Here is a 51,148-nt window from a genome sequence, read left to right as displayed (position 1 = left end):
CCAGTCCCACTGACTGAATCCCTCTGGAGAAAACTCATGTGACTGGAAAACTTCCTCTTATTCAGTACAAATGACTCCATTTTATTTGCAGTTTTGGCACCGCCTTATCTCTGATTTTGATAAAGGGAGCTTTGCTGAAAAGCTCTTGGCAGTGGTTCAGTAAGGGATTTTTTTTTTTAATTTAAAAAGCTTTATTGGGGTATCATTAACATGCAATGACTTGCTTATTGATATACAATAAATTGTCCATTTAAACTGAACAGCTTGGTAAGTTTTGACATATGCATACACCCGTAAAACCATCAGCACCATCAAGATAGTGAACGCATCCATCCCCCACAAAACTGTCCTTTGTCCCTCCTTTGTATACCTTTCTGCCCCCCGAAAGCAACCACTGATCTGTCTTCTGTCTCCATAGATTAGAGGGAATTTTCTAATTTAATATAAATGGAACCATATAGTATGTACTCCTTTTTATGTGGATTCTTTTGCTCAGCATAATTTTGACATTTGTCTCCTGTGTATCAATAGTTCACTCAGTTTTATTGCTGAATAATATCCCACTGTATGGGTATACCAGTGTATCCATTCACCTATCGTTGGACATTTATCAGTTTTTGGGGGGTAAGTATCTAGGAGTGGAATGGATGGAATGCATGGAATACATGGTGGGTCTACTACTTGCAAAGATGGTTGTACCATTTTATATTCCCATCAGTAGTGTCTGAGACTTCCAGTTTTTCTACATCTTTGCCAACACTTGGTATCATCAGACTTTTAAATTTCAGCCATCTTAATGGGTATGTAGTGGTATCTCACTGTGGTTTTACTGATAATGTCTAATGATGTAGAACAGCTTTTCATGTGCTTATTTGCCACCCATATATCTTCTTTGTGAAGCGTCTGTTCAAAGTTTTTACCCATTTTTAAATGGGCTTGTTTGTTTCTTCATTGTTGAGTTCTGAGAGTTCTTTATATATTTTAGATAAAGTCCTTTTCACATACATGCTTGGCGAATATTTTCTGCCCATTTATTGCTTATCTTTTCGTTGTCTTAACAGAGCCTTTTCAATGGCCAAGTTTTTAATTTTCATAAAGTACAGTTCATCACTTTGTTACTTTACGGATGGTGCTTTTGACACCGTATGTAAGAAATCTTTCTTTGCCTAACCCAAGGTAACAAAGGTTTTCTCCTATAATTTGTAGAAATGCTATAGTTTTGGATTTTACATTTAAGTCTATAATCTCATTTGTTAGCTTTTGGTTTTTGTTTTTTTAGGGTCTCACTCCCATTGCTCAGGCTGGAGTGCAGTGACATGATCTCAGCTCACTGCAGCCTCAACTTCCTGAGCTCAGGTGATTCTCTCACCTCAGCCTCTCGAGTAGCTGGGACTACAGGTGCACGTCACCCCACCTGGCTAATTTTGTGTATTTCTTTTAGTAGAGATGGGGTCTCCCCTTATTGCCTAGGCTGGTCTCAAACTCCTGGGCCCAAGTGATCCACCTGCTTCGACCTCTCAAAGTGCTGGGATTATAGGTATGAACCACCGCACCCAACATTTGTTAGTTTTTGAACACACTTTAAATTATGGATTCAAGGAGCTAAGTTTCTTCTTCTTCTCCTTTTTTTTTTTTTTTTTTTGCACCTGTTCCAGCATCTTTTGTCAAAAATCAGTTGTCCATATATGTGTGAGTATATTTCTGGACTCTCTACTCTGTTCCATTAATCTATTTGTCTATCTTTATGCCAATGGCATGCTGTTTTGACTGCAGTAGAGGAATTTGAGCATGAGAAGTTTAAAAATGGCTCTGAGGTCCATCTTATCCTGGAGATTTGGAATTCCTTTTTCCTTCCAAGTCAAGGGGGAAAGCCTACAACCTCTTCTTAAAGGTGAGCATGACCTGTCTTTTGCTCAAAGGGTCTTAGCACTGCTGCCAACAAGTTGCAACAGAGAATTTTCTGGGCCTTTGTGGATGATGGGAAGCTCTGCAGAAAATTCATCCATCATTGGCTCCCCAAACCAGCCTCAGAGCCAAGCTGACAGCAAACCAAAGGCCTCATGTAGCCACTCCCACTGGCAAGGAGGAGTGCCCTCTCCTGTAGGAACAAGGACTACGGGGTGTCCCTCGTTCTGGACACTTGCTAGCAGTTTCTGTAAAGATTTCCAGACACGGGGGCTGAAATTAGACATTAAAATCACATTTGGGAATATTAAAGAATTTATTGTACCTCCTTCCCGTCCCTCATTTCCCTCTTCCAACATCACTCTCGATCTTCAGAAATTGTGAGACAGTTACATGCTAAGAAGGAAGTAGGAAAAGAGGCTGTCTCTAGCTCTGTCTCCCTAGGAGCATGGTATTGATGACCTGCATGAGCCTGGCACTGGGCAATGGGCAGGGCTGGACAGAAAGTTAGGGGAGCAGGGAACGTGGAACCTTCTGTATGATCTGTGTGATTTGCCTGTAAATCTAAAACTATTCTAAAATAAAAAGTTGTTTTTTGTTAAAGGTCCAAGTAACTGTTTAGAAGAAAAGTTAGGGAAAGGAAAGGTTTATTAAAACTAATGAAAAACAGCCTAGCCATTATAAAAAGTAACGGCTCTCTTTTTTTATTATCTTCCCAACTGAAAAATGACCATAAATCTTCAGTCTTCCACAGACTCCTATTTGTTGGGTGTGCATTTCTTCAAGCTGTGAAACAGCCATAGATGGCTCCATGCAGCAGGAGCAAACGTGTTTTTGTTTCTCCCCCAACCCTTCCTGGTTCAAACACCCTTCCCTTTGTTCCTCCTTCTCCTCAACCCTGGTCAAGTCATTTTCTTTCTGGTTTAATCAGAGATAAGAAAAGCAGATCTTGAAAGTCTTTTCACAGGAGAATCTAAAAATCTCAGTGCTGATGGAAGGTATGGAAGCATGGGAAGTTAAAGAAGAGGACTTCCGGCTCTCATCATCTATCACCGCTGCTCTGGCATAACACAAATGGAGGATATGAAAACATCCATTCTGTGACCTGGGGATCAGCCCCCTGCTGAGAAAGGTCTTCTACTGAGGAGTGTCCCACTAATGGGATAATCTCACAGACGGGTAAACACAAAGACACAGGGCTCTGTCACACACTAGCACCAACCAGGTTGCTGTGTTTCCTGGGTCACAGATTTGCCCAGGAGAAACTCCATCCACTAAACCCAAGTGTTAAAATGAAAGCAAATACATTGGCGCCTGAACACAACAATGCATGCTACAGAGTGGAATTCCATAAATGGCCTTTTACTACAATAAAATCACAAGGAACTCAAGATAAAACCATTGAACAGTATGTACAATAAGGGCAGTGTCAGTCCAAGACTTGGAGACACTTACCAAATGGAATGGAGAAGGCATTAAATATTCATTGACATGTCAAGTCAGTCTTTCCACATAGAAGGTTCAATGGAGAATGTAGTGGAAAGACCCAAAGTGACCCCCAAAGACACCCACCTTCTGGGATCATGCCTCTGGGTACTCTCCTCCCCTTGAGTGTGGGCAGGACCTGGGACTTACTTGTAACTAACAGGATATGGCAGAGATAATGGGATGTCCCTTTATGATTAAGTTACCATATATATAAGTCTCCCTCTTAGGAGCAGACATACTGTACTCTCCCTTACTGGCCTTGAAAAATCTGACATGAAGTAAGTGGCCATGGTGAAGAAGCCCATATGGCAAGGAACTGCAGGCAAACTGCCATTGCTGAGAGCAGCTTCAGCAAGAATGCAAAGCCTCAACCCTGCAAGAAGAAGGAAATGAATTCTGCCAACAAGCTGAGGGAGCTTGGGAGTGGATCCTTCCCTGGTTGAGTCTCTGATGACACTGCAGCTGAGTCAACACATTGACTTCAGCCTAGTGAGATGCTGAAGCTCAGAACCCAGATGAGCCATGCCCAGGCTTCTGACCTGCAGAAACACTGAGATAATAAGTGTGTGTTGTTCTGGCTGCTAAGTTCATAGTAATTTGTTACGCAGCAGTCGCTGACTAATACAGGAGATAAGAAATAGTTTGACTTGCTAGCCATTTTTACTTTCATAAAAATGTTGTTTCTAGTTATCCTTTCATGCTATGAGAAGCATCCTTTCCAACTCCCACTGTCACAGAGGGGATCCCACATCTCAAGCTCATGGTGGTCCCCCAGCTGAACTAAATGACTGACTGTAGAAGAGGGGTGGTTCCCCAAAGGAAATACAGGGTCTCATTACCAAAAGAAAAAGGAGATAGAAAGTGAACATCAAAAAAATAGTAATTGCCCACCTGAGAGCCCTCCCCATTTAATTTGACAGGGGAAGGAACAGGTCCAGAGATGGTGAACGGCTTCCACGATCACACAACAACTTCATGGCAGGGCCAGAAGCAACACTTTTTCCTCATGCAGTCCAGGAGTCTTATCACCAGAGCACACTGTGTGACTAATGTCTTTAGATGATTTCATTTCTCTGTTATTTTAACCTATTTAGGAATATTTATTCAGTGAGAAGGCATGAAAATCAAAGTTAAATAATTGGTGAAGATAAATAAAAGTTTTTTAAAAATCCAACAGTGGAATCAAGCTTGTTATTTGGAAGAGAAATGCCTACTTGGCTGCCCTTTTAAAACATTTCCAACTGGTTTTTGCATACTTGAGACTTTGAATTACTGCCACGACCAAGAACAACAGAACAGCAAATATGAACCTGTTAAAGAAAGAAAAGAAAAGAATTGAGTTTTTGGTTTCTATTTCCCCCCTCCTCCTCTTCTTTTTCTCCTTTCACATATAAACTCTCAAGGGTCTTTTCGTATAAGAGAAATGCAGCCTTTTGCATTGAGATTATATACTCAAATGCCCCCGTTTACCTGTAAATAAATGAGTGGCTAAAGGGGCCAGTTTTGTGCTGAGCACTATGCTGGGCACAGTAGAGGTGACTCTGGGCTTGAGTCTCCTTCCTTGACCTTGTGATTTCTGTCCAGTACATCTGTGGCCCAGGAGCACCAAAGCTTCCAAGAGTAGCAGCAGCTCCTGAGTTTGGATCACAGCTGCTCAGGACCCCACAGGGGTCCTGGGACCACAGAGCAGCTGCATAGAAAGGTCCTATAAGTAGCATGTCACTGCTCAGCCCCTCAGAAGCCAGTCAGGCATTTGCCTCTTGCGTTGCATTCTGCTTTTTATTAAATTGATGCCGATTTCACCAGGCATGGTCTTAGGGATGCCCACAATTCCATGAAGGCTAAGGGGGCAGAGGAGGAGGGAGGATGCAAGTGGAGCAGAAAGTATGTATAGTGCTACATCTTAGGAATTCTGCCACCAGCTTGCTGTGTGAGTCAGAACAAGTTAACCTCTCTGAGTCTCAGCCTCTCCTGTGTAGAATAAAGATCATAAGGGCTGCTCTGCAACCTCAGCAGGTTGGGCATGTGAAAGCTGCCCGTAACATGTTTAATAAGCATTATGGGTGCCAGTTTGAGGCATTTCTGTTTCCATAACCACTTCTCACCCATGGCTGAGGCCCTGAGGGCTTAGAGGTGATCATAACTGACACGGATGCAGTGCTTACTGTGTACTACGTGCTATGCTATGCACTTTACACATGGCAACTCAGTTCATCTTCACAACTGCCTATGAGAAAAACATTATAATGATCCCCCATGTATAGATAAGGAAACTGAGTTACAGAAGGTTCAGGTACTTGTTTGGAGTAAATAGCTAGTGTGCTGGTACATCCAGAATATAGGTTCTGGCATTGGGGCTCCAATGTTTGTGTTCTTCATCAACAAATTCTGTGCCTTGCAGATAAATGCAGTATCACCCAAGAAAGGGACCAAACAGCCCAGGAAACTATCCGTCTCCCTGTCTCCCACCTCCTCTCTCCCATTCCCCATCAGCTTCCCCTGGCCCTCTAAACCTACTTCTGGTCTGTAATACCTGTATCCTGCTCCAGGTTTCTGGATCCTGGGCCCTGTGCATTGCTCCCTCTATTGAATTTGCCTCTTTGACTTCTCTTAAGCACATGTGGCTTTCTCCAAACTACTCTTAGCTCTTGCACTGCAGCCTGGCGGCTGGGAGTTCGGTTGGTTCCAGGGCTTGTCTAGCTGTGGAATTAGGAAAATTGCAGTTTTTGGTCATTTGGTAAAGAAGGCTGCTTAGGTGACCCTTCAAAACCAATATTGAAAGAGGAGACAGCAAGCACCTGACCATGCTAAGGTAGTAATGATGCTAGTCAACCATCGAGTGGAACTTACCAGGAGATTCAAAACCCTGGTGGTGAATTCCCGTTCAGGTAAGCTCCAGGAGAACAAAGAGACAGCACCAGGAAAAGAGATCACCCTTAAGTTCTTATCTGCTGTGACACAGATTTTTTAAAGGTTCTGAAAAGATCATAGTGGAGGAGGAGCTGGGGAATTGGGCATCTCCTCTCTAGCATCTGCTAAACAAGGATCTTGGGCATAAGGCCAAGCTGTGGGCTGCTTCATAGAGCCACAATGCTCTTCCTCCAAGTCAAAGTTATGCTAACACTTTTCTTTTTATCAAAAAGGTCTTTTGAGTTCATGACAATCTCTTTTCTTCAGTTTTCAATCTCAGAAAGGTTTAGTGTATTTTTGGATTACTTGTCAATGTATTTGGCAAATGAGAGTCCCTCTATTCCTTAGAGTGGTGCTTGGAAGCTCATATCTGATGTTGCAGTAGCAGTAACTACCAGTATCCAACCTATCAATATTGCACAGGACTAGTCTTCGTTGGTTGGCCACTCAAACTTTTGTCATTTTGTCATATCTAACCAATGAAACAATGGGTTGTATCTGATAAAGTGGGGCCAAAAATATACATGTGATCTGCCCTAGTAAGTAAAAGAATTACTCACTCTCCATCAAGTGATGGGGAGTCTGGGGTTTTTGAACTCCAGACTTAGCTGCCCAGGCCATCTGGTCATAGGAGCTGCCACTCCATTGAGTAGTTCTGATTGGTTGCTGATACGGCAGGCCTGGGAGCATCCCTTTCTCCTGCATGTCCATGTCAAATATCTTTATCTGCAAAGATATTCACTTGATTTAAGGGCATGACCTTCAATAGTCACTTGATTTAAGAGAAAATCCCCTTCTTAGCTCAAGAATAACCTCCAAAGACACACACAAAGATATTTATGGGAGACACACCATCTGGGATTGGCTTTAAAATTCTTCAGCAGCAATAACTACGAATAACAACAACAAGACAGGAGTGGAGTTAAATAAAAAGGAACTATGGAATGTTGACAATTGTTGAGCATGAGTAATTTTATCTATGTATTTATGTATTTTGTTAACTAAATTGAAAGGCCAAGAGGAAAACTAAAGCACCCCAAAGTAGCATCACAGGAACAGATTTCCTAGGACTGAGGGCACAGAGGGAAGGATTTGCATTATTAAAACTAGTAAATCTAGAGGAGACACCATTTTTGCTGGGATCCAGGCTTCTGAGGAAGGGGCACCTTCCTGGCAGCAAGAAAGTGCTGGGATCTCTGAAGTGCAATCTGATGATGCTGGTGCTGCCTGTGCTGGAACAACTGCAAAGTGGCCTCAGCTGCTGCTACGGAAGGACTTCCAGCTGCGAGGGTGAAGAAGCATGGCTGGAGGAAGATCGTTAAGATGAGAATCACAGGATCACAAGCAGACATGGATCCCATAGGGAGCAAGCAGAAAGGAGTGTGTTCCCTTTCCTCCTCCTCCAGCCTTCTCTCTTGAGCCCCCTGTTAGCAAAACCTAAGAGAGAGCCAGTGGCATAGCAGACATGTTTGCAGAGCCTTAGCTCGAGCATCACACAGCTGAGCATAGACAGCTGCTTATTGAGGGATAACATAATAACTGGCACAGTGGACTTACTTTGCCCCCTGAGCTTGTGCTTATCTTTTCCAGCTTAGTTCATTTATTCACTAAACCTTGAGCTAGATGTCAGGTGCTAGTCTAGATTGGAGGATATGATACTAACAAGATGGGCATAATCCCTGTCCTGGGACTTCAGTCAACCTTGACTTTTTTTTCAGTCTTTCACTTTTCTAATAGATTCCAGCCTCTGGCTCCACCCCTGCTGCTGTGCAACCCACTGTGTTGTTCTTGTCTTTTTATTATATATAAAATATACATAACATAAAGTATACATAACATAAAATGTACCATCTTAACTATTTTTAATGTACCATTCAGTGGCGTTAAGGACATTCACGTTGTTGTAAAACTGTCTTCATCATCCATCTCCAGAACTCTTTTTCATCTTGAAAAAATGAAACTCAGTAATGATTAAACTCTCACTCCCCACTTCCTCCTCCCTCCAGCCTCTGGCAACCAGCATTCTACTTTCTGTCTCTATGCATTTGAGTACTCCAGGGACCTCATATAAGTGGAGGCATACAGCATTTGTCCTGTTATGACTGGCATATTTCACTTTGCATATTGTCCTCAAGGTTCATCCATGTCATAGCGTGTGTCAGAACTTCCTTTCTAAGGCTGAATAATATTCCATTGTATATTTCACATTTTGCTGATCCATTCACTCGTTGACACGTGTTTGGTTTGTTTGCACCTTTTGGCTACTGTGAATAATGCTGTTATGAACATTGATGTATAAGTATGTGTACAAGTCCGTGCTTTCAGCTCTTTTGGGTATATGCCTATGAGTAAAACTGGTTGTTCATATGGTAATTCTATGTTTAACTTTTTGAGAAACCACTCCATGTGTTCACAGCAACCATACCGTTTTACATTCCCACCAGCAACTGGTATCTATGAGGGTTCCGATTTCTCCACATCCATGCCAACATTTGTTATTTTTCTTCTTTAATAACAGCCACAGGTGTGAAGTGGCCCACTGTGGGCTCTGGCATAAATTTAGCCTGAACACATCAAGTTTCTGCACAGTGTCCTTATTGAGACAGTGCCTCAGTTGTCACCCTTGTAGCCTTTTTTCAGCCCAGGCTTTCTCTCCTTTTCCAAACCAGTTTGTTTTTATTGGCTTTTGGAAGTTTCACCAGTTCTCAGAGAGAAGGTTTGTATTCTTTTGATAGAATGAGCTTAATGAAATGTCATAAGATCAGAGATGCAGAAAGAAACCAAGAAAGAGCTTTTTACTTTGATGTGTAGGAGTGTGAACACTGATGGGGCAGGAGCCCTTTCCAGTCTCATCTGGAGGCACAGCAGCAGGGGTGGCCTGGGCCCCAGTAGCAACTGCAGCATTGGCTACCAGTGGGCCAGTTGGGTACCAACCTGAATGTCCAATAACTGGACAAACATACTATGACCATAGAGTGTAATTTCATGCTAGCATTAAATATGCTTCAAAAACATATTTAATGACACAGGAAAGGCATATGACTTAACTTAGGTGCAAAAACCTGAATACAAAGCAGTAATGATGTTCAATATTATAAACATGCCCTTTAAAAGACTAAGAAAAAGTACATCAAAGTGTTAGCACTTATCTATGATATAGGTCACTTTTAAGTCTCTATTTTCCTGTTCCCAGATGATTTATGATAAGCATTTCACATATTTTAATCAGAAAACAAGAAAAACATTTTTAAGCAAACACACCAGTGGCTGTAGTGGGTGCACTAAACTGGCTGCTAGCCAGGGAAAGCACGTGGAACCGCCTGGAACTCTGCCAGGGAAAATCCAGAACGGGGATGGTGGCCGAGAGGATTCAGCTATTTTTATAACTGCTGCCACCGTTACCTGAGCCCTCGCTTCCCTCTCCAGCCTGGTGTGGTGTAGACAAGCAAGGGTGACAAAGAGTTTACAGCAAACATACAACCGCAAGCTCATTGCCACCTCGTAATAGAAAGAACCCCAGAATTAGGGAAAGCACCATTAGCTACTGAGATGTTTACTGATGAAAGACTCTCCTCTTTTTCCTCCATAGCAGTTATATAAATGAGCCAGACGTGGCCTCGTGTGTTGGCCTACAATGTTGTTTAGGCCTTCACAGCAGGCTAGACCACTAGCTCAAAGCCCACTGGCACCAAACTCAAATTCTTCCACATTGATTGCTTTAAATATAGTCCAGAGAAATCTATTTTTGGCAATTTGGAGCCTACCTACTTTACATAGCCCACAAAACTGTGCCCAACATCTGCTAAGCCACAGGTAAGATGAACCTTGTTCCTATGAACTACGCTGTATTAGTCTTTATATTAACATAATGTCATATATGTACATACATGATAGAATGTATATACAGTCATGTGTCACTTAACTACAGGGCTATGTCATTAGGCGATTTTGTCATTATGCAAACATCAGAGTGAAGGGTATTTTAAAAGTTATTTAAGTGGTACACCTGTACAGGGCACTTACCACGAATGAAGCCTGCAGGACTAGAAGTTGCTCTGATGTCAGTGAGTGAGTGGTGAGTGAATGTGAAGGCCTAGGACTGTACCGCACACTATGATAGACTTTATGAGCACTGTACACTTAGGGAACACTACATTTATTTCTTCAATAATAAATTAACCTTACTTTACTGTAACTTATTCACTTAATAAACTTTTTAATTTTTTTGTAACTTTTTGGCTCTCCTGTAATAATATTCAGCTTAAAACACAAACATACTGTACAGCTATACAAAATACTTTCTTTATATCCCTATTCTATAAGCTTTTTTCTATTAAAATTTTTTTTTCACTTTTTATTAAAGACTAAGACACAGACACACACATTAGCCTAGGCCCATGTAGGTTCAGGATCATCCATATCACTGTCTTCCAACTCCACATCTTGTCCCACTGGGAGGTCCTCAGGGGCAATAACATACATGGAGCTGTCGTCTCCTATGGTCACAATGCCTTCTTCTGGATGCCTCCTGAAGGGCCTGCCTGAGGCTGTGTTATAGTTAATTTTTTAATAAATAGGTGCACACTCTAAAATAACAATAAAAAGTATAGTATGGTAAATACATAAACCAGTAACATAGTTGCTTATTATCATTATCAAGTATTGTGTACTCTACATAACTGTATATGCTATACTATTATATGATTGCAGCTCAGTAGGCTTGTACACACAAGCAGCACCACAAACACATGAATCAAGTGTTGCATTACAACATTACAGAAGCAATGATGTCACCAAGCAATAGCGATTTTTCAGCTCCATTATAATCTTAAGAAATCACCATCATATATGAGGTCCATCATTGACCAAAATGTCATTATGCAGTGGATAACTGCACATATTCTAATATATTATATACACAGGTATCTATACATATATACACACACTATATATATTCTGTATGTGTACTCACACAATATATGTTATATAACATATATTTATATATATTTATATATGTTATATATATAATATTTATATATGTTATATATATAATATTTATATATGTTATATATATATAATATTTATATATGTTATATATATAATATTTATATATGTTATATATATAATATTTATATATGTTATATATATAATATTTATATATGTTATATATATAATATTTATATATGTTATATATATAATATTTATATGTTATATATAATATATAATATTTATATGTTATATATAATATATAATATTTATATGTTATATATAATATATAATATTTATATGTTATATATAATATATAATATTTATAAGTTATATATAATATATAATATTTATATATGTTATATATAATATATAATATTTATATATGTTATATAATATATAATATTTATATATGTTATATAATATATATTTATATATGTTACATATAATATATTTTATATATGTTACATATAATATATATTTATATATGTTACATATAATATATATTTATATATGTTACATATAATATATATTTATATATGTTACATATAATATATATTTATATATGTTACATATAATATATATTTATATATGTTACATATAATATATATTTATATATGTTACATATAATATATATTTATATATGTTACATATAATATATATTTATATATGTTACATATAATATATATTTATATATGTTATATATAATATATATTTATATATGTTATATATAATATATATTTATATATGTTATATATAATATATATTTATATATGTTATATATAATATATATTTATATATGTTATATATAATATATATTTATATATGTTATATATAATAATATAACATACAACATATATAAATATATGTTATAATTTATATTATAAATTATATAACATATATAACACATATAAATATATTTTTTTTAAGAGACAGAGTCTCGCTCTGTCACCCAGGCTAGTGTGCAGTGGCATGATCTTGGCTCACTGCAACCTCCACCTCCTGGGTTCAAGCAATTCTCCTGCCTCAGCCTCCCGAGTAGCTGGGATTACAGATACACACCACCACACCTGGCTAATTTTTGTATTTTTAGTAGAGATGGCATTTCACCATGTTGGCCAGGCTGGTCTTGAACTCCTGACCTCAAATGATCCACCCACCTCGGCCTCCCAAAGTGCTGGGATTACAGGCATGAGCCACCATGCCCAGCAAATGTGTTCTCTCTCTATGTATATACACACACACAGAGGGAGAGAGATTTATAAGGAATTGCCTCATGCAATTACAGAGGATGAGAGGTCCCAGGACCTGTAGTTGGCAAGCTGGAGATCCAGGAGAGCCCATGGTGTAAGTTTCAGTCCAGGTCTAAAGGCAAGAGAAGACCCCTGTCCTGGCGCAAAGATGGTCAGGCCGAGCCAGTGAATTCTCCCTTACTCAGCCTTTTTTGTTCTGCTCAGACCTCCAGCAGATTGGATGAGATCCATCCACGCTGGGGAAGGCAGTTTGCTTGACTTGGTCTTACAATTCAAATATTGATCTCATCCAGAAATGCCTTCACAGATAAAACAGAATAACATTTAACCACATTTCTGAGCATATCAATACCTAGTCAAGCTGATGTGAAATTAACCATCACAGATCTCAAACTACTTTGGCCCTTTGGAAGTCTCTGACCCAGACATTCCCCACCTTGTTGCTGAGTGACGTCACCTAGACACATAAGGCCCTTCTTTGACTCTCTCTGGCCCTGGAGTTCCCTTGCCCTCTTCTCCTTCTGGGAGGGTCTCCTGCTGCGAGGGAGCCCCCTCTTCTCAGGCAGCCCCACTCAAGCATCACCCAGTAAAGCTTATTGTACAGGGCTGCCTCTTCCTGATTTGCCTTGAAACCTTCAAGCTGACCACAGCAGTCCTCATTGTATCATTAAAGAACTTTCTTTTGACCCTTTCTGTTCCTGTCCAAACTCTTGGGGAAAAAATGATCACTTTCAAATCACCATGTCCTCTGCATCAAATCTCTCCCCAAGGGGCTGGGCGCAGTGGCTCACATGCCCAGAACTGTGGGAGGCTGAGGTGAGTGGATCACTTGAGGTCAGGAGTTTGACACTAGCCTGGCCAACAGAGCAAAACTTCATCTCTACTAAAAATACTAAAATTAGCCAGGCACAGTGGCAGGCGCCTGTAGTCCCAGCTACTTGGGAGGCTGAGGCATGAGAATCACTTGAACCCAGGAGGCAGAGGTTGCAGTGAGCCAAGATCGCACCACTGCACTCCAGCCTGGGCAACAGAGCAAGACTCTGTCTCAAAAAAAAAAAAAAAAAAAAAAAAAAAAATCTGTCTCCAAGCTCATTGCATTTCTTTTCCCTAGCTCAGGAATTCTGGTAGAGGGTGCACTAGGAAAGGAGAAGCAGGCTGGGTGAATTAAGTATCCTTTCTTCCACTGAAGCTTCTCTCAATCAACTTGGCAAAGTCAGAGCTTAAAACGCAAACTACTTTGAGAACTTTAGTGGTTCCCAAGTACTGAAAAGATTATGACACCCACTATGAACTTCAAATGAGAACAATATCAAACCGTACAACTCAAAACTTATATGTATGCTGAAAGTAAAAATAATTTCTAGATCCTTCTGGATGCAAAATGCTAAATGAGTTTATTGAAAATGAATGTTTTGTTGAAATTTTTCTTATTCTGCTTTGTTTTTGAGCCCCTGACTTGCTGGCTTGCCTAGCACAAAGCAGTCCTGTATGGCTAACACTCCAGCGTGGTAAGAAATCAAAGATCTCTGAACCAGGATCGCATAATTTATGATTAGCATGGTGCATGGCATGCAGGAGGTGATCAATAAATGTTTGCACTAATTTGGAGAATAAAGTAGAGAATTATAATGACCACTTTAAAGCCACACACTGTGGAGAACTGCATTTTTCTTCCAGCTGACCTTAAGCCACTGAAATAATGTGTTATGGAAAGTACTGTACTATATTTATTGTTGTTTCTTTTTAAAAAAAGAATATAAAGCTCCAGTTTCAATAAAGCCTGTAAAAAATGTCAAAAGGGAAAACAGTTCCTTCTTAACCAAACATTCAAGATTTCTAAATTTAAATAGTGAGGTTTTTTTTTCCCCTCAGATCTCTTTTTGGTAGATGGAGGCTGCACTATTATATAACCCTTTCTGTTGCCAAAATACAATGTAAATTAACCAAAAGGTTAAAACTGTACCTTTAAAAATATCTTAAACATTTGTTTGAATCATGGAAAGAAAGGGTGGAAGGCAACTGACCTCTGATCTTTCATTTGCCTTATTATTTGGTAATTAACAAATATATTTAGAAATGTTCTTTCTGTCACAAAAATATTGGAAATAATGTTCCTCATAAAAAGATGTCAGACAGAACTTGTAAAATGCTATTTATAGCCTTTTCAGCAGAAAACTAAAGAATAATTGATTTGGCTTATTAAGTTCTGCCTATCTCTGGAAGCCAACAAAACTCCAAACTCCCAAGTTCTTAAATGTCAGAACCCTGTGATTAAATGTCTTGATATCTACAATCTGTCTGAGGCTATTATCTGTGGAAATGTATTTGCTTCTGCCAAATATACTATTCCCTAAAACACAGGGTGGTTGGGATTTTCTCTTGGTTAAAAGTTATCTAACATTAAAATGAGCACCTATTTGCAACTTCCGGAGAGATGTACCCCAGCAGGGGAGTGCAAATCAGAGAGAGACAACATCTTCCAAAGTGCAGATCAGCCTCAAGTTAGCTCAGTTCGTGATTAGATTAAGATGATCAAACTCACTCTATCTTCCTAACCAAAGCTTGCAGCACACACCTCTGGAAGAAGATAATAATATCACCCATAACTGCAGCATTCTTAACTAGGGTTCCTGATATGGTTTGGCTCTGTGTCCCCACCCAAATCTCATCTTGTAGCTCTGATAATTCCCACATGTTGTAGGAGGGACCTGGTGGGAAATGACTGAATCACGGGGTGGGGTCTTTCCTGTGCTGTTCTAATGATATTGAATGGGTCTCATGAGATCTGACAGTTTTAGAAATGCCAGTTTCTCTGCACAAGCTCTTTCTTTGCCTGCTGCCATCCATGTAAGATGTGACTTGCTCCTCCTTGTCTTCTGCCATGATTGTGAGGCTTCCCCAGCCACGTGGAACAGTAAGTCTAATTGAACCCCTCTCTTTTGTAAATTGCCCAGTCTTGGGTATGTCTTTATCAGCAGCATGAAAACAGACTAATACAGTTACATTTTCATATAATTGGTTTCTTTGTAATCTCATAGATTTTATTTTCTGCATTTAAAAATATTCTTCAAGAAGTAGTCCTTAGGCTTCTCTAGATTGACAAAGCATTCCTGAGACACATTTATTATATGCAGTGTCCAGAATTCAACCAAAAGTTTCCAGGCACATACACAAAAAATAGAACCAAAAATAAAATCAATTTCATTTCTACATACTAGCAACAGGAAATATAATTATAGCAACCCCCCACCATCTACAATAGCAACAAAAACTAGAGGGTGCCTAGAAATAAATCTAATAAAATATGTGCAAGACCATTACTCAGAAAATTATTAAAACTATTAAAAGTTGTTTTAAAAGAACTATAAATGGAAAAATATTTCATATTCACATGTAAAAAAATACTTATCATAAGGCCACAATTGTGCTCCAAAACTGATCTATACATTCTATATAATTCCAGAACAAAATCTCAACAGTATTTTCATGTAACCTGAAGAGATATTCCAAAATCTATATGGGATGTTTTTTAAAATAAGTTTGTTCCGAAGAAAACGCTGAGACAGAGATACATGTGAAAGTAATTTATTAGGAAGTACTCCCAGAAAAAACTGGTAGTGCAATGGAGAATGCAAATGAATCCAAAAGAATTTGGGGAGAGCCCTGGCAACAGTTGCTCTATTATCCTAAACAAAATGAACAGCAGAGGGAATTGCCCTCCAGATATCAAGATTTATATAAGGCTATGGCAATTACAGCATTATGGACTTGCTAGAGAAATTTTTTAACATTGACCAGGGGAAAAAAGTCAGAGTGCTGGCAGAGCCATGCTCATTCTGAAAGCACTAGAGAAGAATCCTTCCTTGTCTCTTCCCAGCTCCTGGAGGTTGCTGGCAATCTTTGGTGTTTGCTGGCTTGTAGATGCCTCACTCCAACTTATCCTTCTTGTGTTAGTTACTTTTCACAAGACTGGGCAATGTACAAAAGAAAGAGGTTTATTGGACTTACAGTTCCAATAAACCTGGGGAGGCCTCACAATCATGGTGAAGGTGAAAGGCACGTCTTATATGGCAGAAGACAAGAGAAGAGAGCTTGCGCAAGGAAACTCCCCTCTTTAAAACCATCAGATATCATAAGACTGATTCACTATCAAGAGAACAGTGCAGGAAAGATCCATCCCCATAATTAAATCACCTTTCACTGGGTTCCTCCCATGACATGTGGGAATCATGGGAGTTACAATTCAAGATGATATTTGGGTGGGGACAGAGCTAAACCATATCATTCCACCCCTGGCCCCTGCCAAATCTCATGTTCTCACATTTAAAAACCAATCATGCCTTCCTAACAGTCCCCCAAATTCTTTACTGATTTCAGCATTAACTCAAAAGTTCACAGTCCAATGTCTCATCTCAGACAAGGCAATCCCTTCCACCTATGAGACTGTAAAATCAAAAGCAAGCTAGTTACTTCCTAGACACAATGGGGGTACAGACATTGGATATATACCGCCATTCCAAATGGGAGAAATTGGCCAAAACAAAGGGGCTACAGGCCCCATGCAAGTCCAAAATCCAGCAGGGCATATTGAATCTTAAAGCTCCAAAATTATCTTCTTTGACTCCATGTCTCACATCGGGGCCATGCTGATGCAAAAGGTGGGCTCCCATTGTCTTGGGCAGCTCTGCCCTTGTGGCTCTGCTGGGTACAGCCTCCCTCCCAGCTGTTTTCACAGGCTGGTGTTGAGTGTCTGCAGCTTTTCCAGGCACATGGTGCAAGCTGTCAGTGGATCTACCATTCCAGGGTCTGGAGGACAGTGGCCTTCCTCTCACAGCTCCACTAGGTGGTACTCTGTGGGGGGCTCCAACCAACATTTCCCTTCTGCACCACCCTTGCAGAGATTCTCCATGAGAGCCCTGCCCCTGCAGCAAACTTCTGCCTGGGCATCCAGGTGTTTCTATACATCTTCTGAAATCTAGGCAGAGGTTCCCAAACCCCAATTCTTGACTCCTGTGCACTCACAGGCTCAACACCACATGGAAGCTGCCAAGGCTTGGGGCTTGCACCCTCTGAAGCCATGTCCCAAGCTCTATGTTGGCCCCTTTCAACCATGGCTATAGCAACTGAGATGCAGGGCACCAAATCCCTAGGCTGCAAACAGCAAGGGGACCCTGGCCCCAGCCCACGAAACCACTTTTTCCTCCTAAAACTCCAGGCCTGTGATGGGAGGGGCTGCTGTGAAGAACTCTGACATACCCTCGAAACATTTTCCCCACTGTCTTGAGGATTAACATTCATCTCCTTGATACTTATGCAAATTTCTGCAGCCGGCTTGAATTTCACCTCAGAAAATAGTATTTTCTTTTCTATCTCATTGTCAGGCTGCAAATTTCCCAAACTTTTATGCTCTATTTCCCTTTTAAAACTGAATGCCTTTAACAGCACCCAAGTTACCTCTTGAATGCTTTGCTGCTTAGAAATTTCTTCTACCAGACACCCTAAAACATCTCTCTCAAGTTCAAAGTTCCACAAATCTCTAGGGCAAGGCAAAGTGCCATTAGTGTCTTTGCTAAAACATAACAAGAGTCACCTTTGCTCCAGTTCCCAAGAAGCTCCTCATCTCTATCTGAGACCACCTCATTCTGGACCTTATTGTTCCTATCACCATCAGCATTTTTGTCAAAGCCATTCAACAAGTCTCTAGGAAGTTCCAAACTTTTCCACATCTTCCTATCTTCTTCTGAGCCCTCCAAACTGTTCCAAACTCTGCCTGTTACCCAGTTCCAAAGTCGCTTCCACATTTTTGGTTATCTTTTCAGCAATGCCCCACTCTACTGGTACCAATTTTGTCCATTTTCACGCTGCTGTTAAAGACATACCTGAGACTGAGCAATCTACAAAAGAAAGAGTTTTCTTCCCACAACATGTGGGAATTGTGGGAGTTACAATTCAAGATGATATTTGGGTGGGGACACATCCAAACCATATCACTTCTGTCTTCACATGGTTCTCTTATAAGGATATATGTCATTGTATTTAGGGTCAATCCTAATCCAGTATAACATCAATATAATTTAACTAATTACAGCTATAAAACCCTATTTCCAAATCAGGTCACATTCTGAGGTCCAGGTGGACAGGAATTTTGGGGGAGGCAGGGACTCTATTCAACTCAGTATACCATATGGCTAAGAGTCATAAAAGATGCTCAACCACTTTTGTAATCTGGTAAATGTAAATTAAGCCCACAACGTTATACCATTTTACACCCTGCAGATTGGCCAACATTGAGAAGTACAGAGAGAATGTGAAGGAAGTAGACTCATATATCGTGGATGGGAGTGTAAATTGGTTCACTTGATCTGACCGGCCCACCTTGAAAGCACTTCGGTATTGTTTTATAAATCTGACCTAGTAATCTTACTCCTAGGTATACACCCAAGAGAAATTCTTGCGGAAGTGTACAAGGAGACATATATAGAAAAGTTGTTTAAATAGCAATATGTCCACATTTCAAAAAATACCTGGAAACAGTCCACTGACAAGAGGATAAATAAAATCTAGTATATTTACTCAGTGGAATATATTTTAGCAGTCAAAATAAATGAACTACACTACACACAAAGACATTGAACCACTCTGCATAATGCTGAGTGGAAAAAACAATACAAAGAAAACTACATAGAATAGGATATGATTTTTATAGACTTCAAAAACACAAAAACTATGTATTATGTAGCACACAGGTATGACAAAATGTTAATTGCAAGAGAGTGATAAAGAGAAAAAGTTAGGGTAGCAGTTGATGCAGACATAAGTAGATTAAACATGGACATCATAGCTGCCTTGATGGAATTTTCAAAAGCAAAATCTGAATGTGGTACACAGGAAGGCAAAAAGGTAAATCATTTATTTGTTTATATATATATATATATATATATATATATATATATAACCTCTCCGGAGACTTGCTGCTGAGAACAAAGGGTAGGGGGACCTGGGCTGCATCATTCTGGAAAAGGAAGGGCTCCAAACTGCGGAGGGAGGTAGGGTGCATAACGACATTTTGTTTATTTTAAAACATTTAAGCTCCTTGGTGAAAGAAGCTGTATTAGGTTGTTGTAAAAGCAGTCGCGAGTTTTTGCATTTACTTTCAATGGCAAAAACCGCAATAACTTTTGCACCAACCTATAGATGCCTGCTAATTATTACATAATGCATCTTTTATTCATAACTGTGTGTACTGTTAATCCTTATCTTCATCAAATCGGTTTCATTCTTCTTGGTTCCTTATTTTGCCATGCCCTTGGCCTTGTGCATTATCATCTAATTTATCTCCTATTCTCCCCAAGACACTTTAGAACTGCCCTTCATGCTTCCACCCCCATCTTCTTATGTCTTCCCTCTGTACCCTCCCACTTCCAGGCTCTGCTCTGGAACATTTATGCTGTTTGTGGCCCTCAGGGCACAGGACCACGGGATCCTTTTTCAGTAGGAACAACCACCAGGTGAGATGGACCTGTGAGGTGGGAATTTCCAGATACTCCCTGGAATCCATACCCAAGTCCCTGCACAGTGTTCTCCACTCTCTCGGTTCTTTTCTTGTTTGCAAGCAGTGTTGGTGCAGCTGAATGCAGAACCTTCCATTAAAACCTGAAAAGAGAACATTGGAGCAGCCCCAGTTCCATTTCCTCCATGAAGTGTAAGCGTAACATGCCACACTGCAGCAGCTGGGCTGGAGGAGGAAGGCAGGCGAACAAGTGAAGAGCCAGAACGCCAAGACTCGTTTCCCAACAGTGCAACTCCACACTACTTATCTCTCTGAAAGATCTGAAGCTTGAAGGAACATCTTAATCTCTCCCCAGTGATTCCTCATAGCATCTACATGACATGTCAATTTCTCAACTTACTTTTCATGATAACAGTGAAAGTGAATCTTCAGTCAATATGGGAATGAATGTAATACTGGGTAAGATGAAGAGCAGAGCTCTGGGCTCAGACCGTCAGTTTGAATTCTGGTTCTAACACTGACTAGTTTCAGGACTGTGGGAATGCATGGAGAGGTGGAATCTCCTCTGACTCAATCTCCGTTCTAAATGCAGGCTGTGAATCAGCCAGGGGCTGAGACCTCTGCTGGGAACGCTTCCTGAGAAAGTGTTCTCTGTGAAGGTCTCCATCATCCAACAGACACTTCTGAGATCTAAGGTCCACTCTCTGCCTCATCTTCCACATCAGCCCTTTTACTGAACTCAGATCAGCTCTGATGAGCCCCTCTGGTCACTCGGGGTCATTTCTTACCACGTGAGAGAAAGAACATGGGCTCATCAGGCCTCACAGGCCACTTCCCAAGCGTTATAACTTCATTCCGTTCTTCACCATACTCTTGTCTGTGCAGGGAGGGGAAGTGCAGGGGCCCAGGGGCTGTCATATTTCTGCAGCCCTCAGCAATGTTCTGCTGTCACTGGCATCGTCTTCCCTCACTTCTGTTCAGCAACTTTATGAAAAATAAGGAAAATGATCAAAAGTTGGTGTCTTAGTCTGTTCATGCTGCTATAACAAAATCCCATAAACTGGGTGGCTCATAAACAACAGAAATTTGTTTCTCACACTTTTGGAGGCTGGAAAGTCTAAGATCAAGGCACTGGCAGATTCAGTGTCTGGTGAGGGCTGCTTCCTGGTTCATGGACAGCACCTTCTCACTGTGTCCTCACGTGGTGGAAGGGGTGAGGGAGGTAATGGGAGGCCTCCTTTTCAAGGGCACTAATCTCATTCATGAGGGCCTTATCTTCAGCACCCACTTACCTCCCAAGAACTCCACCTCCAAATACCGTCACATGAAGGGTTAGGATTTCAACATATGAATCTGGGAGTACACAAGCTTTCAGGCCATACCAGCTGGGCAGGAGGTCTGCAAGGAGAAGTCAAAGCAAGCAGGAACTGTCTAACATGATATTGCTCGAAGCGTTGTGGGAGAGGATGCTGAGCCACTGTCCTGGAGGAGAAAATGGCTGGACGTCGAGGACTGACACAGGCCACTAGGCTGATAGGCAAGCTTTATCCATCTAAAGATAATATAGATTATTCTTTTCCATATGTCTACACCTAAAATTCAACAGGGAAATACCCTTGTTCTTGGTCTGTAGAAATAAAAGAAAAGATTTGGGGATGCTAAACCCTCCAAAAATACTATCAGCATTGTCATGCACTCACTGGGTTAGCAAGCTCCTAGCTTAGTCACATGCAGAAGGAAGACTGCTTCTCAGCCCTCATCTATTTTCTCTCCTCTTGGAAGAAGAAAGACAGGAAGTGCTCAGTGGCTCAATTCAATTATCATAAGCATTCAACCATCTTTAACTAGAGCTAATGAGCCTGAAGGATTTTTAATGATGTTTTATTGTGTCATTATTTTGTTTTAAGTATTTTAAGGAATGTTTTGAGCTTCTGACATTTGCCTAAGGGCAACTAATTCTAAAGGGTTCATTTGATTAAAAGCATACATCAATAAATCAATGTAATACTGACCTTTGCAACTGAGTTCCTGAAATATTTATCCTGCAACTTGGGACAAGGCTTATGTTCCTCGTTAAGGATAGTGATGGTACAGAACCTGCAAGTGCTAATCAACCCAATATGAGGAACGTTCTGGTTTTTAATTTGTCAGCAACTGCATTTTATTCATGCTGTACCCAGAAGCCATATGTGAGATCCTTATCCTTCTAAAAGCCCAACACAAAATTCTCATGCATGAACATTTTATTCCTGATCTCTGAAAAGTTCCAATAATTCCCTCTGAATCCAGAGAATATAGTTTGATACAAGTGAACAAAATGGTCCCTGAGCATGTAGAATTGGAATTCTATTTACAGGCAATGTACTTACTACAGAAAATCTCTCGTTTTTTAAATCTCCTTGTGATTAATCCAAAACAGAATTTCTCCACTTTACACCAATCTCATCCATCAGGTTTGGGTCAGGATGTCTGCTGGTCCTTCTGCAAAGTTAAATCCACCAGGAAACAAGGAAGATTTGCCACCACCGAGGTCAGGATTGTCAAATGGACGTGCTGCAGCCACACTGGAGACCATTTCAGAATGGGGAATTCCCAAAACACTCCAGGCTGGAGGTGGCAAAGTCCGGCCACTACCAAATCTGGCTGCCACCTGTTTTTGTAAAACCCACAAGCTGAGAATAGTTTTTTTACATTTTTAAATGGTTGAAGGGGAAAAGAAAGAATTTCTATGACATGAAAATTACATGAAATTCAATTTTTAGTGTCCATAATGAATTTGTTGGCGTGCCGCCATCCTCGTTCATCTAAGCAGTGTCTGCTTTCACACACCCACAGAGTTGTCATTGCAGCACAGACTGTACGGCCCGCAAAGCCAAGAGTGGCTGCTATCCGGCCCTCAACAGCAGCTTCATTGGAATCAGGGGAGTCTGCACTCACTTGCAAATACAGGTTTGAGGTGGGTTGTTGAATTGGCCTCGTGTCTTTGCCTCTCACTGGCAACAGTGCCAGTGCTCCACTCACTGGAGTGAAGATGAAGAGGAGGTTTGTCTTCATCCTTCATCACCCAAGTATTGACTTGGCACCTGTCTCGGGGCCATGGGCTGCCCAGCATCCTGAGAAACACACCGAGTGCCTTGAAAGTACAATAACTCACTTCTTTATTGTGGTAAAATATACATAACATAAAATTTACCATCTGAAACATTTTTAAGAATACAGTACAGTGGGGTTAGCTACATGTCCATTGTTGTGCAATAGATCCCCAGAACATTTTCATCTCCTCAAACTGAAATTCAGTTCCTACTAAACACTAACTCCCCACTCCCTCCTCCCTCCAGCCCCCGGCCACCACCATTCTACCTTCTGTCTCTATGAATCTGACAACTCTAAGCCCCTCATATGAGTGGAATCATACAGTCTTTGTCCTTCCGGGCCTGGCTTATATCACTTTACATAACGTCCTCAAGAAATAACTAACATTTGCTTGATGCTTGAAAGTTTACACAGAATTTCCTTGTGCATTATTTCACTTACTTGGCACAGCTACTTCGTGGGGTAGGTTACTTTAATTCCATGATAGCAGATGCCATTGGTCAGCCCTGAAGCCACCCCTGTAGTCACTTGCAGGTAGATCCTGTACCTGCCCATGGCTCCCTGTGTCACTCTGCCTAGACATATTCCCTGCTTTAGGCCATGCTCGGCCTGAGCACAGGGCAGGCCAGGAAGAGCTGGGAGTTGACGTCGGGGAGTGATGCTCCCTATTGAGGGGCAGGAGGTGGGGGTCGGCGCCACGGCTCCTTCGCCCTTCCAGGAGGGCAGTTCTGAGGTGGGGCCTCACTGTCCTGGGCCCTTGTTCTCCTTCACTCACCCTTTGCTAACTTCCTCCTTTCCCTGTCTAAATTCCCCACTTTCTCCCATGCTCCTCTGGATGATGGCCACATGAATTACTTGCACTAAATCCTTGTCTCAGGATCTGCTTTGGGTGGAACTCCAACTAAGTCACCAGTCACAGAGATTAACTTGTTGACACTTGCCAAGCTACTAAGTAGGCAGGCTTCCAGTCCTGTTTTCTCATTCCAGAGGCCTCTGCCTCAGGCATTAACAGGCTGGTGTTGGCCAAAATGTACCATACAGGTAATGTCAGCATGAAGCCTGCAAATCACTCCTTCCCCACAGGAGTGCCTGCGGAACAATAACCTCAACCAGGGCACCTTGCAAAGATGCTGAAGACCTCAATCAGACTGCTCTGTAGAAACGTTATACTCAGTGAACTAGTCCTATTTCCAGCAGGATATACCTAATCTGTCAAGATTGTCTATTATAAATAAATTTGGGATTTATAGGTTTATGGGGCAGGGAGGCTGGAGAAAGGGTACGGGTAGTCACATAAGTATATTCTACTTGTGTAATGAACAACGTGCAAAATGGAGGCACCCCCAAACTTCACCAGTTTCCTTTGAGAACAATGTTTCTTTGTATACGTTGCTCAAAACTCATCAGTCAATGTGAAACCAAAGCGTGTGCCAATGTAGGAGAAGGGGACATTTTGGGAGAGCTCAACAAGATGGCAGAATAGAAGATTCTCTGGAACCATTCCCCCCACAGAAATAGATTCCAACTATTCAAAGACAAGAACACCACCCTGAATTCACCAGAACTTTGGGGAGAAGCTGAGAAACCCCCTAGGTCCACAGAATTGAAAGAAGCCAGAACTGGTAAGAGAAACAATCAATTCGGACTGTGCCACCACTCCCAGCTGGCATAGTGTCACTCAGAGAATGTCTCTAGATCCATGGTTTCCAAGGTGACAGGAGAGAATTACAGGTGAGCATTTTATCTCCCCACTGATCTGGTCATCTTCATGGGACACCCACTCTGGCCCCGTCCCACAGGAACCACTGGGAATGCCAGGATAGCTGAATGACCTGGGGTGAACTGGGGACAAAAAGCCAAGCACTGATTGCAGCAACTGGTGTACTGGTGCACTCTGAGCTCTGATCAGTGGGGACACCATGGTGAAGGGACTGGCTGGCACAATCCACAGGGAGGTCCAAATCCCTGGCTGCATTTTCCACGAGCCTAGGTATACTCGAGAGCCCTCCCCTGGCCTGGAAACAACAAAAAGCTCAAGATTAAGTTCTGATACCCACTTACATCTTCCCTGAACTGGGAAATGTTGACAGAGCAGCAATATAGTTCCAGGGCAATGTTTAAGTTCCAGTGCTCACCGCAAGTCTCACTCAGAACAGGAAGAAACAACAGACCAGAGTTTAAGTTCCAATACTAAGTAGCAAAGCTCTGACACCACCAAGAACCCTTAAAAAACTGTCAGAGGTGACTATCTTCTCAATTGCACGGGGATCGACGTGAAGTGCAAGGACTGTGAAAACTCAGGGGAAAACGACAACATCAAAAGAGATAACAAAGCTGTAGCAATGGACCCAGAAGAATTGAAGATCTCCGAAATGTCTGACAGAGAATTCAGAGAATCACAAAAAGTACAGATAGAAAACTAAATGACATTTGGAAAACAATCTAGAAGCAACATGAGAAATTTGACCAAAAAAACCCCAGAAATAATTAAAACTGTTGGTCTCCTCCAGAAAAGAGTGTTTCATTTGTGCCTGGCACTTGCCTCTTATCATTTGAATCATTAGTTTCATGTTGGGTAAGATCTGTAAGTCACTCTGAATTTGCTTTAACAATTCAACCCTTTGTATTAACATGTATATGTACACATTTAAATAATTAGTGTAAGAGGATCTCCTTATCCATGAATGACTGGTTTTAGTAAAAGATTGTTAAAAAGGAATCTTGTTAAAATGAGGACCAAAATTTCATAGAAAATCATGAAAAAAGTGAAATTAAAATCATGAAAATTGTTTTAATTTTGCTTTACTAAAACTCATTATAATTTCAACAACATGCCAATAATTTTAAGCAAATGAGACCCCAATAGCTGATTTTTGGCCTTTAGGAAAAGCTAAGTCTCAGGAGACTTCCTTCCAGAACACAATCACCATGTTGTAAGAAACCCAAACCACATCAAAGGGCCTTGTGTAGGAACTCTGGTCCACCTTTCCAGCTGAGCCCCAGGAAATGACCAGCCTTGTGAGTGTACCACCTCGATTGCCCTGCCTAGTCAAGCCTTCAGGTGGCTTCTGCCTCAGCCAACAACTCACTACAACTACAAGAGACGCCAAATGAGAAACTGAACTCAATCAACCCATGGAGCCTTGAGAAATGACAATACATTGTTCTTTTAAGCCACAAAAGTACTTAATTTTTTGGCATAATTTTTCTTTTTTTTGAGACGGAGTCTCACTCTATCACCCAGGCTGGAGAGCAGTGGTGCGATCTCAGCTTACTGCAACCTCCGCCTCCCAGGTTCAAGCAATTCTCCTGCCTCAGCCTCCCAAGTAGCTGGGATTACAGGTGCCCACCACCACACCCAGCTAATTTTTGTATTTTCAGCAGAGATGGGGTTTCACCATGTTGGCCAGGCTGGTCTCAAACTCCTGACCTCAGGTGATCTGCTCACCTCAGCCTCCCAAAGTGCTGGGATTACAGGCATGAGCCACCGTACCCAGCCAATTTTTCTGTCTTTACTTAATGGTTACTTTTGCTGAACATCAAAAAGTGGGTAATTTTTGCAAAAATATCTAAAGACTTCAGCAGTTTTCCCAAGAGCCTCTCTTCAACATTTGATATTAAAACGCTTCTTTTTGGAAGCTCCCATCTCATCATCATCCTTGTTTATTTACCTCTGATTCAGCTGCTAACCGGTCTAACTCTGCTCCATGCTCTTTTATCAATAGTTGAAGTGTATTTTAGCAGTTCTGTGACACCTCTCTTACCTCCTTCACAGAATCCTGAATGTTTGTCAAGATCATCAATTAAAGTTCGAGGACAGTTTGCACATTGACTCTCAGGCATCACAAGACTGATCCACAAAACTGTAGATGAGGCAGTGAGAGAGACTCTGGTGCTAAGCAGGGGGAGGCCTGATGGTACCCATTTTATAAGTGATACATTTGCTAATGTTTTCATATCAAGGATTTTTTTTCCCATATAACCTTGCAAAGTTAAACAGTCAAATGTTAGGTTAAAGAGAAAAGAAGCTTCTTGTTTGTGGAATCAAGCAAGCAAATACTTGATTGCTCCCACCTCCTCCTTTCTTCACTTCTACCACCCACTCCTCACCATCTCATTCAGCAGCCTGAACAGCTGGGTGTCTTGTCTTGTGCTGCTCCTCTCCATGAGAAAAAGCACAGGAAAAAGTATGTATGGCTTGATGTGTTTTCCTTTCCAGAAGTGATTCCTAATTTAAGAAGAGGTTGAGTAAAAAGACAAATTTCAACCTAACAGAACTACTCTTCTAATGGTGAAATTCTAGGGATGCCCGTAAAGCATCTTCTAAGTGCTCCTTAAACAACTCCATGAAGGCAGCCAACGATCCCATCTCCATCTCCATCAGTCACTGGAGCTGTGAGGCACAAAGAGAGGGGATGGCTGCTGGTGGCTCTCCAGTTGCTCATCTCAGTGCATACAATGCTGTCTCCAGAGAAACAACCAGTATGTGTGGCAGGGAGCAGGCTAGTCAAGGCCAGTGGTGCTGTTCACCAACCCTCCTCCATCCTGATTCCTGAAAATTCTGTCCTCCGTTATCCTGGACTGAAATTGATGGTGCAGGACAGAGAGGGAGAATTGCTGGCGAAATGCCATCGGGCAGGCAACAGGGGAAGGGGTTGGAGCATCTTAGCCAGGGTATCACCTTAGCCAGGGAGGGGCATAGTGAGTTCCCCCTGAGCACACAGGGGAGAGGCTGATATGAAGAAGATGGAGCTAGGTCAGCAGAGGGGACAGCGGGGATGTCTGGAAGAGTTCTTCCGGTTGCTTCTATTCCCCTTGTGTAAAGGGGAGCCAGCCATCATTTGCTGAGAGTGAGGAAGGGAAAGATGTGGAAAGTCTGGGAAAGAAAAGGTATGGCACGGTTATCCAGGAACTCAGCTTCCAGAGGCTCTCCTGAGTCTCTAATGCTTGAGCTGGACGTAGATGGATAAATGGAGTTTGCTAGATTAAAAAAAGGTAGAGCAGTCTGTGCAAAGGGAATAGCATAGCAAGGGGGACAGGGTGACCAGCGGTGTACTTCACTGAAAAAAGAATAGGGGCAGGCCCGGCGCAGTGGCTCACTCCTGTAATCCCAGCTACTTGGGAGGCTGAGGCAGGAGAATTGCTTGAACCTGGGAGGTGGAGGTTGCAGTGAGCCGAAATCACGCCACCGCACTCCAGCTGGGGCAACAGAGCAAGACTCTGTCTCAAAAAAAAAAAAAAAAAAAAAAAAGGAAAAGAAAAGAAAAGAAAAAAGAAACGGTGGGGAAATGAATGGGTTACAAGCACCTGCAGGACATTGGGTCAAAAAGTCCATTAGATGATTGGACACACAGGACTGGAGCCCAGCAAAGGGTTCTGGTCAGCAAATGTCTATTTGAGGTTCATTAATAAGCAGGTGATTATGGATCAGGATCCAGGGAGATTTCTCAGAAAGAGGAGAGCAGAGGCCCAGCCACTGAATTATGGAAAATGTGTCCATTTAAGGGAGGAGCAGTAGAAGAGGGAGGAAAGAAGTGAGAAGATTCCAATCAGGAAGATAGGATTCAAAAAGAGAGCTGGAGAAAAATGTAGCAAACTAGAATCCAAGAAAAGAGATAATTTCAGGAAGACTGTGGGTATTAAATGCCACAAAAGGCATAGGTAGAAAACAGCCCATCAGATTTGACACTGTGGAAGTTACTCACCTTCCTATCTGGACCAATCTCTCTATGATGGTCAGGCTGCAAGACAAATGGCAGGATGTTGAGGGGTGAATTGTGGCAAGAGTCAGGACAGTGAGTGTGGAAGAGCCTTTCCAGAAGGTGGTTTGGAAGGAAGGGAGGGAGGGGAGATAGAAACTGGAAAGGGCTGTGGGGCAAGGAATGGCTTCTGGTTAGGTGGAAGCAATTTGAGTCTATTTATATGTACAAAGGAAACAGCCCAGAGAGGGGTGCAGTGGATTCGACCAACACAGCAAATAAGCTGGGGCTACAGCAGTGAGCAAAGCTACGTCCCTGCCCTCAAGGAGCTTATAGTCTAGCGTGAAGAGACAGAGAACGAGCAAATAAGCAAATCGATATATGGCATGATGAGTGCTGAGGAGAAACCCCAGTGGGCAGGGGAGGGAACAGAAGAGGCTGCATGCAATATGGGGGTGGCAGGAAGAGCCCCTGCTGTGGTGACCTCTGCCACACAATTTTGTTCCTAACACTTGTCAAACAAACTTGTGTGCAGCCTGGTGTTGTAGTTATGCGGTGTCTCTTTCTCCTATGACATAGACAGCGGCTTCCGCTTCCCCGTCTTTGCCTTGTCCACATCATGGTGTTCTGCAGAGAAGGCTGTGCATGAATCTTTGTAGTAGGAATGCTACAAACCCTTCCCGTTCAGTTAGGACAGGCATTATCCAAACAATCTCCTCCCCATCCCCAAGGAATTCTCGGAAGTGGCACCTAGTAACCTACAATGACTTAGGCAAATTGTCTGAATGCCTAAAGGATACAAATGATTTAGTATTCTCTACATATTTGCAAATTTACTTAAATCTTCTTGTTATAGTTTTAACCTTACAGTTCACTTTGGGAATGGGTTTGGGGGAAGACAGAAAGAAATTAGTCTTTATAACCCTGCCAAACTCTGAATCCTACCTCCTACCTCTTGGTAAGGCATCATTTTAAAAGGTTAGAATAATTTTTATATTCATTATCACATTCGATTTCCCCACTTTATCTGCAGAAAAACAATAAATAGGGGCTTCCTATTAGTTCACCATATTTTCCTTAGGTAGAAATTCCTTGTATCTGATAGTCTTTAGGGTCCTCTTTGAGACTAAGATCCCCTTAGAGATGAGACGAGGTTGGCCCCCTTTCCCTACCCCAGAGGCCAGCACACAGCACACACAGGAGAGGACAGGAAACAGAGGGGAGTTGCTCTGATCTCCATATTCTGTTCTTTCCCAGGGAAAATGCTCTGTTTTCAACCAAAAACAAGATCATTCTAAATGTCATTGCTCCACACCCCATCTGGGCTCCTGAAAGCAAAGCTGCCTTGTTTCTGAATCAGATGTTGTCACCCACTGAAAAGCCTCCTGCATCCAAGCTTGGCTGGCAGTGGGGTCCTTGCTCGAGGGGACAGACTCCTCTCCCCCAGCGAAGCTGCCCCACATCATTTCTTTTGAGAAAGGAAGAGGATGGGGAAGGACAAGCAGCAACAGAGAACAATTACATCACTGCCTCTCTGACCTTTTAAAGAGCAAATGGTTAAAATAAATACTATCGGGCTCATTTCTATGGACTTGAACATTTTACAACCTGTAGAATCATGTGACATATTGCCCTTTTGTGGAACTCCTAGAAGGGACAGAAGGAAATAAACATAGCTATGCGACGGGCTTCACAGCTAAAACCCAGGACGTGCAGTGTCTGGAGGGCAACTCATGGCAGGCAAGAGGCAGAGCCCCCCCTGGAGTGCTGAGTAAAGATTCTGAGGAAGTCATGCAAGGATCTGTCATGAGCAAAAATATCAGAGTCCTCCAGGATGTGACCACATTTTCATTAGCCCTTGCCACTGAGCCTCCTTCCAGGTGTGATGAAAAAAAAAAAAAAAGCCTCAGGAGGAGAGGAGGCAGACAGGTGCAGAGACCCGCACTTGGCTGCAGGTGAGAACTCTGGCTACAAATAACCCACCTCTTCATGGGGGAGGAAGGTCCCAGTCACCCCCAGGAAGTCATAAATTCAACTCCATTCGTAAAAATGTTTATGCAATCAAAGGATTTCAAAACACAGACTTTCATTTCATCTAGTATTCCCACAGAGGGAAGGGGAGCCATGAGAAACTCCTCTACTGGTGGCCAAATGTATTTCTTCACAACCTGAAATGATGCACTAGCACATGGCTTGTTAGATCATAACATCCGCGATGTTTTTCAATAGAGGTGTAATGCCATGAAATGCTTTCATGCTGCAAGCAAAAAGAAGACCTTCGTAAATTTACATTCAACATGTAAAAACACATAATAACTTCTGTACATGATAGAGCTGTGTGTGTGTGTGTGTGTGTGTGTGTGTGTGTGTGCTTTACAAAACAAAAATTTATATCTTGTCTACCATTGAAGGGAGTGAGGAGAGACTGATATTTGTTGAACATCCACAATGTGCCAGGTGCTTTACAAGCCTCATCTTCTCATTTCATCTTCACAGCAGACCAAGGAGGTATAGACTATTGCCGCAACCATTTTATGAGTGAGAAAATGAGGCTCTGAGAGGTTTAACAACTTGCCTGAGGTCACACAGGAAGCGACCCTTGTTCTTCCTGCTACATCAAGCTGCCTCCTCAAGTTCCAACAAATAGTTTTGTTACCTTGTCCCGTACACATCTGTAAATCTTCCTGCAAAAGTCATTTTTATGGTTCATGGTAAGATGCTGCCAAAAGAGCTGAAAGAAATAGAGTCTTTGTCAAGTACAGAAATGACAGGTCATTTCCAGAAGATACAGTACAAGAGTTCAATTTCATCATTAATTAGTATCTCATGCATATGGGATGAGATGTTCTTCTGTATCACATTTAGGAGATACTTAAGTCATATTCCAAGCACAAACTAAAAATGACCTGTGTTCCACCATTTTTATCCACAACTTCCCTCACAGTTCTTAGACGACAGTCTCAACTGTGACCGTATTACAATTGTCTTTCTGGCGCCGAGGTTGCATTTCATCTTTGAAAGCCCTGGTCAGAACAACTTTTAAGGACTCCTTGAATCTCTTCTTCTTACTGCTTCCCACAAAGAAGTAAATGAAAGGGTTGGCGCTACTGTTGATTGTGGAGAAGAGCAGGGAAATGTGGTGTAGGTTCCCAAAGGTCGACCAATACTCATAGTACAGCAGGTAAAGGAGTCTCATGGGCATAGCGAAGATGAGGAATATAATGATGGTGACCATGATGACTATGTAAAGCTTGGAGGAATGGGAAGCCCACGTGTTCTTCCGGATCTTCACGACCAAGATGGTGCTGGACACCAGCATGAGGGGCGTGAAGACCAGGAAGCTCAGGATGGCTATAAAGATGATGACTGCTCGGCAGTCATTCCGAGAGTGACTCTCTTCTTCTCTGTCGATGCACATGACATACTCCATGGTGGTCACCAAGCAAGAAAGAGCCCACAGAAGGGCACAGACCAATGCCGACTGGTACTTGGGGCGATGGCATCGGTACCAGATGGGGTAAAGGACTGACAGGCACCTCTCCACACTAATGGCCGTCAGCAGATAGAGGCCCGTGTTGTAGCCAAACAGAAAAGTCACTGATAATGTGACAATTGTGTAGTAATGGCCAGAAGAAAGCTCATAATCTAAAGCATAGTCGATAGACAAGATGAAAATACAGAAGAGCAGTGAGATGTCTGCGATAGACAGGTGGGTGATGTAGACAGTGAAGGGATTTCTTCTCATCCGGAAGCACAGGAACCAGAGGAGAATCCCATTCTCAACAAACCCCACTGGGGAGATGCTCATAATGACCCAGTGCACGATGGGGATTTGCCGATGTGCATTCCCGACTGAGGCGTTCCTGCCAGTTGAGATGTTCGTGGGTTCCTCAACAACAAATGATGTCACGTTTGACCCATCCATGAGGAGGCCTCAGGTTGGAACTCTTCAGGTAATTTTCTGTAAATATGTCCAGAACAAAACAAACACAAAAAGCCATGAAAATTGTTGAATTGGAATAAAAGGGAGAAATTCAGCTATAAATCATAATCTTCATGTTATTAAAAAAAAGTTTAACAGACTCTACAGTTATCTTTGTCACAATGATAAGATTAGGCCTTTAGGACCTGATAAGAAAGGAACTTAGACCTGATAAGACTGAGAACTGATTGAATGACCCTTCTGGATCCCCAGTGATAACCATTCATTCTATATCATTGTGTGCTTGTGGCTTAGTGCCAAAAAGGAGATGGCCAGGCAAGAGTGGCCGAGTGCCCTGTGCGGGACCCATTTCCAGTTCTGGCCTGAGCTTTCCTAATGGCATTTTGAAAATCATTTCATCTTCTGTGCCTCCATTCATTTGCCTGAGGGACCAGGTGGACTGCATTAAGACTTGATGACAAAACGCATGTCTGGGCAATGCTGCCACTGTCATTTTTTAATACATGAAGTGCCATAAGCAGTAAGGAGAGGGAGTGCCTGGGACAATGGGTTTAATATTGTACCAATATTGCTTAAAGTGTGAACAATCAAAAGGCATTTATTTTACACGGCTTCAATATCTGCGACAAAGCTGGGCACCTGCTCAGACTACGTAAGCCAGGCAAGCCATTGATGTGTGGACTGGATGGAGAGCCCTAACAAGACGTATGTACGTCCCCACAGACCACAGGCCAGATGGTGCGGGAAACACCATCGCCAGATGCCAGACAAAGCACTCAAAAAAATTTTTTTTTCTAGTTTGTGTGCATGCATGTGTATGTGTATGTAGTAAAACATTGTTCTTTGCTTTCTGAACTTTGTCCATAAGAAGTTGATCAAAATAACTTTTTTTTTTTTGAGACAGAGACTTGCTCTGTCACCAGGCTGGAGTGCAGTGGTGAGATGTTAGCTCACTGCAACCTCCGCCTCCCAGGTTCAAGCGATTCTCCTGCCTCAGCTTCCTGAGTAGCTGGGACTACAGGCGCGTGCCACAATGCCTGGCTAATTTTTTGTATTTTAGTAGAGACGGGGTTTCACCATGTTGGTGAGGCTGGTCTTGAACTCCCGACCTCAGGTGATCCACCTGCCTCAGCCTCCCAAAGTGCTGGGATTACAGGTGTAAGCCACCGTGCCGGCCAATCAAAAGAATATTTTTAGTGAATAGATATCTGTCTTTTCCTCCTGAGCTCACCTGAAGCAGAATAATACATAAATGTGTTATTTCGTGGCACTTGAATGGTTCTGGTGATATTAGACATTTCTAGAATCAAGTCAGCAGAGCCCCAGCATGTGCAGGGCCCTGAGCTGTGATCTCAGTACAGCCGGGCCTGGACCCTGGACCAGCAGGTAGCCTTTGGGTTGGTGAAACAGGTGTTTCCTTCCAGCGATGTGATCCAGGCACCCAGGAGGACACTGCCTCCGTGGTCCCAATCACACCTATCCCATTGACACTTCCCTCAGCTGTTCTAATGGGATGCAGGAAATTACTTTCACTGGAGGAGAGCTTCCTTTTACTTCATAATTAGTAGACAGAGACCCGGAAAAGAACCCACACAGGATGAGAGCTCGCATGCCCTGTCATGCCTAACCAAAGCCCTGCTGTAGAGACCAGGCCTTGTTAGAAGTTTGCAAGTAAGACCACCATGTTCCCCAAATTCTCCCCCCACACATTTAGCCCATGCCAGGCACTGTGCTAGGCACTGGGACATGGCAGTAAATAAAACAAAGTGCCGGCCTGGTGGAGTCTGTATCCCAGTAGGGAGGCAGTCAAGCAAAATACAATAACAGCAACAACAATCAAACTGATGTCAGTGCGTGAACAGTTCTATGGAAAAAAGTAAAGCATCATTAAAGGAAAGGAGTGGCAGGGACCTGGGGGTTCCATCGTCCATAGTGTGATGGGAAACGTCTCACTCATGAGGTCACACTTGGGCAAAGACATGAAGGAAATAGGCGACCGAGGCCAGCAGGTTCTTGGGGGAAAAGTATTCCAGGCAAAAGAAACAGCAAGTTCGAAGTTCCAGAAGCAGGAGGCAGCCAGGAGTGAAGAACCGCAGAAAGGCCAGCAAGGCAGGAACGGCCCGGCAAGGAGAACAGTCAGGTGCTGAAGGCAGGGGTCTTTGGCGACCAGGTCCAAACGGGCTTTGTGGGCTGGTGCTTTTACCCCCAGTGAGATAATAAACCACAGGAGGTTCTGAGAGGAGGAATGTGGTTAACTTGGGGGACTGAGGCGTGAACAGCCTCGGTATGGCCCCTGTGTTCAGGTGACACTCTAGGGGCCATGGCAGGAAGGAGGAGGTCAGGTGGGAGGTGAAGGCACTGGCCTAGACACAGGGAGGATGTTAGCATAAATCAGGTTGTGGCAGAGGTAGTACTATCTGGTGGGAGGTCTTCGATTTGATTCACTGACGGAAGAGATACGTGTTGTGGTAGAAAGAGAGAATACGTGTTTAGCCATTTGCTGAATGGACAGGTGCAGGTGAAGCGGGTTAGCAGGGCCTGTGGAGTTCGAGAAGCCTGTGAGGCAGCCAGGCCATGTCCAGGGGAGTGTCAGGAGCCGGAGGAAAGTTGTAGCTTGGGTATATAAATGTGGGTGTTGTATGCAAACAGGTGGAATTTGAGGCCGTGAGGCAAGACGAGGGTATCTGTGAGGCAAGATGAGAGTATCTGTGAAATACGGGCCATTAAAAAGGAGAAGACATTCAAGGACTGGGCCTTGAGGCATTTCAAAGTTAGAGGCTGGGGAGATGAGGAGGAAGAAGGAGAGGAAACTGAGGATGACCTGACAGAGAGGCAGGAGGACAACTGGGGAAGAAGGGCTCCCAGGAGGCCAAGTAAGAACGAGTTCAAGGGGAAGAAAGTGGAATCAACTGGGCTAAATTCTACTGCAAGTTCAAGTGGGCTGAGACCCGGAACTTGATATTGACCATGGGAGTGGAGCCATTGCTGACCTTGGTAGGAGTATTTTCAGTAGACTGGACAAAATGAATGCCTGATGCAAGTGGTTTAGACAGAATGGGAGGAGAACAGGTGAAGACAGTGAGTGTAGACAACCCTCTTGGGGGCTGTGGGGTTGAGAAGTGATACATGGATAAGAATTATACATGGATAGAAAGCAAATAACTGAGGAGTCAGGAAGTAGGGGTCTAGAGCTGGGAGGAGTCACAGCCTTGCCACAGCATAATTTATACCTGGTGAAGGGGAAGGCAGGGTGTGTGGCTGCAGATCCGGTGAGGTGGGTAGATGTGGTTGTGGGAGTGCCCAAGGCGAGAAGCTGTCTTCTGAAAGTGCAGTATCTCTTTTACAGTAAAGTAAGGAGCAAGGTCATCAGCTAAGAGTGAGGAGATGTTCAGGGTTTAAGGAGAGAGGGCACGATGTGAAATACATGAGGGAAAGAGAGGGCTAGGGACATACACAAAGTGCAGGATCTCCAGCCAGGCTAACCTACAGCCCGCCCAGCTTAGTGCTCGGGAACCTGGGAGAGACTACTCAGCCTCACCTGTGCTTCTCTACGGCTTAGTTCAGCTGTCCAGGTGCCGACATGGAGAAAGAGGAGAGGTGGATTTAACCAGGGCTGGGGTTTACCAGGCGGGTACGACACAGAGTGGGGGTCAAAGGAAGCAAAGCACATAGAAGGGAAGGGCTACGATGATGGACTCTGGAGCCCAGTGGGGTTAGGAGAAAAATGAGGGCATGAGGGAGGTAACAGATGTGAGCAGGAAATAGGAGCTACATATCGGAGGTCCCAGCGGTGTCAGGGAATCATTGAAGTCCCCGTACTAAAGGCACTGAAGGGGAAGGAGGAGGTGGGGGCTGGAGAACGTGACGCTTAAAACTGAGCCTGGGGCAGTGTAGTTTTGGGGTTATCAGTATTAAGTGCAGAGTGTGACTGTGGAAAAGAAGGGCTGAGGGAGAGTGGAGGATAAGATCATTTGAGCTGAGAGCAGAACCTGGAGCCACAGGGCTGGAAGAATTATCCACAGATGCTGAAATCGCTGAGAAATAGTGTTGGAGACCAGGAATATTGTTGGAAAACGTGGCTGTAATCCAGGTGCTGAAATCGTCAAGGAATTTGGGACAGCAGCCCAGGGGTCCGAACCAACCACAGCAAGGAGGGTGGGAGGCGATACAGTGGCCGGCACGCACTTCAGAGACTGGTGTTTTGTTGCTCCTGCTGCTGCTGGTGTTGGAGAGAGAGGAGAGAGGGAAGAAAATTCAAAGTACACAAAAGGTAGGGGTGACAAGGGCCTGGACCAGCGCCGTCCAACAGAAACACAACGTGGGCCACCTGTGCAAGTGAAGTTCTAATAGCCATGTTAAAGAAAGTAAAAAGAAACCAGCAAAATCCATTTTAATAACATACTTTATTTAGCCTAATGTGTTTAAAATATTATTTCAACACGTCATCAATACCAAAAATATGGATGAGGTATTTCATGTTCTTTTGCATGCATTAAGTCCCCCAGATGCAGCGGGTACTTCACTCTTGCAGTGCATCTCGCTTCAGATGAGCCTGGTTCCCTATGCTCAGGAGCCTCATGTGACTCGGGGCTGCCATGTTGGCCAACACAGGTAGACAGCCATGGCAAAACCAAAGTCGCTTATGCAAGGAAGCCAAGTGCTTTCATCTTTTAATTACAAACCTAAACCAAAGACCAGAGATGTAAATTCAGGACCTAATCCGAGTTTTTGAGGTTACTGACAAGATCCTCTTTCTGCCTCTGGTCCATGCCCTGGGATCTCTCATGGACCACATCCTTCAGCTGCAACTTCTTGCTGTGTGGAGAGAGCTCTCAGTTACCCCAGGTCACCTCCCCTTCTCTGTCACCCTGCTTGCTCATCCTAGATTCAAGGCATGCTCTATTTTTACTACTGACCCATTCTCCCAAGCGGCCTGTCCTACCCTTTCCTTTCACAATACCAGTTTCTATTTCTGTATTCAACTTTTCTTCTTTTCCCCAAAAGTTTCCAAATAAATTCACAAAATTCATCTGAGAAAGGTGTTTCAAATTGCATCTTCTTTCATTAATTTTTTTTTTTTTTTTAGAGATAGGGTCTTGCTCTGTTGCCCAGGCTAGAGTGCAGCTGTGTGGTCGTAACTAATTGCAGGTTGAACTCCTGGGCTCAGGTGACACTCCTGCCTCAGTCTCCCAAATCACTGGGACTACAGGTGCATGCTACCACACCTGGCTTGTGTTTTATTTTTATTTTTGTAGAGATGGGATCTTGCTATGTTCATACCCAAGACATTTCTCCTTGTAACAGAGCAGAGTTAAAATTTTTTAATTAAAAAAAAAGTTTAGAGATAGTCTCACTCTGTTGACCAGGCTAGAGTACAATGGTGCAATCATAGCTCACTGCAGCTTCAAATGCCTAGGCCCAAGCAATCCTCCCCTCTCAGCCTCCTGAACAGCTAGGACAACAGGCATGCACCATCACACCTGGCTAATTTTGTTTTTAATTTTTTGTAGTGTTGCCAGGCTGGTCTCAAACTCCTGACCTCAAGCAATCCCCCTGCTTCGGCCTCCCAAAGTGCTGGGATTACAGGTGAGAGCCACTGTGCCTGGCCTCAGAGTTAAAATTCTATCTTATTGACTGTTGTGGACGGAATTGTGTTCCTTTCCAAAATTCATATGTTGAAGTCCTAATCCTCAATGTGACTCTATTCGGTGATAGGGCCTTGTAGGGAGGTAATTATGGCTAAATAAGGTCCTAAGAGTGGGGCCCTAATCCAATAGAAGTGGTGTCCTTGTAAGAAGGGGAAGAGACATAAGAGATCTCTCTCTGTGAGGGCACAGAGGAAAAGCCATGTACGGACAGAGGGAGAAGGCAGCCTTCTGCAAACCAGGAGGAAAGCCCTCACCAGACCAGCCCTGACGGTGCCTCGATCTTGGACTTCTGGCCTCCAGAACTGTCAGAAAATAAATTTCTGTTGTGTAAGTCACCCAGTCCATAGTATTTTGTTATGGCAGTCAGAGCAGCCTAATACACCCACTAAACAGCAAACTCCTTGAAACCAGGACCTTATCCTTTTTGCATCTGAATCTCCAACACTTGCACACAGTAGGCATTTAATAAATACTTATCAAACTGTTTCAAGAAATAAAGCCCATTATAACAGTTCTAAGAATACACTCTGCTTCCCCACGAGAGAAAACCACCACTTTCAGTGCAGGGCATCACACTGAATAAACATGGGTTTCTAATGGTTAGAGCACAACTCATGAAGCACATACAGTACTCAGGCAGACTTTGATCATGATGCGGATTTTAGTCATGATTGGAATGCACATAAAAAATTCCATTAAAACTAGTTCTCATTCAAAAACGAATCATAATCCTCCAAATTGTTTTTATAGCGGGGTTCTATTTAAACAAACACATTGCTAAAAATCACATTCCCAGTCTTACCCAACCAACTGAGTTTCGGTCTCTGAAGTGAAATAGCAGATGGCGAGAAATGCCTTGACAACAGCCGGCCCTACGTGCTCGTCACCCTAGCCCTTTCCTCCCCCAGCTCCTTGGTCATTTTGTGGATTCTTCAACTCTGTCGGTGGATGACTGACGGGGATATTTGAGGTTGGGAAGTGTGAGGAGAGTAGAAGGGTAATTGCTGCTAGCTGACAAAACAGTCTAGCTCAGAATAATTTAGTGTTGGCTCAGTGAGCCTTCCCCAACAGCAGAGAGAAGACCACACAGTTGAGATCTCAGAAAGCCATGCAGACGAGGTAGGCACTTGCACTGCAGGGTGAATCAGTAGGGTAACTTCTCTCTGGGTCAACTCAATTCTAGGACCAGAGGCTCTCTGCCCAGACATGCCAAACATTTTTCATTTTTATTATTATTATTTTTTGACATGGAGTCTCATTCTATCGCCCAGGCTGGACTGCAGTGTCGCGATCTCGTCTCACTGCAACCTCTCCCACCCGAGTTCAAGCGATTCTCCTGCCTCAGCCTCCCGAGTAGATGAGAATACAGGCACCTGCCACCAGACCCAGCTAATTTTTGTATTTTTAGTAGAGACGGGGTTTCACCATCTTGGCCAGACTGGTCATGAACTCCTGACCTCGTGATCCACCCGCCTAGGCCTCCCAAAGTGCTGGGATTACAGGCATGAGCTACCGCGCCCGGCCTCATTATCTTTTGTTTTGTTTTGTTTTGAAACAGTGTCTTGCTCTGTTGCCCAAACTGGAGTGCAGTGGTGCAGTCATAGCTCACTGCAGCCTTGACTTCCTGGGCTCAAGTGATCCTCCCACCTCAGCCTCCTGAGTAGCTGGGACTACAGGCACTCACGACCATGACAGCTAATTTTTGTTGTCGTTGTTGTTTATTTCTTACAGAGATGGGGTCTCACCATGTTGCCTAGGCTGGTCTCAAACTCCTGGGCTCAAGCCATCCTCCTGCCTCAGCCTCCCAAAGTTCTGGGATTACAGGCATCAGCCACCACACCCGGCCACCAATCATTTTTCTTACACAGCACTTGCATTTGCAGGGATGCATGTTTACCTGGCAGTGACAGCCTGGGGTGGAGGGATAGCTCATCCTGACAGCCCTCAGTGGCCCCTGGAGTGGTCAGTTACACTGCAATGGAAACCTCAGTTGGGAACAGATTGCAAAGACAGCCAAGGAGGTGACAGCACCACGACTGGTCAGCATTACTGGCAGCATCACAGAGCATCTTCCCTCCTCTCTTTCTTCTCACGAAAGAGATGTCTAGGGAGAAAGAAATAAGTTAGACTGTGAGAATATCGCAGTGTGGGGCTCTTGGGGCCAAAGCACCTTTCCTTCCATCCTAGCTTTGGAGCCTTGAAATCAGCTTGGGAGGCTGATAAGGATGACATCATTGCCCCCTTTTTAGAGGGAAAAACCTAAGGATTAAAAAACATGCCAGGCTCAGAGCCACCGTTTTGCACAGCCCAAGGGCCTACCAACTGCCTTTGCTCCAGTGTGTCTGGTGCTCCCTGGGTCCTGCAGGGCTGTAGTGCCCAGAAACTTATGTGGATCTTAATCACAGTGCTGGCCAGGCAGAAATCCAGGTCACTTGACTTCTGACCATGAGCTGAGACAGTAAGAAGAAAGAAGAAGAAGGGAGAAGGGAGGAGAAGGAGAAGAAGGGAGAAGGGGAAGGAGAAGCAGGGAGAAGGAGAAGGAACGAGGAGGAGGAGGAAGAGGGAGGAGGAGGAAGAGGGAGGAGGATGAAGGAGGAGGAAGAGGGAGGAGGAGGAAGAGGAAGGAGGAGGGAGGAGGAGGAAGAGGGAGGAGGAAGAAGAGGGAGGAGGAGGAAGGAGGAGGAAGAGGAAGGAGGAACAGGGAAAAGGAAGAGGAGGTAGGAGGAGGAAGAGGCAGGAGGAGGGAGGAGGAGGGAGGAGGAGGAAGAAGGAGGAGGAGGAGGAGGAGGAGGAGGAGGAGTCTGGAAATCACTGTTCTACCAAACCCCTCAACTTTACAGGACAGTGAGTGGTTGTTGGAGAGCCTGTGAGGCAGGCCAACCTTCACAACCAGTTTGAGAAGCCCTGTGGCCCAGCGTGCCTGATCTTAGCCCGGAGCTCTCTCCATTACACTCTGGGGCCTAATCCTATTTTTAAGACTTTACTGTTTACAGCCTCTCTATACTTAAGTTTTTGAATCTAGTCTGCCTCTAACCTTTCCTATTTAAGGAATTAAAGTCACCATATTGTAGGGAATATTTTTTATTAAGACGTGTTTAGGCTGGGTGGAGTGGCTCACACTTGTAATCCCAGCACTTTGGGAGACTGAGGCAGGCAAATTACCTGAGGTCAGGAGTTCAAGACCAGCCTGGCCAACATGGTAAAACGCTGTCTCTACTAAAAATACAAAAATTATCCGGGCGTGGTGGCATGTACTTGTAATCCCAGATACTCGGAAGCAGAGGCAGGAGAACCACTTGAACCCCGGAGACAGAGGATGCAGTGAGCCAAGATCGCGCCACTGCACTCTAGCCTGGCCAACAGAGTGAGACTCCATCTCAAAAAAGAAAAAAAAAAGACTTGTTTAATTTCTAGTTGTGACTTTGCCACTATGTGGTCTCTGCATGTGAAGTAGTCCACTGTGAAGCAGTCCGCAGGGACTGATCAAACCACACCTGCCTGTTCAAAGAGCTCTGCCATCAAAAAAATGATTACCCTGAAACCACCTTTGCAAAAATTATAACAGTGAGAAAATTATGACAGTGTGAGATCTCACCTAACTGATTCCATCTTGCTTCTAAACTCTAAGCTGCCCCTGTTCATTCCTGATCATAGCCTGAACTAACTTTGGGAGAAACTTAGTTTATAGTTTAACTTTGAAACAAAGACAATAACAGCCCTTTCCCAAAACAAACCCACTTCTTGCCTGGGTACCAGAATGCCTTTGTAAGACTAACAAGTTAGGCACAAGATTCAAAATTATGGTTTAGGAGTCATGCAGCCAGAGGCCACAAGATTCTCTACCTCCCCATTACTCCTAGGGATAACATCACTGTTGTAAAATCTGTTATTTGTGCTCAAGACATTTTTCAGACCCTGCATTCTGATGCACCAGCTGGTGCCACTCAGACAGATAATCTGCCTCAACCGGTTCTGTGATCCCACCCAGAAACAGAAGACCGCAAAAACAAACTGCTTGAACTTCCTGTGACTTCATCCTCCAACCTGACCAATCAGCACTCCACATTCCCTGGTGCCCTACACACCAAATTATCCTTAAAAAAAACCCCAGTCTCCGGCCGGGGGTGGTGGCTCAGGCCTGTAATCCCAGCACTTTGGGAGGCCGAGGCGGGCGGATCACAAGGTCAGGAGATCGAGACCATCCTGGCTAACATGGTGAAACCCCGTCTCTACTAGAAATACAGAAAAATTAGCCGGGCGTGGTGGCGGACGCCTGTAGTCCCAGCTGCTTGGGAGGCTGAGGCAGGAGAATGGCGTGAACCCGAGAGGCGGAGCTTGCAGTGAGCCAAGAACGAGCCACTGCACTCCAGCCGGGGTGACAGATCAAGACTCCGTCTCAAAAACAAACAAACAAACAAACAAACAAACAAAAAAACCCAGTCTCTGGATTTTCAGGGAGACTGATTTGAGTGGTAAAACTCTGGTCTCTAGTTTAGCTGGCTCTGTATGAATTAAACTCTTTCTCTATTGCAATTCCCCCGTCTTGATAAATCGGCTCTGTCTGGGCAGCAGGCAAAGAGAACCCTTTAGGCAGTTACAGTCCCAGCAGGGCTCATTTTATAGCCTCTTTAATCTTAACACAAAATGGGGATATTTTCTTTTAAATGTTTATCGCCTTTCTTCTAATTTTAAAGCAGTATGTGCTCATTGAAGAAAATTCAGAAAATCCACACATACAACTACTATTAAAAATTAACCAGATTCAACATTTAGGATATTCCATTGGTCTTTGTTCAATGTCTTACACACGCTCGTTTTTAAAATTGAGATTGCATTTTATAATCTTTTGGTATCCTTTCTTTCTACCTTTTTTTACTCAGTATCATATTGTAAACATTTACTCATGTCAGTATATACTCTAAAAGTATGACTTCAGTATCACTAACTGAAGGTCTCATGATTTATTTGTTTATTTATTTATATATTTATAATTTTGAGACAGGGTCTCACCCTGTCAACCAGGCTGGAGTGCAGCAGTGAGATCACAGCTCACTGCAGCCTCTATCTCCTGGGCTTAAGTGAGCCTCCCAGGTAGCTGGGACTAGAGCACTTGCCACCATGCCAGCTGAGTTTTTGTATTTTTTGTAGAGACAGGGTTTTCCCATGTTGCCCAGGATGGTCTCAAACTCTTGGACTCAACTGATTCTCCTGTCTTGGCCTCCCGCAGTGCTGGGATTACAGGCGTGAGCCTCTGTGCCCAGCTTTCATTATTCATTTTTAATAATCCCCTAGCCTTGGACATATCCATTTGCTGCTGATTTTTCACCGCTATTTTTAAAAACAAAGCACCGTAATGAATTCATATGGATGCAAATTTTGTGCACATCTCTAATTATTCCCCTAGGACATATTTCTAAAAGTGGAATTGCTAGACCAAAGGGTATAAACGTTCTTCAAGATTTAAATGTGTATTAACAAACTGTCATCCAAAATAACCATGCCAATTATATTAATACCAACATCAACAGTATATAAAGTTTTTTTCACAGCATATATATGTTTCTTTTTCTACAACATCTTCAGTTTCTTAAATTCCCAAATTTGATAGATGATAAAAGATACCTTGTTTTAATTTGCATTTATTTGATTCCTAATGAGGTTGGACATTCTTTTATGTTAACGGTTACTTGTATTTTTTGATGGATTGTTTTTTCATACTCTATGTCCATTTCTTTTATTGAACTGCAAGAAACATTTGTAAATATGGCAATTTGTTATATGTTATACGTTACAACATATGTATATGTTATATTTTTCCCCAGCAACTGGAGTATTTTATAAAAGACATGAAAGGATGCGGCTTGGAGTTTTCTTAAAAACACTTTCTTATTGGTAAAGTCAGACCATCCTGTGCTGATCATTAAGACTTAGAGCTTGAAAAAATCATGCAGATACTGCAAACCACCCCCTTGTTTTTCCAGGTGAGGAAATTAACTCAGGACTAGTCCAAGGTTACATACTTAGTAACAAAGGCAGCAGCAGAGCCTGGATTGCCCCAGGTCCAAATTGGCACTATTTCTAGCCCTCCCCTGCCCCACCCAACATACACACACACCAGCTCATTGTCAACAGTCCGTCTATGTGTGAAGTTCACACACCCATTCATGGGGCTGTCAGGACTTTTGGAACATTTATTAACGGCTTTTATGTCGCCAGAAGCAACCGCACAATCAACTGGGTTGTTAGTAATTAAGATCCTTAAAAGATGGAGTTTTTAATTTATCAAAGGATGGATCTTATTTATCAAAGAATGGATTTTTATTTATTAAAGCACCACCTACCCAATACCAAACCCATAACCAAAACAACACAAACACACAGGAATGAGTTGTTTTCAGAAATATTGTCTCTGTTTTCACTTTCTTCTGTGAAACAGAGTGGCTCCTAGCTATCACTATTATCAATAAACACATCTATTGATGAAGGACACCATGCTTCACCATTATGGGTAAAGATAATTGATGTCAGAGGGGGCAATTCAGGCATGTCCTTTCATCAGAACAAATAAGAGAAAGGAGCCAGTGCATTCAACAGCGCAGCGCTCTCAGCCAAGTCCTCTAGAAGCAGGTGAGACAAGATCTGGGGCTCGAGCCCCTCCCCAATGCATGAATGTTGCTATGGAACCCCACTTCACGTCTCCTCGCCTCTTGTCTCCGAGATGATGCCAGAGCCTAGCATATTTCTTCCCTCTGGCTCTCCTCCTGCTTTCCTGCAGTTCTTCTTCTTTCTCCTTCGCTGGATCTCTTCTTACACTGCCCTTTGCACCTTGGAGTTCCACCAGGCTCCATTCTTTTTTTTTTTTTTTTTTTTTGAGACAGGGTCTCACTCTGTCGCCCAGGCTGGAGTGCAGTGGTGCCATCTCCACTCAATTCAGCCTCCGCCTCCCGGGTTCAAGTGATTCTCCTGCCTCAGCCTCCCAAGTAGCTGGGACTACAGGCACCCGCCACCACATCTGACTAATTTTTTGGTATTTTTAGTAGAAACGGAGTTTTGCCGTGTTGGCCAGTCTGCAGGCTCCGTTCTCGACCCTCTTCCCTTCCTACTCCACAGACTCTCCTTGGGTGGTCTTGTTCAATCCCACCATTTCAACCATCACCATTTTCTGATGAAATCCAAATGCACAGCTTTAGCTCACACATCTCCCCAGCATGTCAGACCCATATACCCAAATGTCCTGGGTATCTCCAACTGAGCCTCATCAGGTGGCAGAGCAGTCTCAGTGGGCCAAAACAGCAATCCAACCTTCCCCGCTGGTCCACACTTCCTCCAATATGCCTAATAGCCTTCCAACACAAAAAACTGGACACTTTACCATAATCTTGTATGTCCCCTGCCCTAGTGCCTAGAATCAGCCATTTCTCCAAGGAGCCCTGGTTCCTTTCAGTAAATAATTATATTTAGAAGCCAAGATCTGGGTGTAAAATGTGCTCATTGCATGGAGGCTGTCGCTGCTCCCAGCCCCTCTCAGTGGCAGGGCTAAGGAATATATGTACATAGATAACATTTATGTATAGTCATACATACACACACCTATGGCTGTATTTCTATGTCTTTTTATATCTTTATAAAATATATACATATAATCATAAATTGACACCAATATCTCCAGTTTTGACCCACCACCAGTGAATTCATTTGAGTTTTCTCCCTCTCCATATTTGTAACTCCCTTCTCTGAGAAACCTGGCTCCCTTGGCCCTCTATGCATTTACTCATTTGATCAACCCACCTATGAATGGTTGCCTATGTCTGCCACTGCTCTTCCCCTGCCCCTGCACAGATGCCCTCCTCACTTTGTTGGGCCCTTTTACTTCCTGTTGGACCAGTGCTCCCCCTGCCCCCTACCCTGAGACACAGACCTCACACTGCAGGAGCTCCAACACCCAGCACCAGTTCCCTGTACCCCCCATGCAGATATCCTGCCCTGCCCAGCACTGACATCCCCTGCCATGTCACCACTGCCACTGCCCTCACCCCGGCGTGGCTGCCCCCATGGGGATGATCCTTGCCTATTCAGGCTCCAGCACCTCACACAAGACACCATAAGCCAGGGTGACCATGGTGGAAAGTAGGACTTAACACCCACCACCTTCCTGCAAAACTCAAAGAATTGTGGGCAGTATCGCATCTGAATGCAGAAGAGACTTTTGAGAAGAGGGGTTTTGACATTGATCAAAGTACAGTGCAGAGGCCACAGCCTATTCTGCTTGTGCCTACGGCTGCTTGGCCTGGGAGCTGCACTTTCAGTCAAACTGACCATGAGAGGCAAGTCCTCCATCAAGCAGATTAACCCCACTGGGTCTCAACTGCTTCACATGCTGGCATTTTAATGTAGTTTGAAAGGCTGGGGTATAAGAAATGCTAGAGATTGAACAGCACTTTGCCAATATGAGTCTCATGGAAATGCCAAACTGAGATAATGAATCAACAAGCAGGGAAAACAAGCATGGTGGTTTCCATTGATGTGTAAGGATGTGGGCTTTGCAGAGCCTGTGTCCTGCCAGGTCCACCTGAGATTGCTGGCTGCAATTACCTCTCAATGAAAGTGAGAGGAACAGATGGGTGGTGGAGCTGATAGAAAAAACAAGGAGACTCAGAGTCAGCAGAGAGTTCTAAATGCCATACATTTATGCTGCTCAAGTGTTCTCTAGAGACCTCAGAAGCAAACAACCCCTTCCACATTCCCATTCAGTTGAGCACAGTCCTTCCATGGCCCCAGATACCCAGCCTAGGACATCACTCTTAGAAGAAAGAAAGAGGGGGCTGGGGAGAAAGGCAGGGAGAAAAAAGGAAAGAGAGAAAAGCCAATAAAACTCAGGCTGGGGGAGTGGGCCATCTGAAAGCGCCTGTTGTTCCCAGGCAACTTAAAAGACAGCCTGACCCTAGGCTGGATTTCTAGGTGTGCAGATCCAGAGAAAAGGGCAAATTCTTCCCTGTGTGTGTGTGCAGTCACCTGGACAAACAGAAACCCATTTGTGAGATGGAATTTCCATGGCAGGCAAGGGCTCCGATGGGAATGTACAGGGCAGGACCATCTGTCCTGGTATTAAATGCATCATTCCCGTCTTCCCCACACTAGGGCCATCTGTACGCAGAAGCAGAGACTTCTTGCTCCCTTTCCAAACATACCACAGGATCAATTTAGAGCCCTGGTCTAAAAGGGGGGAAGGTGATTTTGTCCCCTAAGGGATGTTTGGCATGCCTGAAGATATTTTTGGTTGTCACAATGGAGAGGAGTGTGCTACTGGTATCTAGTTGGTAGAGGCCAGAGATGCTGCTAAACATCCTATAATATACAAGACAGCCCACACGGCAAAGAATTACCCAGCCCAAAATGCCAGTAGTGCCGAGGCCGTGGCACTCTGCTAGAGGCCAGCTTCTTACCACCTTTTTACTGCTGCACCCATAGCAATCTAACAACACACTATACATTCTCTCACCAAATTACTCCTAAGTATCCTGGCTGGGAAGTGTTGCTAAGACGCTCATACCAAAGATCAAGACTGGGCAGGAGATTCCTTTTAACAGACATCTTGTCACCAAAGGAATGCATACGGCTTCATAAGCAACAGAAGCTAATACTGATGCCAGTGCCCACTAAGGAAAAATGAAGAAAAATCAATACAGCTTGCCCCTGTGATGCCAAAGAGCTGATAGCCAAGTGATTTCTCCAGAGGAATCAAATTCAGTAACAACTCTTTCAAACCTCAACTTCTTTATCATTCATAAGCTTTCATTAAGCAGCCTTGAAAACCTCCAAGTCCACCATTCAAACTGTGAATTGATCCTAAGATTCTTTCCCCTGCAACGAGTTAAAAAAGAAAACGCTACTGCGAAGTTTCAACCCTGAAGTTGAAAAACAATGTCTGGGAACAGTTAACTCAGCAAAGAAGTAAATTTTCCAAAACAAAGGCAGGAGGAAAGAGAAGTTTTTGCCAACACACACCAACGGCAAACATCTAACACACCGAAAAAAATAAAAGAAAGAAAAACCAGCACAGAAAAGAGTTATCCAAGAAATAGCTTTTTAAAGAGAGAAAATCTTACTCTGGTTGTCAAGGACAGCTAAGCAATGAAAAACTGGGACGCAGACTCACTGGTGTCATTTGCTCAGGAAGGGTCAGACGTGGCCAACAGGTTGGCTGCCCCTTCACATCTGGGGCATCAATGCCCAGCCAGCCTGCAGGGTCTCCGGTCCCAACATCTCGAAGGATGGCTGCAGCCTCTCATCTCTGAAGGAATCAGAGCTGCTCTCCCACTGCTGAAAATATTTGAGATGTGCCAAGCAGATGGTCCCACGCTTATCAGCAGAAGCTTCCAATGGCATCATTCAGTGACACACTCAAGTGAAAATCTTCACGCCAATCCAGAGCGGGGTGTGAGCTGGTGATAATGCAAGGCAGTGGATCACCTTGAACCACTAAGGCCAGCCAGGGCTAAAGAGAAAGATGACGTGGAGAAATGCCACATGGAAGGGCAAAACCGCATGTGTAGTAGAAAGACAGAACCATCTCAAATTCCCAGCTCAGTTTCTAATAAGTTATGTGACCTCTGCCAAGCTCTCTAAGACTTGGTTTTCTCATCTGTAAAATGGAGCTAATAATATTAACTCAAAACCTAGTAATGATGAGATGAGTCTATGTATAGACCCAGAGAGACATACGGGAGACACATGGCTAGATAGTTAAGGATTTGTTCCCTTCTCCAACCCAGTTTCGGAGAGTATCATGCTCAGTGTAGTATATAAGACCCGTAGGATGCTATGAAAAGCAAGCAAGCCAAGGAGTGTGTTCAGGGGTGAAGGCAGGGGTCTGCACCATTGGCCATGCCCAGACTGCGTCCCAGCCTGGTCCGGGGGCTCCTCCTGGGAGTAGCTGTTTCTGTTAGATGCCAACTCTCACCCGTGCAGTCAGGAACATGAGAGCAAATTCCTTTTCCCCGATCCCTGTTCTGCATTTTTTGTGTTTTTGTTGTTGTTGTTGTTTGGTTAGGTTTTTTGTTTTTCTACCTTTTAAAAACCAAAAATGGCCAATATGTTACCCATTTTTCAAATAACTCAATGTGAAGCCCCAAAGGCTGAGAATTCTGGATCTCTTGGATCTCAGGTAGCCAAGTCTGAGATCCCAAGCCTGAAGACCCACCCCTCACTCAGGGTAGCATTTTCTCTTGTTTAAAGGGATTCCTTCATAGATATTGTGCCAAAGTATTAAGAACCTCGGGGACCAACTATATCAAAAGGGGTAAGAAGGCAGTTTCAGACTCTGTGGGAAAGCAGACATAGGAACCCACAGATGAAGTTCCCCTCCGACTGTTTTCGTAAGCAGGAAGACCATAGTCCCAGGGCAGAGCCAAACTACTCTTGTGGGAAGCCTGACCAGCAGCTCGGCCCTCCCAGTGGGAAGAAGAAAGGGGAGAGAAGAGAGCTTCCCCTGAAGCCAGCAGGCATCTACTGGGTAGGCAGTGCTGAGCAGCAAATCAACAGACCAGGTGAACTCGGTCTTGAAGTTGGAAAGGTGTTCTCATTACCTGGTTCTGATGCTCCAAGGAAGGAGAAGTTCAGCCTCCTGAAGAACTTTAGTTTCCCAGAGGATGGTCAGAAACTAAAAAGGAAACAGGCACCATCTAAAGCAGACTGCAAGGCAGAAAAGAAGGAGCACGGGTGGGAAAGGATCAGACCCACGGAAGAAAACATGATTAGGGAAAAATAAGAGGCTGCCCAGGAAGCTTCCAATCCCAGCAGGGGAGGAATTGATCCCGAAGGAAATGAGGGATGAAGGAGATGGGATACGACAGAGGGATCCTCTCTGCTCCACATTCGCTGCTTCTCAGATCAGGGGCTGCCCAGATGTTATGAACATTTCACCCTGTCCCCATGGGTGCTGTGAAACCCTGCGCAGAGTGACCAACTAGAAGGAGGACTCCAACGTCATTATGTAAGTCAACAGAACAGAGGTCCTCACCAATTTGCTTTTTCCAGTGCCTAACAGAAGTCTGTCCACACGGGCAGAGGACAACAAGCTGCCCAATTTGGAAATTGATAATGGTCCCAAGGTGAATGAAGAGCAAGCCGCCAGGAAGCCAGGGTGGCCCGATGGCTTCTAGGTAGGGAGAGAGTCTCCAAAGGGGTTGGTGGCCGGCCGGGAGAGTCAGAAAGAGGTGGCTCTCTTTGCCCCCAGCTTGAGTGGGTGGCGGAAGGCCCCAGTTGTTTTGTGACTAATTGGCACCACTAACAAAGCAGGAACTATCACAGATGGAGCTGGAGTCGCATTTTTGGTAGATAATGATTTATCCTTAGAGAAAATACAGCAACTCACTGTAAAAATAAAACTGCTTGCATTTAAGCCACAAATAGGTTGGCTATTTCTGTGCTTGGTTTGTCTTTGTGAGTAATCATTCTCCCCTTCAGAGGTGGGCAGAGTTTGAGGGGAAGGAGGTGTAGCAAGAGCGGGTAACAAAGCAACTGAACCTGGGGAAGAGGAGGGTCTGGAGCTCCAATTTCCGGCGGAAGTTCTAGCATCCACCTCCAAGTCACACCTTCCAAAGTTCCCTAGAGAAACAACATCCCTCTTTCTGCCATCAAACAACAGAGAACCATAATGAAGGGGGCCTGGTGGAGGGCCTTATGGGAGCAGGGAAGAAGGAAGCTTATTTACC

At 43.6% G+C, this 51,148-nt stretch overlaps 1 protein-coding gene across 3 annotated transcripts, besides 3 other annotated features; it reads right to left on the bottom strand.

Annotated features, from left to right (window-relative positions):
• Window positions 7,712–7,881: an enhancer, noted in NCBI's record as "active region_25395". NCBI's record gives its function as "activates an Ori minimal core promoter by ATAC-STARR-seq in GM12878 lymphoblastoid cells {active_cell/tissue: GM12878}" and the evidence as "EXISTENCE:reporter gene assay evidence [ECO:0000049][PMID:35858748]".
• Window positions 8,142–8,221: an enhancer, noted in NCBI's record as "active region_25394". NCBI's record gives its function as "activates an Ori minimal core promoter by ATAC-STARR-seq in GM12878 lymphoblastoid cells {active_cell/tissue: GM12878}" and the evidence as "EXISTENCE:reporter gene assay evidence [ECO:0000049][PMID:35858748]".
• Window positions 20,085–21,284: an enhancer, noted in NCBI's record as "CDK7 strongly-dependent group 2 enhancer chr6:160339473-160340672 (GRCh37/hg19 assembly coordinates)". NCBI's record gives its function as "activates an origin of replication core promoter dependent on BRD2, BRD4, P300/CBP, MED14 and CDK7 cofactors, with strong dependence on CDK7, by STARR-seq in HCT116 cells {active_cell/tissue: HCT116}" and the evidence as "EXISTENCE:reporter gene assay evidence [ECO:0000049][PMID:35650434]".
• MAS1 (MAS1 proto-oncogene, G protein-coupled receptor) lies at window positions 22,278–50,938 on the bottom strand. 3 transcript variants are annotated; one of them, XM_047418776.1, is made up of 4 exons: window positions 50,455–50,938; window positions 50,021–50,094; window positions 40,333–40,539; window positions 22,422–32,805 (listed from the first exon to the last, which is right to left on the bottom strand). In XM_047418776.1, exon 4 carries the CDS (start codon window positions 32,767–32,769, stop codon window positions 31,792–31,794), a length of 978 nt encoding a protein of 325 aa, XP_047274732.1. In that variant the 5' UTR covers window positions 32,770–32,805; window positions 40,333–40,539; window positions 50,021–50,094; window positions 50,455–50,938; the 3' UTR covers window positions 22,422–31,791. The 3 variants fall into 3 exon arrangements, with proteins under 3 accessions (NP_002368.1, NP_001353633.1, XP_047274732.1); NM_002377.4 differs by lacking the exons at window positions 50,021–50,094; window positions 50,455–50,938 and adding an exon at window positions 48,592–48,737 and having other exon boundaries at window positions 22,278–32,805; NM_001366704.2 differs by lacking the exons at window positions 40,333–40,539; window positions 50,021–50,094; window positions 50,455–50,938 and adding an exon at window positions 48,542–48,737 and having other exon boundaries at window positions 22,278–32,805.
• Window positions 50,939–51,148: the final 210 nt, after the last annotated feature.

Source organism: Homo sapiens, chromosome 6 (genome assembly GCF_000001405.40).
Source record: "Homo sapiens chromosome 6, GRCh38.p14 Primary Assembly".
NCBI lineage: Eukaryota > Metazoa > Chordata > Mammalia > Primates > Hominidae > Homo > Homo sapiens.
The sequence above is the reverse complement of the archived record's forward strand: the minus strand, read 5'-3'. Positions and strand labels throughout refer to the sequence as shown.

Excerpts from the sequence above, each read along its gene's own strand:
- MAS1 (XM_047418776.1), bottom strand. The coding sequence starts at position 32,769 with ATGGATGGGTCAAACGTGACATCATTTGTTGTTGAGGAACCCACGAAC.